We start from the raw sequence: 68,498 nt of genomic DNA, 5'->3' as shown, positions 1-68,498 counted from the left end.
TTGCTACATAAGTTCCATTCATACGAAATAGGGATATAGGTGCAACGAAATACATAGGGACCTAATACAACAATCTAAAAAGAAGGGGGGGGGGGGGGGAGCCGCAGGGCAATACATATGGGGGTTAAAGTACCTAATACATTGCATCTAAGGGGAAGAAGGGTGGAGCCAGAAGGCAATACATATGGGGGTTAATATTGGTACTACATTGCACCCAACTCCTAGCGCTAGTAGTTGTGGTGGAGCCAAAGTAAAGCCGCAGCTCCAAGGAGGAAGATGACGACGCCACCATGGTTTGCATGCACGGCTTGAAGGGTGTCATTGAGTGGATCGATTGGGCCGCCCAGCAGAGCAACCCGGACGACGTTACCATTGTGGTTGCCCACGACGACAAGACGCTCATGGGAACGGCCCTCGAGGCCTCGGTCCCCACCTGCAAAACCTGGTTGGGGCCTCTGATTGCAACACGCGATCCAAAACGGAGGCGTGGACTAGCTCCCTCATTGTAAGCACTTACCACATCGTTGTAGTTTAGGCCGGCCGATGCGTCCATCGTTGCAAGGGACAGCACGGTCGGTCGGCCTACCGAGGCGTTGAAATGCAGTGGCGTGCCGCCGATGTTGAGGAGGACGTATAGGGTTTCCTCGTCCGGCATTGGGAGTGGCGATTGGTGCGCCGCAACCATAGCAGGAGGGAGTACGGGCATAGCTTGGACGACCGGTGCAGCGATAGGAGTTGGCGGGGTTGGGTTGATGATGGCGATCTGACGCGGGGAATCCGGGTTGACGACGACGGCGATATCCACAGCCGGCTCGGGGGCACCGAGGACAGGCGGCGGTGGTTGCTCCATCGCAGGGGACCGGCTTGGGGAAGCAATGCCCAAGTTGGGGAGACAACCCGGGTTGTGGAAGGAGAATGGGGAGCAAGGAAGAGGGGACCGGTGCTTCTCTTCTTCTCTTGTGGTGTTGCGGCTGTGTGGTGAATGGGGACCAAGGCCCGGCTCGGGTGTTTATAAACCCGTCTTCTAGGGTTTCAGTTCATGGGCGGGACAGCCGTTGGACTGGAGGACAATAGACTTCCGCGGGTAAAAGAATCTGGAGCTCAACGCCCACCGACAGTGCGCGAAACATCATGTTTCACGCCTGGTCAGTAGGCGCTAAGCACCGGGCAGCCGTTGGACCGGAGAACAAAAGCCTGTATTGGGTAAAAGAACCTTCCATCTCAACGCCGACCGACAGTGTGCCGAACACCATGTTTCACGCCTCTTGTGTAGGCGCTACACACTGACTTGGCCTTTTCCCATGCCCTCAAATGTTACTGGACATCCGTGAGTAAATTTGTTTGTCGCTTCACACCTTACGTGTCAGCGCTGAAAGTAGTATTGTCGCGTCTCTCTTGTAGGCGTTATGGGTCCTAATTCTGCTACGAAACGGTACTGGAATGAAATGCACTATATACTAGCGCGTACGTTTCACGCCTGGTCCGTAGGCGCTATCCCTTGACTTTGCGTTTCTAACGGCCCAAACACTACTGGAATGAAATGCGCTATATACTAGCGCCTACAACGCGAGCGCTAGACCTATACATTTCACGCCTGGTCCGTAGGCGCTATCCCTTGACTTTGCGTTTCTAACGGCCCAAACACTACTGGAATGAAATCCGCTATATACTAGCGCCTACAACGCGCTATACCTGTACGTTTCATGCCTGGTCCGTAGGTGCTATCTCTTGACTTTGCGTTTCTAACGGCCCAAACGCTACTGGAATGAAATGCGCTATATATTGGCGCCTTCAACACGGGCGTTATGCCTTTAAGTTTGACGCCTCGTCGTCAGGTGCTAGTGTCCGGAAGGTACAGAAAGAAAGTAATATATAGATTGTTGTCTGACACAGATGAAGACATATGATAACAGATGATATGAAATCATTACAGCGACAAAGTTCAGCACATATAGGACATAGTTCTCGACACGGTACAGAAAATAGAACATACTTGTCCACACGGTACATAAATTATGACATAGTTCTCGACACGAGCTAACTATTGAGTCGGACAAAGTTCAGCACATATTGCAAATACTAGTACGGAGTGCAATCGACGACTCAGTAGTTTAGGACATGAGCTAACTATTGAGTCGGACAAGGACCCTTGCCCTTCCGCTTCTTCTCATCCTCCTCTTCTTCCTCTTCCATTTGACGACGATCTTCACGAAGCACCTTCTTGTTGAATTCCTTCTTCTTGTGAGCGTTTAACTTTTCTGCGGCTTCACTTGCCTTAACAAATTGAGCGTGACGCATCCTTCGCGCGTGAGACTCCTTCAGCCCCTGGATAAGCAAGTACTCCCGGTGAGTTTCGGCAAATTTCTTTCTCATGCTCTCTTCATCACCTAAACTTCTTCCCCAAGCTTCATGCTTCTCAGTTATCTTTCTTATTCTTTCCATGTCCTCCTGCTTTTGCTTCTCCTTTGCTTCCCTTGCTTCCCTCTCTCGCATAGCTTGCGCAGCCCTCAGCCACCATAACGACCCCTCCTCCTCGTCCCACTTGGCTGTTGCCTTCGGAGGTTGAGACGCTGCCATACCTGCAAAAACAGCTGGGTTAGTTACAAAGCAGAAATTGCATAAGTAAAAACAAAAAAAAATACGGAATTTTTTTACATACGGAAATGGGCCAGCTAGGTAAGAGAACATTCCACCAGTTCTTTGTTGCCTTGGAGCATGGAAGCCACGTCCATGTCGCCTCGATCTCCCTCCCCTCCCCCATTGGTTACCCCTTCCTACGGTCACCCTTTGTTGCCTACGAGGAGCTTGCTGGGGAGCACCTTGGGGGCTAGGAACATGTTGGGTACCTACGTGTACTGTACTTCCTTGTTGGCCACCACCTACTTGGCTAGGAAATTGTTGGCTACCACTTCCTTGGCTAGGACCGGTACGGCTTCCACAACCTTGGCTAGGACCTTGTTGCCCACCAAATCCATGGATAGGTACTTCTTGCGTTGTGCTTGCCTCATTTCCTTTCGATCTCTTGTTACCACGTTGCGTACTGCAACCTCTAGTATTGTGTCCCACGCCGTTGCAAGTTCCACATCGGGCAGAAACACTTGGCTCATGAAAAATATCGTTGCCCCATTCTCGCCGACCTCCAGAAGACCAGCCATCCATGTCACCCCTAAAACGCTTTGTCTTGCGTCTTCCACGTGAAACAACTTTAAGCTCTAGATCCGGCCAAAGTTGAAGTCCGTGATACTCGGGCCACCGTGATTGGTTAAGATATGGGTGAAATCCGCCCTCCCATGTCAGCTTAGTTTTCTCAATAGTCACCTCCGACTCCCTCACGGTGAGCGGATGGTTATAATCCACATGTCTTAAGCGTGCTGCCGTGCGCAAATGGGAGCAGGCAAAATGAATCAATGAGGGCCTCTTGCAGGAGCACTCGCAAGTTCTTAGCGAGACCTCGAACGCCCTGCCTCCATGCTGCACACCGTCACTTGTGGCCCCTCCGGGCTCATTCACTTGGTAAATCCATTCATCGCTATCAAAGCATACAGCGGTTTGGGAGTCCGCTTTTCGGGTCTGAAATGTAATCCATGCATCCACCTTCGGTGGGTACATGTACTTCTTCTTTGCCCTATTTTTTCCAGCAATCTGCCTGTTTGTTTCCTCGGAATATTTGAGGAAATACTCGTTCATCTTGTCAAATGTGTATTGAACAATAGCCGTGACTGGCAATGCACGAACACCTCAGAGGACCATATTAAAACATTCTGCCATGTTACTAGTCATTTGACCATACCTTTGGCCCCCTTCGTCAAATGCTCGGGCCCATTTCGACCTTGATGCCAAGTGCTTATTCAAAAATTCCAAACCCCCCGGAGAAAGGTGTCGCGAAGTCAGCAATGCATTGATCAAGTTTGAGAAACGACGCTCAGAATAGGCCTAACAACAATGCTTAAGATAATCCGACAACTCCTGCTTCTTGTAAGCCCTGTAAAAGTTGGCAACAAAATGCCTCATGCACCATCGATGATGCAATGGAGCAAATCCCGGCAACTGAACCTCCATTGCATTGAGGATGCCTTGGTGGCAATCTGAGATGACACAAACTTCCATTTGTGGAGGTATAACCTTCGTTCTCAATAGCCCTATGAACCATGCCAATTATCGTTATTCTCTGCAGAAACCAAAGCAAAAGCCAGTGGAAACAACCGGTTGTTCGCATCATTAGCTATTGCAACCAAGAGAGTGGCCTTGAATTGTCCGGTCAGGAACGTGCCATCCACGGAGATGACCGGCCTGCAGTGCTGAAAACCCCTTATGCACTGCTCGAAAGCCCAGAATGCATGGCCAAAGACTCGGACATTTGCACCGTTGTAAATTCTAGTTCTTAGGCAAAAAGGCTCTACCACATGAACCATGCCTAGGTTGGTATGAGCCATGGCTCCCAACAACTTAGGAAGCCGGTTGTATGCTTCCTCCCAATCACCATACTACATCTTGAATGCGGCTTGCTTGGCCTTCCATGCCTTCCCGTACTTCACCTTGTAATGAAAAAGAGCCTCCACAAGTTCGATTACTTCTTTGATTGACATTGTCGGAAGTGACTTTATGGAATTTGAAAGCTTGTAACCGATGAATTCCGAGGTCAGTTGGCGGTGATCTATTTTCTCATCCTTGGCATCTATGTTTTTTTTTCCTTTGCACATGTGAGTTGCACAACAACTTGAAATGTGCCATTCAGGCCCTCCTTTCAATGGTCTTGCACGCACAATCCATGGACAACCATCTTCAACACATTTAACCGTGTAACGAAGCTTCGTGTCGGCATGAATCACCTTGTATGAATGATGATACGTAACCGAGTAGTCCTTTATCCATACCTTATATTCCAACAGGGTTCGGAACCTCATTCCTGACTCAATGACATACTCATCCTCATTCATATCACAGTATGAAATGGGTCTTGGTCCAAGCGCATTACCCTCGTCGCCGTCAACAACGGCGTCATCCACAAAACTCATATCACGGAACAATGGTATCCGATAATCACGGCCTAACACCTTCTCATGAACTTTGGCTTCTTCCGTTGTGAACCCATCCTCATCAACTTCTTCCTCGGGACCATCGTCATCCGAATCAACTGGATAAGACCTATGAAAAGGGAGGTCCCGATCCATGTCCTCTTGCAAACCATATGCTTCCAAATCACCAACATTATTGTCATGCAACTCATCCTCCCTGTCATCACCCAAATTATCATCATTCTCTTCGGACGATGTAATCACATTTGAGGGTTCCAGCATCCGAGGCTCCGTCATGGGTGCCGGACTCCTATTTCGAACATCAACGGAAAACTACAAACATTCCTTTGAAAAATATTTGCACTCTTAGGGTTCTCCAAACTAAACCTACCAATCTTGGGTTTCTAACACAGTATGGTTCAAAACATAGAGATTTCCCGGTAAACATGGAGTTCCCCAACACACTATGACTCAAACGAACTATATACAATCATACCACAACTAACCCCTCTCCAAAAACCATGAAATCCAACGAAATCTGTGGATTCTATTCGGACATAACTAAACGAAATGGGGGAGGATACCTTGATGCACTTCGACGGGGGGGGGGGGGGGGGGCGAAATCCCGCAACTTAGCAGCCGGATTCAACGATTTTGCGGGCGCAGTCTTCAGGTGGCCGACAGAACACAAGTGTTGTTCTTCGGACTGGACGTGGGAAAGAGCTCTAGGGTTTCGGTTCGGGCTGATATAAGCCACGGGTTATGTAGCGCCCAACGTCTGGGCGCTACATGACCAGCCTGGTGGGCCTCGAGTTGGCCACGCTAGCATCTCATGCCACGCTGGCTGTTACATAGCGGCTGCTGATTAGGCGCTGTGCTACCTGGTGTAACGCCTAGTTGTTGGACGCTGAGAAAAAAGGTTACCGGCGTGAAATAGTTCCGCAGCGAGTTCATTTTTTAAATTCCTTTCGCCATGAGGTAAGATACGTTGAAATCGACCCAGCTCACACTAATAGACCAGTGCTAATAGACACCCAGCCTGACGAGTCTCTGTCGTGCAGGCCCCACCGCTCGGGGTAACTACCAACGAACGAGACAAGGGAGACGAGGCGACCCCACGTCGCCCCACCTCTCTCGCTCTCCCCATTTCAACGGAACAAGCACGGTCGCCTCGCCCTCTTCCCATCTTCTTCTTCTTCTTCTCCTTCTTCCGATCTTCTCCTTCTTCCTCTGCTCTCCCGCATCCATTCCCAATCAGACTCGCGCGCCCGCGGCGGGGGATCAAGGCAGGCGCCATGAATGGCAACAGCAGCAGCAGGGGCGGGGGAGGGTACGAGAGCGGGAGCGACCAGGACGGCGGGATGCGGAAGCCGCTGCTGGTGAACACGGGGAGCTGGTACAGGATGGGGATGGGGTCGCGGCAGTCGAGCCTCACGGCGGGGACCTCGTCCATGGCCGTCATGCGGGAGTCCCACGTCTCCGCCTTCCTCTGCACGCTCATCGTCGCCCTGGGACCCATCCAGTTCGGCTTCACCGGCGGCTTCTCCTCCCCCACCCAGGACGCCATCATCCGGGACCTCAACCTCTCCATCTCCGAGGTCTGCCAGCCGCCCCGTTTCCCTCGCCACATTATGCACCCCATGCTTTCTTCCTCTTTGGGTTTCATTCGCGCACAAGCCTTGCTTTTTTTTTTCGTTTTCGTCTCGAAATCTGAACATCTGTGTGTGCAGTTCTCGGTGTTCGGCTCGCTCTCCAACGTCGGCGCCATGGTCGGGGCCATCGCCAGCGGCCAGATGGCGGAATACATTGGCCGCAAAGGGGTGAGGATAATTTTTTTTTGCTCGGCTCGGTCTTCTTCTATGCAGTTACTGTTGTGCTGTTTAGGAGCAGTAGTTTCATTGGACCGACAGTTCAGAAGCGTCAATGTCGCTGCTGGTTTGATTGATAGCTCCATGCCACCAATAAAAATTGTACTAACCCTGAATCAAGTAAGGCACGACTGGATAAAGTGGGTGGGATTTTGCAAATCAAGCGTTGACCATTTCCTCTTCTCGGTTGATACTGAAAAATTATGGGCTCCAGAATTGCTGGTAGAGTGTGCTACTTTGGGGGTTGACCTTTTGAGGTTTATGTTTTGTCTGGCTCATTGATATGGTAATCAGGGAACTGGAATGGGCGAAAATGTGTGGGTGGAGCACTTTTGGTGTGTCAAACTTTTGTATTTTGATCGCATTTTTTTGCAATAGTTTAGTTGGTAACTGAACTAATGCTCTTTTGTTTTACTCTAACAAGCTTGCTAATTGATTTTTCAGTCGTTGATGATTGCGGCGATTCCTAACATCATTGGTTGGCTTGCCATCTCCTTCGCGAAAGTATGACAGCACATTTTCTTCCTGAGCTTATTTTCACCAGTTGCTACTTCTGACATATGGGCTTGACATTTATCAGCGTTTGTTTTACAGGACTCGTCCTTTCTGTATATGGGACGATTGCTTGAAGGATTTGGTGTTGGGGTCATATCCTACACGGTTCGTATAAGAACACTCCTTGTCTTCTTACTTTTTGCATAGAAAGTTTATGCATTCAAGTGAGATATCAGTATGTTGGGGACAAAGTGGTCCATCCCCATTATGATGCTTATTTGTTGCTAAATGAATCTTTGTACTGGTCTTGATCTGTGAATTATGTGATAACAGGTGCCAGTGTACATAGCAGAGATTTCCCCTCAGAACATGAGAGGCGCTCTTGGCTCTGTGAACCAGGTATGTTTATCCTGACAGGCATGCATCTCTTCGTTTTGTCAGACTAAGACTTCGCTTGTTTATATTGGACTCATTATGCAATTGTTCATCCCACAGCTGTCTGTAACAATTGGTATCTTGTTGGCCTATTTGCTCGGCATGTTTGTTCCTTGGAGGATGCTTGCAGTGATAGGTAACATAACTATATAGTGATGTATTACTGATATTTTGTTTCACTGTCAGGTTTCATTGGACCCTGATATATAAGTTCACGAGATTAGTAACAGAAAATGCCAAGTGACAAATATGACTAGAATCCTGAGATATCCTGGCAAAATATTCCATCTCAGCTTTTAGAGGAAAAGTCACTGTTATTTTGTTGACTTACTGAGAGTTTGTATATGCCTAGTTTCTAGACCTTGATTTCTGATTCAAATTTCTGGGAATGCTATCTTTTAGGAATCTTGCCGTGCACAATCTTGATTCCTGGCCTATTTTTCATTCCAGAATCTCCAAGATGGCTGGTATGTGTACCCAAGTTTTTTTCTTTTTCTTTTGAGGCCTCTCTTCTACGATACAGCTGTAGTATATGTATACACAAGGGTTGATATGAAGTATTTCATCATTCTGAACATTTTAATTAACCACTTTCTTGCGTCCAATCTCTAGGCATCATTCTGAAATTTTTTTATTAACCAATTTCCTTGCATCAATTTCATTACATCCAATCTCTAGGCATCATTCTGAATTTTTTTATTAACCACTTTCCTTGCATCAATTTCTAGGCAAAGATGAACAAGATGGAGGATTTCGAGACCTCTCTACAGGTTTTGAGGGGATTTGAGACTGACATCACGTCAGAAGTGAATGACATAAAGGCAAGCACTTGCCTTCTTTCTTGTGGGCTGACTACCTACAAATCCGTTTGAAGTACTTCAGTGAAACTAGTAATATTTGCCTTTGATCGTTTGTTACATTATGCAGAGAGCAGTAACATCAGCAAACAAAAGGACTACAATCCGTTTTCACGAGTTAAACCAAAAGAAGTTCCGCACGCCCTTGACAGTAACTTCCTTAAATTAGCCATTTTACTTCATACCAGAATTCATAACTACATTTTGTAATCGTGATTGTGCTATAACTTGGCAGCTAGGAATTGGCCTGCTTGTACTGCAACAGCTAAGTGGAATCAACGCTATACTGTTTTATGCAAGTAGCATTTTCAAAGCTGCAGGCAAGTTTTGCAGCTTGTTAGTAAATTTTATTTCTGTGCAATAGTGAGATAATGCTATATTGTAGTCAATTTTAGCTTGTATATTTAACATGAAAATCTCTTCAGGTCTTACAAATAGTGACTTGGCCACATGTGCTCTTGGAGCTATTCAAGTGCGTAACTTCGACAGATCTTTTCTTCCTCTTAGTAGTTCATATTAAGTTGCTCACAGCATTTTATTGTCAGGTTGTTGCCACTGGAGTTACAACCTGGTTACTAGACAGAGCTGGACGACGGATCCTACTTATTGTAACTTCCTCCTCCCTATGAAACCATTTTGTTACTCTAGCTGTCTGTGACTATAATTTAGTTCTTACTTCGACTTCCAGATATCTTCTGCTGGGATGACTCTAAGCCTTCTTGCCGTTGCCGTTGTATTTTTTTTCAAGGTATGTTTAGGTTTGTTTAGCATTAACAGCTCGTTTGGCACCCATCATTTGGGCATAGAATTGTAGAATTCATTTTGAATTTCAAAAAATAACTTGTTGGTTGGCACGGAATTAGCCACAGGAATTCAATCTCAAATTCCATGGAATCACACTATAACTAGCCTCAATTCCTCTCTAAAAGCCATCATTTATCTAGAATTGTCTCTCACTCTTCAATTACATGTGGTAGACAAACATGATTTTTCAACCCGGAATTCAAATTCAACCAAATGAAATCCTATCAAAAATTGGATTTCATTTCATTTTGATCAAATGAAATGAATTCTTGGTTGCCAACGAGCTGTAAGTTCTTTTATAAATGTAATATGATAAATGCATGTCCTGCACTCTTATGCAATAGTATATTGCATGACTTTTATATTTTTGTTATCCCGGGCCTTTTCAGTCAACCCACCAAATATTTTCTCATACTATCATGGTTTATTTATTCCAGGACAACGTTTCACAAGATTCTCACATGTATTACATATTAAGCATGACCTCCTTGATCGCTATCGTGGTATGTCTGTCCGCCAACTGAATTGTTTGGTTTGAAAATTTACATCGTAAATATGCAAGCTGTGTCTGAAATATTAACTTAACACTTACCTTACTTCAGGCTTATGTAATCGCCTTCTCCTTTGGTATGGGTGCTATTCCATGGGTCATAATGTCTGAGGTATAGTGCATAGCAACATATCCCATATAGCATCATAACTAATGTGATGGTTTTGGCATGTCACAGGAGCATTCGCATAATCATACTTTTGGACCTAACATGTTTTCAGATTCTACCGGTTAGCATTAAGAGTCTTGCAGGAAGCTTCGCGACACTAGCCAACTGGCTGACATCCTTTGCAATGACAATGACAGCAAACTTGCTGCTCAGCTGGAGTGCCGGAGGTTCAAACTCTTGTGCTTTCACTCCTCCTTCCTTAGAGTGCGATTATAAACCATGAACCTGACGCAACTTATTCATGTTTACAATTTCAACAGGGACTTTTGTGTCCTACATGATCGTGAGCGCTTTCACTCTCGTCTTCGTCGTCCTTTGGGTGCCAGAGACAAAGGGAAGAACTCTCGAGGAGATACAATGGTCGTTCCGATGAGTGCCGTGGTATTCCCATACGCCGTGATTCTTGGGAGTTGGGTATTATTGGTTTGTTTTTTACAACTCCAAGTCGATTACTGGATGAAGCCCAAGAATTCTTTCTGTCCATAAAACGTTGTTTGTATATTCCTGCACAACATTGTTCCCAATTGATTTTGTAAAAGGCTTGTGAAGCGACTCTCATCTCATCAGATTGCTTTTATTTGCTGTAGCATGATCAGCAGGGTTGTCGCAGAAATAAAATGTAAGCAGGATACTGTACTATTTTTTAGTCTTATTAGACAACTCGCCCGACCTTAGGCTCAAATGCACTTGTCCTGCCTGCCACGTTTCTGAGATTGTGTAGGACGCAGCATACAAAGATTAATTATCTGATCTCCCATCTTCTGTAACTCATGGGGAGAGGCTACTTGTGCAGGAGGACGAAGGAGGAGATTTGGTGGGCCCTAATAGCAAAGCAATCAAGCTTGACAGTACTGTTGTCGTTTGTTTGGTTGTGAGCCAAGTTTTGAACTCTTTTACAGCTGTATCGTCTTGGTATGACCACTAGAATCAAAGTGCTTCCTTCTGGAAATAAAAGCAAGCAAGCAAGCTGGAAATTGAAATTCCTCACCATCGCTATTGCTTTGTAAAGAAAGAAGTATCCGATTCTGAGCAGCTGAAAGAAGGTGGTGTCTCGATCTAAATGATGCAGATAGCAGTATGGCACAAGCAAGGAGCTAATCCATGGTGTACCCTGGCCAAAAGCACATGGTGCTGTGGCATGTAGTACTCGGCTAGCTATAAGAGTTGCAGTATCCTCTGCAAGCAGAAACACAATCAGGTTATCAGGACAAAAGAGCTGGGAGGCAGGAGGTGCACATAAGCACATTGTTGGTGTGCTCAGTCGCCACCTTGAGGTAAATCCTACTAAACGTTTATCTGTTTTTATATATTTAGAGTAGGGTTTTTTTTTCTGCAGTTCATTCTTCATTGTACTGCCGTACCATAGAATAAAATGTGAGCGGTTGTCAATGTACCATTATAAGGAGGCTATGTCATACTCATAGGGCTGCTCATAATCGGGTTGAGTCCAACCTGTAGAAACCGGCCATCCAACGATTTGTTCATCTCTCTTTGCTAATCACAACCTTGCCGACGGAGCTAATACAAAAGGTTGAACTAACGGTTTTTACGGGCTGGACTGAACCTGATTATGAACACCTCTAGCATGTCATGTGCCTTGGTACCATGGCAAACTTGGATAATCAGTTTTGTTTCACCATTTGCTAGTGCCAAGTTTCACGCACGCACACACACAAAGCCCATGCTACCAAGGTTGAAAATTCCCAGATGAGGTCGATAAATACACTTTCCATGTTTTGTAAAAATCTAAGGAATTTTTTTATAAATAGACTTGCAAATTAATTTGTGCTAAAAATAGAGGTAAATATACCTTTGGCCTATTTTTTTTTTCAGAGTCACACTTCTCCTCAATATTGAAATCTAGGAATGTTTCAAGTTCTTTTCATAAAACTTGGAATTGTTCTTCTTGAACTTATCGGAACAACCAGATTTTCTTGCAAGGGCGTTATTGTCATTTGACTATGGCCAAATTTGTCGGACGATCTTTCTCAGAGTGATAAAAAATCCTTGTTACCTTGTTTCAATTTAATGGTATATAGACAACTGTCCAAACAAAAACACTCATGATAATGTCCGAATTTGGCAACCAGGTCGATATCATGTCATCTATCGCCTGCACCACCGATGGTTCGGAGCTCTTCTCCAAGCATGTGAATGGGTTGTTGTTGCATGTGGACACTCTCCTGGTGGCGAACGCCATATTGATGGGAGTCATAGTCGGGTTAGGCGCCTATCGGCATCGCTATCGCCACCATCCTTTGATCCGCTTCATCTACCTCGGAGCCACCACCTTGTTTCTACCCATCGTCTCCTATGTCACCTCCACCCTTGAAAATCCATACACCCCCATTGTTTATGTAGCAGGCAACCGATTTGTAACAGCAAACTGTTACACAGATGATCACGTCACCCTTGTTGTATTGTGGATAGGTCTTGTTCAGATCGTCGGTACCAATGCCACTGCAATAGTGGCTAGTGATTCTAGAGAAGGACGAAGCATTGCACCACCTGCAGTGCAGCTTGTTCAAGCAATATGGACTTCCTACCTCGCCTACATCACCATAGAATCAGGTCTTCAGCCATCTGGATATGTCAATTGGTCACCAAATGGTGGGGCTATGCATACGCATGATGATGTCTTTCTTGCACTACCTTATGCTCTCATCTTGGCTAAATTGCTTTTCAAGTACTATGCATGGTACAAGGCTAGGCGATCATTAGTGCTTGGACAGAATCCTCGTCTCATTGTTGGGTACATGGAGCAGCTACAAGATGGAGTCCATCATGCCGAGCTAGCAAGTGAGCATGCACCTCCCCCACTCATAGTGATGAAAGAGGACACCATATTGGTAGAGAAACTGCAGCCTCGTGGTTACAGCTTGACAACAACAGGGATCTCGAACAACAACAACAATGGCTTAGTTACCATCGACAGAGTTTGGCAGTTGGATGACACATTGCTTCCGAGGCCAATGGAGCAGCACAAAGATTTATGTCTTTCATTCGAATTGTTCAAGCTGCTACGGTGTCGGTTTGCAAGGTACACAATCAGTGAGGTTGGATTTATGAAAGCTAGCAACTTTATGAGGCATGGTTTGCTCAAGGATAGTGATCATGAAAGGGTACTTGGGGTGATTGCACATGAGCTTTCGTTTCTTCATGACTATTATTATACATCCCTCCCAATCTCATATTCGGAGAGTTGGCTACCCATCTTGAGCGTATCTATTTCACTCTCAAGCATTGGCTACTGCTTATATGTCATTATCTATCTTTCGGTGATAGATGGCGGATATCCAGGTGCAGATCCACAGATTCACTGTTATGCGGTTATGCGCCGTGACCCTGATACATACGATATTCCCTCGACACTTTTGAATAATGAAGAGAACTTCGGAAGATTGTATCCCGAGCTTGTGTCAGTGTATCTACTTGTTGCACTAGCTGTGCTTGTTGAAGTGAGGGACATTGCTTCCTACATCTGCTCCAACTGGACTAAAGTAGCCCTGATCTGCGGCCACGTAAAGCATATTGCATGGCAGCGATCTCCCCGACGATCCACAAATGCGTTGGCCTCTTGCTACGCACCAGATGCAAGCTCTTGAAGCATTGGGAGGACAAGATGAACCAGTGCTCAATCCTAGTGCTTCGCCCGAGGAGAAGCCCGGTGACTCATCTTCGATGTCTCGTTCATTTGCCTGACCAGAAGAAGAAGGTGCCAAGAGCGGTGAAAGTCGGCGTCGTTGACATGATGAGAAAGTACCAAAGAAGAAGAATCAGACAACAGATTAGCAACGGCGCAACATGGTCGACTCTGCAGCAACGAGCTTCTCTGGACGTTCCATGGAGGCAAGGGTGCAGCCGAAGCCATTCTCGTGTGCCATGTCGCCACAAGCATCCTTGAAGCGAGACGATATTCACGACTTCCAAACCCAAATCAGCAGCCTCTCTCCGGGTCCGACCATAATAAGATCGCCGCCACTCACCTGTCGCGATACTGTGCCTACCTGGTGGCCTGCTTACCGGAGCTACTCCCCGACGACGACGTGTGGTGCAAGAACTTGTACACGGCCGTCAAGAAGGAGGCAGCTCTAGTCCTTAAACTTAAAGGCAAAGAAGTGGAGTGTTGTCTGCGGCTGGTTGAGCTGCTGAGCGAGCAATCGAAGCACCAGGTGCTCAAGGATGGCGCGGAGCTTGGGAAGCGGCTTGCTCAAGGAGCAGAGGAGGCAGCGTGGAAGGCCCTGGCCGACTTCTGGTCGGAGATGGTCGTTTGTGTCGCCGCTGCTTGCGACAACCTTGATGAGCACGCGAAGGCCGTCGCCCGGGGCGGCGAGCTGGTGACGCAGCTCTGGGCATTGCTGCTCCATGTTGGGAGTGTTGACGACGAGGACACCGCCGCTGCCACTGCTCATGATGCTCCTGATGCTGTTTAATTAAGCACGCTATATGTATGTGCAGTTTTTTTACTCTTCATTTTGGTTAAGATCTTGAAATGAGCTGTTGTGTGTAATGGTCTTTCTTTAGTTTTTACAAGAGTCCATTGTTGTTGTGATTGTATTGTCACCAGGATGATCAAGCAGTATTCAAAATCCACTTTGAATTTCTTTGGTGGTTTCCATTTCCCCCTAATTCTTCAAGCTATCTTTGTTTGCAACGTCCAAGTCAATTTCTGGAGACCGAAAATCTTTCTGTCAATACAAACGTTGTCTGTATATTTTTGGTGCAACATTGTTCCCGGTGAACTTTGTAAAGGCTTGTGGTCCTTGTGTGTTGACTCATCAGATTGCTTCGAATTTGTATTCAATGGTGTAGCATGATCAGCCGAGGATGTTGCAAAATAAAAATGTAAAGCAAGTGCTTTATCTTATCGGGTGCGCCTAGGGCTCAGTCGACTGAGAAACTGTTGTTTCTCAGTCGACGAGTTGGCCCCACGCCCCACGCCCGAAGGCATCAATCGCCCGATGCCTCGATCCCCTCCGTGAGACCGTGACTAATGGGCTTTTTGATGCGGTTAGACTAATGGGCTTTTGCTTGATATTAATAGAATTGAATTTGTACGTCCACAAAAAATAAAAAAATATCTACTTGCACATGGTTGCTCTTTAAGTTTCATTTGCGCAGATTGAACAACTTGGATATAATAGTCGTGATTATAATTTTCTCCGTCGCACCCATAATTTATTTTAGAGATTAAAAAAATTCACATCAACCGCCATGACAATTTCTGTAAAAAGGAAGAAAGGAAAAAGGCAACAAAAAGAATAACGATCAAAAATTTTAAATTGCACTTGAAATTTTATATGCAAATTTTTAAATGCACGTGAATTTGCAGGTAAAATTGCGTGTGAAATTGTATGTGAAATTTAAAAGTTGCACCTAAAATTGATTTGCAATTTTTTTATGCTGAAACTATACATTGCACATTTCTAAAAACAAAACAAAGCCGTTCCTTGGCATCCCCAAAACGAGCCTCCGATGATAAAACAAACGCATAACCCAGGTCACCACCATAGATCTAGACGAAACCCAAATTCGGCCAGTCCCCCTAGCTCAAAAACAAATACAAATACCTCACAACTTGCACGAATCGCGAAGTAGATCCAACGGACCACGAAGTCGACTGAGAACTTATAATTTGTATCCAAAGTGAAATAAAGCAAAGTGAAAAACACCACCAACAAAAAAAAGGCATAACAAGACAAATCCTAGAACCTGAAATATATATCCAACGTGTCTATACGGAATAAGAAAATAAACCATACAGCCGACAAAGTATAAAAACAATATAAAGTTATATAAAAACACATCAACCGCCGGACAATTTCTTTAAAAAGGAGAAAGGAAAAAGGCAATAAAAAAATAACAATCAAATTTTTAAATTGCGCGTGGGATTTTTATTTGCAATTTTTTTAAATGCACGTGAAATTGCAGAAAAATTGCAATTTTATGGGTTTGATATATAACGAAATTACATTGACAGCTAATTGGAGATTAAGAAAAATTAATAAAAGTACACTTATAATTATTAAACGAGGTTGTGGTTGCAAGAAAATTAGCACAATATTTTGCTTGTATTATTATAGAAAACACTAAATTGTAACGGCAAAAAGTAGCAGAAAAAAACACTTGTAATATCGTTACTAAAGCTAAGTTGCAGCTGCAAAAATTAGCACGCGAAATTACACTTGTCTGCTAATTAGAGATTAAAAGAAACAAAACTATGCTTGTAAGAATTTCTCGGGCGATTCAAAAATAGCAAAACCATATTTTTGTATAATAGAAAACAAACCGAGTCTGGTTGCTGCCTAAATTTTAAAATATTTGCCGTGCAAATTTAATTGTAGAACAAGTGTAATATTTCCTTGAAAAAAATGTAATTTACTTTATTGAAATTCCCCAGGTCGCTTAGTTTGCCTCGGTAAAAAAAAATACAACCCTCACGTGAGCCATAACAGAACAAATAAGAAAGCCCAAGGTTAAAATAAAAATTAGCCCATAACACAAAGCAAGATATATAGGAAAAAAGGCACCAGACCACCATAAAAAAGGGGACCAGCCCACCATCAACACCACCACGGCCAACTACAGCCAGCCCAGGTTTCACATCGGCACAAAACGGAACAGATCGCTCGAACAGAAAAAAGAATCCGAACGATTCACTGGAGAAAGAAAAGGGAACCAGATCGATGGGCTAATCTCGTTTCTCAGTCGACTGAGATCTAACAAAACCGTTATCTTATCTTTTGGAGATAGGTAAACAGGAGTTCTTGATAACGTCTTGGTCATTCTGAAACAGAAAAAGGTTTTGAAGCCTGCCTCTTCGGAGATAGACTACTGTGTTCTAAAGTTCAGAGTTGAACCAATCATCTGTCGATGAACCTGTGAACTTCAGAATCTCTTGTTTTCGGTTGGTATCCTCAAAGGAGCCCATCACTCCATCTGGGATGGACTACTCTGTTCTAAAGCCCATCAGACAACATCCGGACAGCCCATTGGATGTTGACTGCAAGAGCTCGTTTGCATCTCAGTAGTCAAAAGAGCCCTGCCATAGTGCCATGCACATCCTGAGTTCCTGACCAAGCTCATCTGTCCATTACTTCTTCCGTCCCATAAGTGTTTCAAATTTATCAAAATATGAACGTATCTATATTTAAAAAGCGTATAGATACATGTAATATTTCGACGTTTAATATGGACGGAGGGAGTACCTTTTAAAATTGTTTCAACTCATCTAAAAAGTTCTCCATGTATCGGACAGGGGAACGGGCCCCATCTTGGCACTAGCTCAGTATGGTGCGACCTGACCTGATACAGAGAACTTCGATGCAGATTAGGTGTTCCGCATGATCTTGTTTATGCTGAAGGCCTGCTAAAGTGAGATGAGACGATTCTTGCACATGGATACAAGGTTCCTTGCCTAATCTAAACTGCAATTTCTTCGCTTTCCAGCCTCAGTTAAAAGAAAGGAACGTGTGCCTCTCTTGTTGCAATGATGACCACATTGAACACATCAGGCCAATTGAAGGTGTACTTGCATGATAACAGGACTTAAGGTTCCCATTTTTAGTACAAAAATATTCTAGGACAACTTAGCTTTCAATTTATGACACACTTACAAAGTACAATAGACATGGCAGTGTCATAAGTCCGAGTTATTGAAGACGAATTATTCGGGTACAAAATCCCCTCCGGCAGATGCTGAAAACAGCATGGTCAACACTTTCATCATCTGAAACACCAAGTCGAAGATCATTGCTCTTCTAAATCAAAGCCCGTGACAGTGAAGCAAGTACGCCTAGACATGACTATAAATAAATTGCTGGTGCCGGCTGCAATGGTCTGTTCTTCATTAATATCAACGGATAGCAGTACCATCTTCCTCACAAGCGAAAGGGAAGTAAAACCATTGCCCAGCTAAATAAGCACAGAGTCATTGTAAAACAGGAGGCAATTCACCCTCTGATGAAGTGGACACGGATGACAGAAGAAGTATTACTAGCTGATTTCCATCACGGCATCGTTAAGATGGAAAAATAACAGTGTATATATCAATGTCAGTAACACAGCAGTATAGCAAAGGAAGCGGAAAACAAAAAATCGATTGAACAGGACAAATACATGCTCCATCGTTCAGTGGACAGAACCCAGACACATTCTGTCAACAGCATGAATCCCTTTGCCATGTAAGAAACAAAAAATAGAAGATGAAAATCGGCCCCTCCTATGGACCACTGTCTACTGAAATGGCAATCGGCAGCAATGGCTTTAAATGAGACAAATGTACATACAGCATACTACAAGCTTATCCTTGACCTCATATCATATCAGCACTCTGCTCTTGTAAAAACTTACCACGGGCGCAAGGTGGGGAGGGGACCTCACACAGGCTCTCCCAGACCTGATGATCCAGATCCCTGAAGTACACATAGATCATTGGTAAATCCGATGGTGAATGTTGCAGATCTGCAGAGCAGACTTGCAGCAAAAAGCCTGGAGATTCTTGCAGCGCAATCGGGGTGTCCTTGAAAAAGCAGTACTGCCATCAGTTATGTCACTTGTAACCATGTGTGGATTACTGGATTTGGTTTTGATCCATGCTAGCAATCTCTGTATCTGGAGCTCCAATGGAGGGTGGCTGTGGGGGTGGGTGTTGTTATTGCTGCTTGTGGTTGTGGGTGGGGAAGCCGTCGACGAGCTCCACCGGGTAGCGGTCGATGCAGTCCTCCCAGGGGCTGTTGGCCGCCGGCTTGACGTTGCGCAGGGCGTGCCAGACGGCGCTGTTGCACTTGAAGCCGCTGCCGAAGGCGATCTGCCAGATGCGGTCGCCCCGGCGGACGCGGCCCTTGGCCTCCATGTAGGCAAGCTCGTACCAGATGGAGCTGCTGGAAGTGTTGCCGAACCTGTGCAGCGTCATCCTGGACGCCTCCACGTGCACCGGGCTCAGATGCAGATTCTTCTCCAGCTCGTCGATCACGGCGCGGCCCCCGGCGTGGATGCAGAAGTGCTCGAAGGCGAGCTTGAAGTCTGGGATGTAAGGCTTCACCTTGGCGTTGAACAGCTTCTTGGACACCAGCGTGGCGAAGAAGAGCAGCTGCTCGCTGAAGGGGAGCACGAGCGGCCCCAGCGTGGTGATGTTGGTCTTGAGCGCGCCGCCGGCGATCGCCATCAGGTCCTTGGACAGCGACACGCCGGTCTTGCCCTCGGCGTCCTGCTCCTGGTACACGCAGTTGAATGCCTTGTCGTCGGCGCCCTTGTGCGTGCGCACCACGTGCCTGAGGCTGTACTTGGCGCGGCGGCGGTCGGCGCCGCGGTTGGAGAGGAGCACCGCCGAGCCGCCGACGCGGAAGAGGCAGTTGGGGATCAGCATCGACTTGCGGTTGCCGAAGTACCAGTTCTGCGTGATGTTCTCCGTGCTGACCACCACGGCGTAGGTGCTCCGGTGCACCTGGAGCATGTCCCTGGCGAGGTCGATGGCGATGACCCCGGCGCTGCAGCCCATCCCGCCGAGGTTGAAGCTCCGGACGTTCCCCCTGAGCTTGTACCTGTTGACGATCATGGCGGAGAGCGACGGGGTTGGGTTGAACAGACTGCAGTTGACGACGAGGATACCGACGTCCTTGGGCTTGACGCCGGTGGCGCTGAAGAGGTTGTCCAGGGCGCCGAACATGACGGACTCGGCCTCGGCGCGGGCATTCGCCATGGTGGGCTCCGGCGGGATGGCGTGCATGCCTTCGGGGCAGTAGGTCTCCTCGCTGAGCCCGGAGCGCTCGAGGATCTTGCGCTGGAAGTCGAGGGCGTCGTCGGAGAAGCCGCAGAGGCCCGAGTGGCGGAGGAACTCCTGGAAGCTGACCTTGAGGTGCGGCGGCGGCTTGTAGCAGGCGAAGTCGACGAGGTAGACGGGACGGGGGCGGGTGAGCGCGTAGACGGTGGCACCGAAGACGAGGACGGCGGAGAGGAGGAGGACAGAGACGAGGTTGTACTGGAGGTGGAGCCAGAGCTGGCGGAGGTCGTCGGGGTCGGTGCGGCCGGCCTCGAGGACGATGACTGCCATGAGCGGGAGCAGCAGGAGCGTGATGAGGTGGGTGATGAGGTAGTGGTACCCCAGCTTCACGTACTTGAGGTTCACGCTCTGGAGGAAGTCCGGCAGCCGCCGGTGGCTCGGCGTCGCCGCCGCCGCCGCCGGTGCCGCCATGCCTCCTCCTCCGTTCATGGCGTCTCGGATCGCCCGCCTAGATCTGGAAGCGCCGAATCGGGGGGACTACAGAGTCAAAGATGCGGGCCGATGCCGATGCGTGGACTGGGTGGAATGGAATGGAATATCGCCGTTGGCTGTTGTGTGGTCGTGTGGGGCGGCGATGGTGGGCGGGCGGGCGGCCGGCGGCGGGGGATGGTGGTGGTGCGGGAAATGGAGGCGCCGGCCGATGGCGAAAGCGAATCCGGCGGCGCTGGAGGCGGAGGCCGTTGTTGGGAGAGCCGGGGAGGGGATAAATAATGGCGAGGTGGGAGAAGACTCAGAGGAGGGTTTTTTGGATTCGTGCTCGAGGCATTTTGCAGAGGCACCCTCGTAGAAGTTGATATTTCTGGGTCCTAAATAGTTGGATTTGTGATTAATTAGTTTGTGTTTGCTGAACTTGGATCAGCTTATGCCTAGGGGCTGTCTGGATTGTTATTTTTTTAGTGCAAGGGAAGGTATTTAATTTTATTTCCCGGAAAGTTGAATTGCATAACATTCCAAGCCGGGACGTGGGGTGTGCGGAAAAATGGACCCTGAAACTAGAGATTAGACGCTTAGCTGAATAACATGTGGTAAGAAAAAAAAACTAATTGCATAAGGTGGATTATCGTAATCCACGACAATATTGAGCAACCTCCGGAAACATCATATGAACATGCTTAGGTTGTTTTAGCTAACATGGAAAATATGCGTATGTTTTCACACCTCTAGTTCCACGTACTTCACCTTTCCCAATGTCAACACATTGATGTTAAGATTCAGCTGTACCGGTCTTAAAGAGATGATTGTGGGTATCAATGGTAGAGACAACTCAAACAATACGGAAATAGTGACATGAGATGAGGCGGTATAGCCACAAATTGAGGAAGGACCACGGTTTGTTAGGCCGAGGTTGTAGAATGACCGGCAATCGAGACATGAATACAATGTGTTGGGAGTCGATGGCCACATAGACCGGTTTTGAAAACAAATGAGGAGCGAGGCTCTTCCGAGGGTCGAGTGGCGACTGGGCGGGCAAGGAGATATATATAGAGTGTTGAAGTTTAGTTGGACCTTGAGATGTAAGAATGGTAGCGGAACCAGGTTGCACACATGCACGTCTTGGAGAAACCACGGGCACTTGTATAACATGATATTCAAAGGTTTTGATTGATTATGAGTTGGTCAGAAAAGAAATTAGAGTTCGTAAAATAGCACTGACATGCTAAAGAATTGACAATCATCCGAAGAAACACTTTTTTTTTGTCACGGTAAAAAAATGTTTAATGTACTTTGGCATCGATCCGACGGACCCTTGAAACGCAGGACTCTCCCCGGCGATAATAATAGCTTTTCAGTGAAGTCCCGAAACATGTATCTGCGTTTCTCACGGGGACGTGTGACTGCAAAATGCAAGGAAGCCACCCGCGGCCGCGAGGCCAGACAGACAACACGAGACAACACAAAGGGCAAAAAAGGAAAATAGCGAATCTGGGGCGGTCAGAAAGAGCGAGAAAAGAAAAGAAAACCTCCCTCAGGCATCCGGGTTCACCGCCGCCCAGGCTGGTGGCTCTCTTCTTCGTGGGGCGTTGAAAAAGAAAGAGGAGGAAAGCTGGGTGGCTCTTGGCTTCGCTCCCTCGCGCACACGCACGCACCTCAGCGTTGGGCCACCAACAGCAAACAAGGAGCACGCGGCGGCGGCGGCAACGAGGAGGAGTGCCGTGGCTGGTCACGGACGGATGGATGCCACGACGAGTGCGAGTCTGGCAGAGAAAACGAGGAGAGAGACGTCACCACGATCCGGACACGAGAGAATGACGCGGCATATATTGGCATCTGTCTCTGCCCCTCGCCGCCCGCCACGGCCTCTTTCCTTCGGGGCTTCGGGCCGATCAGACCGAGGTGGATTAGCGCTTTATATTACTACCTGGGACGGGACGTTCGCGCGCGGTGTTCGTTGTTCACGCCCGTCCGGCCGGCCGTGGACGGCACCCCCATCATCCGCCCGGTGAAGCGCCGATTCTGACTTGACTTCCACGGAGAAGGCCGCGGCTCCGTTCAGCCAGCCTCGTGACACGTTTCCCGCTGGAGGAATACGTGCTGGAGTGAGTGACTTTTCGTAGCCGGCCGCCGGAAAGTTTCTCGAATGCTTTGACATTTCTTGCTCACTCTCGCTGCGTCGCCCTCGTCTTCTGCTGACCGTCCATGCTGCAGGTGAACAGCGGCGGCGGTGATATCCCTGTTCCTCCTGTCAACGTGGCCTCTCGTCTCGTGGAGATCCACTTCCACGCCCAGAAGAAACACAGAGACAGCAGGGCTCGTTACGGGAATGTTTCCTTCGTCGACCCAGTTACTATATTAATGCCGTCCATCCATTCGTTCGTTCGTTCGTTCGTGGAGAGAATCGTAATGATGATCGGGAGGAATGTTCTTTTCCTGGGCAGGGCCTGCTATAGACGCACTGTTGCCAATTTATGAACTATGATGCCAAGTCCTCTTCTTCTTTCTTTTTCTTTTTTTCCTAGGCGTTTTGGAACTTGGCCGGTCTGCAATAGCTACGTTACATGGACCATGGTCTGGCATTCTCATGTGGCCGGTTTCCTGCGCCATCCGCATTCAGATTTCAGAGACCAATTTGACAAATTGGTTTTCAGGTTTCGTGCCAGCACTACTTCTCTGCCCAACACTGATGTTCTGCACGAAATTGCTAGCAAAACTCTGCTTATCACCCATGTCTTGCACGAAATTGCTAGCGGCACTCTGCTTACCACTACTCATGATCAGACCGTACGTTCAATCTTGAATGGACACTCTGATGCGACCTTGCCCCTAGCCGCTGTCCATTTCCTTATCTGAGAAGAGTCGGATGGGAAACAAAAGTGAGGATGATCTCGTTGAAGCGACCGATCGAGACTTCGAGAGTAACCAATTGACCGACTTTTCATTGTAGTAGTTCTCTCCACAGACTTTGAATCGCACATTAATAACTTTATTATCTACCGTCTGAACAGCCGTCTCAACGTTGGGTTAACGAACACGCGATTAGGAGATCAATTGACAGTTCAGTTACGGTCGATGACACCTACAGCTTAACGTACTCCACTCCAGAAAAGCAGCCTGTCTCGTCTCCACACGTGGATCAATGTTTGCCGTCACTGTAGAGATTTGAAAAGAAGATAGGGAAAGAAGAAGAAGAAGAAAAATCTTCCTGATCGACCTGTCCTCGCTTCTGGAATAAGCTGCTTTTCTTCCATCTGACGCGAGCAACCATAGCACGCACATCTTTGAGGGGAAACAAGAGAAATGTTCAGCCAAGATCGGCACGCAGTAGAACCTCTGATCTTGTTCAAGTAAATAAATTAAGCCACGTTATGTTTCAAGGGCTCCACATGCATGAGAAAAATACTTCAACATTTGCATGGCCATCTCTACCCATTTTTTTATGCAATCCTGACCGAGAGCGACAGCTCATGTTCCAAGTTGCATCTTTCTGCCCGCCTAAAGTTACTTTAATTTTTTTCCAGGGTGGGCAAACGGACAGGTAGTAGTGCCTTTTGCAAGATGGATTGAAAGGCGGCATTGTTGTCTCCGAGAAGTGAGCAGGCCTGGGCCTGCACTGCATCTTTTGGCACGTGCGCTGGATGCCTGCTGCTGGGTGGCTACAGGACAGTTAATTTGGAGACCGTGTGTAAATAAGCTGACAACACGATCCACTAGGAAAATTGCAGAGAGTGCACCTTTCTATCTGTGGGAGGCAAGAAATTACCTGAAAAACTGGTTTTTGGCGGTGCAGCAACCAAATTAAACAGTGGATAGAAATGCTTTTCTCATGTCAGTTTAGATTTATTTTAGAAACAATATTCACACGGTGGATTTAATGCCTGTTCTGCACTGGAACAGTGAAGGTCAGTAGACAACGAGGAGGAAATGCTGGCATCGTTTTGATATTTCACCGTGAGAGGGACCTTTGCGTTCGAAAATTAATTTTCTTACATTTGTTTTACGGAAACATAGTTTTAAAAAATTAGGCTCCTCGCAAAAAGGAAATTTTGGGAGAATCCATAGACCCATTTGTTTGTACAAACGAATCGTGGGCTCGTGGATACGCTAAAAAAAGCCCCTGATTCACATGGACCGCGCACCTGAAGCCCATAATCTGGACGTGGCAATAAAAGCGGCCCAACAACTGCGAAGCCATTCGTGCCCACGTAAACCCCCGCGTGGCCGCGCAACACTACCGCCAACACCAAGCCCATCCACTACTTCCCGCCACGTGGGTAGACTAAACCCTCTACACGTGTGACCTCTAGAAAAAGTTGGGGCCTAGTACTCCGAATCACTCTGCCCCGTGGGTCGCACCCCCAGAGTGCCGACTATAAAGTCCCTTCTGCTACTCTGTCTTTTCCTCTGGTTTCATTCACAACTTCCTCTGCTTCTGCGACACGAGGAGACTACCCGAACCAGACGGAAACAGAGAGTCGAATCCAGAGACGTCTCCTATCTCACCTCGTCTCGGATTCTCATCACCGACGATACGATGCTGCGCGCGGCGGGGAAGAGGCTCCTCGGCGCGGGGATCCGGTCCCCGCGAGCGGCCGGCGGCGGGGATGCTCCCGCGGCGCCCGCTGTGGCGGTGGGGGCGGCGAGGAGGGGGTACCACGAGCGGGTGGTGGACCACTACAGCAACCCGCGCAACGTGGGGGCGTTCGACAAGGAGGACGCGGACGTGGGCACGGGGCTCGTGGGCGCCCCCGCGTGCGGGGACGTCATGAAGATGCAGATCCGCGTCGACGAGGCCTCGGGGAAGATCGTCGACGCCTGCTTCAAGACCTTCGGCTGCGGCTCCGCCATCGCCTCATCCTCCGTCGGTGAGCACGGCACACCTTTACCGCCCAACTATTTGTATTTGTATTCCGTTAGATTTCTCTCTGGCTAGCCTCTAGATATTCGGGTCCCCCCTCCAACGTGAAATTGGATCATCTCATCAGGGTATCTGCAAACTAGAATACGAGTAAATTTAATACTTGGTCGCATCACTACTCATCTGACAGTTACACGAGCTTTCATTTGCATTCATGTTTTTTTTTTCAAAATTGACGGATACGTCGGTCTAGGCTAATCAAGGGGGTTGTGGTTTTATCCTTATCATCGCGGGAAAAAAAATGAAACTATAGGATATCGGTCGTCAGGATAATGGTTCACAATTTTGCATCCAACTGTTGACAACTGCAAATATCTGTGGACTGTCTTTCATAAACTCCTCAGAATATACAGTTAAATTGGACTACAGGAGCAACGGTTGTTCACAAGCCCTTTTAAGCCATTCAATTCATTAAGCATTCAGGTCTGAATCATTGAGCATCAATAACAGATAAATTCTTCATGTCCTCACTCTGTCCAATAAAACATGTCTCAGGTTTGTCAAAATTTGGATGTATCTAGACATGACTCAGTGGATAGATGCATTCAAATTTAGTCAAAGTTGAGACATCTTTTGTTGGACGGAGGAAGTATAACAATCGGATGACCAGTGATGTCAATTTTGCTGCTCTATGATTTTGCTAATTGTTTGGTCCTAGCAATGTGGAGGGAGCATATAGAGGGTCATGATTTTTTATTTGTATCTTTGTGATATTATGATCTGGACTCCATTGTGTTTGCAGTTAGCACCATGTTGGTAATTTAGTGGAGTGTGAATCAGTTGAACAGACTGAAGACACGGTTTTGGTTCACAAATTTCACTGAATTATCTATATGGTCTCGAAAAGTAACAGTTTTATGGCTGGCCAAATATGCTTAGTTTATGCACAAAGGTGTATTGCTCTGTACATGCAATTCTGTTATTCATCTTCTGTTGATGTGATTACCATACGGTGTGGTGGTCATTGTTCTGTACATGCCTTCTTTTACATCTGATGATGGTTCCCTCCTGCTAGAACATATCACCTGAGGCTTTTTAAGCTTTGTCCCTGTGATCGATGTCTGATCAACCTTTTGCACTTGCAGCCACTGAGTGGGTGAAGGGAAAGCAAATGGACGAAGTGATAGCAATCAAGAACACGTGAGTTGTTCCATTGACTTAAGATGCAGCCGTTCACTATGATCTCGTTGCATCCTCATTTGTGTGCAATTAATTATGCTTCTTGTCAAACCCTGTGATTCCTGGGAAAAAATTGTAGTCACAGTGAATCCTTCAAACTTTTGCTGACTTACAGCACGCTTCTTGTTCTTCACAGTGAGATCGCGAAGCATCTGTCGCTGCCGCCGGTGAAGCTCCACTGCAGCATGCTCGCCGAGGATGCCATCAAGGCTGCAGTGAAGGATTACGAGGCGAAGAAGGCGAAGCCGTCGCTGAAGGCAGACGAGTAGGCAAGGCAACCCATAAAGACGGCAGCCAGCTAGCTCGTGCTATTGACAGGGCGTGTACATATACTCCGTATAAATAAACTGCTGGAACTGGTGACCCTTGTATAGTGTGTCGTGTATCCGGCAAATAAGCTGCTGTCCGTGGCCGATAGCAGTGTATTGATAACAGGTTCCATTTTGTACCAAAGATGGAGAGAATCGCGCCCGAATTCATATGCTTTGTTGTTAATTTGCCCGCTCTATTTCACTTGCTCTGAACAAACAATGTGATCTCAACTGGTCTTCCGTCATTCGGTCCGTCAGCCGCCTCAAACTCGTCTAGAAATGGCTGCGGTTGTTCCGAGACCTCCACGTAAAAACAAACGCAAGTTACTGGCGTTCTCCATTGCTGCCAAGTGTTAAAACCAGACGCTACTCCATCCAAATCTCCAACCCACGGCTTCACGCAGTCGAGGTGGCAGCTCACGTGCACGCCCACGGCCACGATGTGCACCTTGGAGCGTCGCGGCCGCGTCTTCGTGCTCACCCTGACCGCCTCGGCCACGCCCTCATCTCCTCGATCCGCTCCGCCCTCTCCTCCATCGCCACCACCGCAGACCCCGGGTCCTGCAGCCTCGTCACAGTCGCCGAGGGCCGCTTCTTCTCCAACGGCCTCGACACCGCCTGGGTCGGCACCTCCCTCACACGCCTCAACTCCCTCATCGCCGCGTTCCGCCTAATCGCCGCAGACCTCCTGGCACTGCCCATGCCGACCGTGGCCGCCGTCACCGGCCACGCCTCCGCCGCGGGGCTCATCCTCGCGCTCTGCCACGACACCCGCCTCATGCGCGCCGGCGCCGACCGCGGCGTCGTGCTCTACATGAGCGAGGTCGACATCGGCGTCCTCCCGCCCCCGGGATACTTCATGGCCGTGCTCCCCGCCAAGATCCCCTGCGCGCGCGCGCTCCGGGATGTGGTTCTCCGGGGCAGGAAGGTTAGGGCTCACGAGGCTAAGGAGATGGGCGTCGTGGACGTCGTCTGCCCTGGCGCTGCCGAGACGGCGGCTGAGGCCATGAAGCTTGCTGAGCGGCTTGCGGCCAGGGAGTGGGACGGCGGCGTGTACTCGGCCCGGAGGATCTCCTTGTACCCTGACGCGTGTAGAGCTGTTGGAATTGTTGTCAAGGAGGAGAGCGATGGGGAGATGGTCAAGAACTTCGCTTCTTCCAGAATCTGAGGAGAACGGAAAATCACGGTTCTCCCGTGGTAGTCGACTCTGCAACTTTGCTTCCCACCAGTGTCCTGCTTGTTAGTGTTGTGTTGATTGGTTCGCGTATTATGTACCAGTATTGGTTCTCAAGCGGTCACATCAGTTTTTTTCGGTTTTTCCATGACGTCATCCGAGATAAGCATAAATATGGTATGGATCTAATATCTAATTAAAATAGCAGAAATTTTACGGTTTAGATTTTACAAAAGTTACCATACGGTTCATATTTTTTTAGATTTTGCAAAAGCCATATCTAGCTGGAGAGTTCGTATGGACTAGGAAGAGTAGGAAAAAAGTGGTAAAGTAGTCTCAACAAACTAATCCAATCAGAGCCAGGCTAGGCAATAGCATCGTATGGAACAAATACAATATCGAGTTTACATGTGATTCCTTTTCCTAAATCTATACGAATACAAAGATTAACACGACATATCCAGTAGGCCAGTAGGGTGATCCGTGATCCGAGTACGCATGTGAATCACAATACTGTTGTGTTCCTAAATAGCACAACGTGCACGAAAAAAACATAGTATTTACAACCTTTAGTCAACCCACATCAATAATACTCCTTGAGAAAAATTTAGACAGTAGAATTGATCCTTTTACCACAAGATGGATCTCATGCAAATCTAGCATATCGTCAGTCACAATTGCCAGAAGGAAAAATTTAGACAGACAGAATTGATCCTTTTGGCACCTCAAGGGGACGCCGGGGACGGGAGGGAGCTTGTGGGCGGCGAGGGACGACAGAGTCGGAAGGGAGCTTCTGGGCAGAATCGTCCGGCGAGGGAGGATCGGAGGAGACGCCGAGACGGGGGGCGACTGACAGATGATAACGAGTAGAGGCCGGGAGGTGGGAGCGGACGGGCGGCGGCCAAAGCGTTGGCAATAAGACGGTGAGCGGCGGCACGTGTGGGATCCAAAATCGCACATGCGGCTAGGTGAGTGAGGAGTCGAGAAACAATCAAACAACGCTAGGAGAGTCAGGTGACTGAGTGCGCATGAGAAGAATAGACCGCCATGTAGGAAATTTTATTCTTGAGACATATATTTTTGTAAAAATAGTAAACTCGCTGAACACAAACAAAATACACATCGGGTCGAAACCGGACGTACCGCACGGCTTTGTGCTGTATTGGATGACGATACACATCCTTAGCGCCGTATCCGAGCAGTCTTATATGAATCATAGTAAAAACAAGCTTTCGTGCCATGGCACAAACATAACTCATATGAAAATTCAGTAAATGACTTGATGTTGATCAGAGAAGGTAGAGCAAACAGAAAATCAATATCTGCAAGGGGGTGATTTTTAAAAAATAAATAGAAAAGAAAACAGAGTGTTGCCAACAACAATAGAAGAACACAAAAAAAAACCACGTAAATACCAATGGATGATGTGTCTAATAGCTAGAAATACTAATTAAAAGTCGATGCTTATTGCATCATCCGTAAATAAATAACTAATCTCCCATATATTGTGTTATGAACTTAAACAAAACGAAGAAAATCCATTAAAAACAAGAAATATTTTTTTTGGTTAGGTAAAAATACAACAAATCAAACATTCCAAAAAAGAACTGAACAAATCTAAACACAATACATCAAAACTATATACAAAATGGATGTATTAGATAACAAAATTATAAATACTGAAAAAATCATCCCATTAAACGAGTCTAGCCGCGCAATCTGCATGGGTCACCCCGCTAGTTGTACAATATAATGCAGTAGATTATGGTGTAACATTTTCTCTCGCTCGTTAAAGCGTAGCTGGACCCAGGCCATTGATGATAACAACAATGACATATCACATGCAGTCTTAGACATGCATGATCAAAACGAGAAATAATTATCTCCAAGTCGGCGCTAACAACCGTCCGATCAAATCACTGGCATGTGCGAGATTGACGCAAACACAAAGTATGCATTTCTTTTGACCTGGCGGCTATGATTGTCAACTATTGAGAAATAGACACTCCTTTAATTATATAACAGATAATGTTGTGACCCTATCCGACGGGATATGTAGTGTGTTTATGTTTCGATAATTTGTTATAATTCAGCGGTTGACAAGCGACTCGTTGTCCAAATGTAGTACAAAAATATATGTGTATCTCAAACTCTCGACCGACTAGTCTTAAGGATCCAAGATCCAAAACACCGGCGGATCCATAGGGTGGCCAGAAATACAGCCCGTATGCATATACACTAGTGTATCTTAAATCCACCAAAAAAGAAGAATCAACCTGAGCAAATAACCCATCTTCCCGGCCAGTTCTCGTTTTCTTTCTGTTATCGGGCCTTGTAGCAGCCTAACGATTGATCACGAGCAGTTGATATCGTATCGTATTTTTGCCGAGCAGACGAGCATGAGCAGCTACATCGCATCGTATGTCTCGTCATGATCATCGCTGACTGCCAGCGGACGACAAACATACGCTTCATCAACGCGAGCATGCGACGGGGAAGCAGCTTACACGGAGTCGGCGACATTTTTCTCCGTCTTTCATTGAATCGAATTAAGATTTGCTCATTGATCGAATTGAAATTATCGCAAAATTGTTCCAAATGCCGTTTTTTTTCTCTTCCCAAATTGAATACTAGTAGTATGTTTGAGGTAAAAAATGTGCCGGTTATAATTTATATTGGGATAAAAGTTTATACATTGGACCATCCTGTCTTAGAAACCTAGATCCGCCACTGATCCAAAAGCCTTTTTCTGCTTGGATACCTCCCCATGTTCAGACGCGCTCTTGATCCACGTTATGTACCCGTTGTTCTCGCCGTGAAATTTTCCTTAAAAAGTAAAGAGGCAATTGGTGACGGTGGTTCGTCATTTTCTTCCATTGTAAAAAACGTCTCCCGTCCTTCTAATACAAACAATTGAAACCACTAAATGATTAAAACAATGACTATGTTTGCCATCAAATCCAGATAAAATTACTAGCAAATGCCACTAACTTGTAATATTAATTTAATTTGCCTTCATCGTGCAGTCTATTTTGTTTCATCACTAGCATCATCACGGTTATTTGGCTAGTTTTCTCCAAATTTGTGTTCGAACGTGACATATACTCCGTACACCGTAAAAGCACGCAGAACAAATCTAACAGTGCAAATGTTTCTAGGCACAACCTTAGCTGCGATTAGTAATTAATTAGAACCTGATTAGACTACACAATCACAAATTCAATCTTTACAATTTAGGTGGGGACAAGTTCTTTCACATCGGAGTTTGAAGGATGAGGGACCAGGGAGTGTACACGTCAAGCCGCCACTGGACGCGTTTCCACCGATGCCGCTGCCTCTGCCGGCGGCGGCGTCTCCACAACCACGGCCGACGGCGCGGCGGCCTCCATCTTGGCGGCGCCGAACTCGAGGTCGTCGTCGTAGTAGGCGACGCGGTCCCTGCGCGGCCGGGGCCGGAGGTGCTTCTTGGTGCACACCTGCCCGACCAGGCAGGACACCACCAGCAGCGCCGCGATCACGCCAAGCACCACGAACACCGCCGTGTACGACCCGCCGCCGGCCACGGACGTCGTCGCCGGTCTCTGCAGCAGCGGCCGCGCGTGGGCCAGGAGGACACCCGCCGCCGCCGCCGAGGAAGACGAAGACGAAGACGAAGACATCGGTCGGTCGATTTCCTTGCGTGTGCGTTTCTTTGCTTGCCTCACGATCATTCATTCAGATGGAGGTAAGGCGAAGGGTACTTATTTCTTGCGGTTAATGTGCTTGGAGTGAGCTCAAAGGATTTGAGTTAGTGTGCGAAGGGAGGCTTTCTTTTCTTTCTTGGATGTGCACCGGACGAGCTTGCCAACTCTGCAATTCGGAATTTCCGATGATCCGATCCTTCCGTGCATTGCACTGGTCAAAATTTTCTCTAGCATGCATTTCGCCAAGGCAAGGCTCTTGCTTGCCGATGTCGAATTGCCATGATGCTTCCTGCAGCATGTGTGTACGTAGACCATCATCTGCACTTTTTAGGCCGTACCAATCACTAGATTTTGTATGAAGATAAATTGGTACCCAGCTTTCCCGTATCTTAATTTGGACGATGAAGATTTGGATGAAGACACATGTCGTGCAGTACGTAGCTACATAGGCCACGTCTCGAATATTGCGGACGCGGTTGAAGGACGAACGCAACCACGCAAAGACCAAAGACCGTGACGGTTTCCCTTTTCGCCCTACCGTGGGTCGGGTCATGGCATCGTATTCCAGTTAGTGCATCGCGAACAACCCATTTTCCCTGAGTTTTTTCCTGAGAGTCAAACCTCTGCATGTATAGTACTCCTACTTAGCTAATTACAGCTGATGACCGAAGTCTCAATACATGAAGTGATGTCATGGATGGAAGTGAAATGAAAATACAATTAAGGTGATGATGATCATCAGAATTCAGCACAGAGTTGGCAGCTGTGCTGCTAGTACTGGCCGTCTCTACACTGAATCCCTGGCGTGACTGGCCTCGCGTAGGAGTACTACGATGGATGATTAACTCGCGTAGGAGTAGTACTACGGTCTATGGTGCTGTCCCAGCCCGAAAGCTATATATATAGCGCGGGGAAGCGCAGGTTGCAGTTTTCGAGCACTGTAGCTACCCTGTCCTCTCGCGAAATCGAACGCCATCACCTCTCTTCGTCTATGCCTCTGCTCTGCTTGCTGCGTATGGCCAGTCAGTGAGATAGAGTTACTGCCCCACGAGATGGGAACGGGACGGAGAAGAGTAAATTCCTGGCTTCCCTTTTCGCTGCTTTGATTTCGTTACAGAGAAAGGAAGGAGCGTTTTACCAACGGTGAGAATGAGATGAGAAAAGCTTCTTCCTTTTTCTCCCGGGCTTGGCTAGCTGCCGGACACGCCTATCTCACCCCACTCGTTTCTCTTTTTACCTGAATCCAACCTAGAAAATTACCTACAAAGAGTCCTCCTCTCCTCGTGCCACGCCATGGCGCCGCTGCCATTTCTTCATCCTGATATCTATCCTAGCAGTAGCTGGCTAGTAGCTGACCCTGGTCGATCACTTGATTAGCGTGCATTTTCTACGATGATTAGCACCAGCAGCCCGCGGCGGCGGCGGCATGAAGGCGCGGTCGTGGCGGCGCCGGCGGTGGGGTGCGGGTGCCGGTCGTGCGCGGCGGCGACGGTGGCGGACTGCGTGGCGCTGGGGTGCTGCCCGTGCGCGGTGGTGGGCCTGCTGGGCCTGGCTCTCGTCAGGGCCCCGCTCGCCGTGGGCCGGCGGCTGGCCAGGCGGCGCCGGCGGAAGACGCGGGCCGTGCGCGGGAAGCCGGTGCGCGACGTCGTCGTCGTGGATCAGCCAGAGGGTCCGGAAGCGACGGCGGCGGCGGGCAGCGGGGATAAGGGCTTCGCCAAGGCGGAGGAGGAGCTGGCGCCGTGGCTGGAGGAGATGTACCGGGCGGGCCACTGGGGCTTCGGCCGCCTCGACCTCCAGGTTCCCGGCAGCGAAGAAAACCCCGTCAAGGCAGCCGGCGGATTAACTACTCGTCCTCCTTGACGATCGGCGCCGTTTGTGTGTTTTTTTTCTTCCAGACGCACCATCGATTCTGAAGGACTGAAGCTCTGAAAAATTACGTGCAGAGCAAAGCTAGGCTTCTGAATCAGAATTCTCTCTCTGACCATTGTCCTTCCTAGCACCTAGCTCTAGTTCACCGGTAGTGTAGCTCGTTTGTTCTGAAATTGATTACCGTTTTACTTATGCATTTCTGCCACTACCACCATTTTTTATTGTTCTGCCGATTACGCTTGTATTATCAGTTCGTTTGGAGTAGATAATTTACAGCTTGCAGCTCGTAAAAGGAATTTACCGTGGAGAAAGAAATAACTGTTGGTACTTTGAGAAGAAACTTTTGGAGTTACAAATACTGTTGGTACACAGAAACGTTTTTTTTTTCTGAGACGGTGAACAAAGTAAGGATTCAGCCAGTGGATGTGTAAGACGGCCCATGTACGGATCCCGAGAAAGAAAATAGCCCAACTCCGCAACAGGTTGCTGAAGAGGAGTTGAGACAGTCAGCCCAAGCACAAAAAATCGTTGCGCAATTTGCCCTATTAAAAAGCTATGAAGAAGAGGATAGGGTATCTCTTTCCGGCAATCTATTGTAACACTATATACTAATGCATGTAAGATCTTAAGGTTAAGGATCAAGCAACCAGCTAACCTGTCAGCTAGCAACATGTCCACCCACTAGTAGAGACACTGTTTTCTTTTTCCATGGTTAACACATCCAATGCTGCGTGCAGCTTACTGAAGCAAGGCATAATTGACTTGGAGCCAGAGCATCACGATAAACACATCAAACATGGCGGCAATGGCACGCCACAAGCACAGGCTCAAATTAACTTCATTTGTTGGTCACCCGATGTTTCAAATGCAAATGCAGCAAGATACGATATGGACGAACAAAACCATAAGCCAAAAAAGTTTCATCATGCATCTATTATCCCAAACTCGTCAACCGACAGATAAGAATTTTCTAAGGGACAGGGATTTTTGGAACACAGGTTCCAGTGGTATCGGTTGTACCGACCAGTAGTTTGCCTCCTTTTTCCCATGCATGCAGGATGTGTTGTCAGCTTTTCGGCCCACTACTTTGTATTGAATAGTGCCATGTACTGGGCTGGCCCAGGTCCTCATCTGGTGGGTACATTCGAATTTAACAACGTCGCTAGTAGGCTAAGGCCTTATTTGAATTTTGGGCTGGAACAAGATGTAGTCCGGGTAGCGCTGGGCCGGCACATGTTGTGTATATGGTCCTGGACCATATCGAAATAGACGGGCCAGTTCGAAATGTACCGGGCCCCTAACTCCTGGTATGGCCAACTCCGCAGCGGATAAAATGTAAATCACTTCAGGCTCCTTCCCCCATGGCTCATGCTTCTCTTCACCGATGAAGTCTTCTTCTTCTGATTCGTAGTCGTCGTCCGAAGATTCCTCGTCGTAGTCGTCAATGGCGGTCGCTAAGGAAGCGTGGAGTTCTTCGTCGCTTGCTCGACGGGCTTCCTCCCTTGCTTCACGAGTTGAGAGTTCGGCGAGGTAGGTCTCGTTGGAGGCGAGACGGGCAGCCTCCATGTCATATGACGCCGCGTGCGGGTGGCCGAGCACGGAGCTGCTGCCCCCGACAGGAGGCACAGGAGCTGGCGGGGTGCGTGGGGTAGCGGCAGGCAACCGCGGTGGTGGTGGCGGAGCTCTGTCCGAGATGAAGGAGACGGGCCACGTGTGCCTCGGCTAGCACTACTAGAAATGTCATTCCTTGGGCGACGCGACGAGGGAAGTGGTGGCTCGTCTCCGACGAGCCACCGGTACAGCGAGCGCTTCCTACCACTACCAGCCATGGTTTTTAGGTGTGAGCTCTATGCCTGTAGTCGGTTGGCTGTAGTCGGATGAGTAGAAGCCCGCAATATTTAAGTACAAAGGACCCCTATGGAAAGAGCTGCCCGGGAATTGTATCTCACAGATCGAGCGTTAATCCAATGAGACTTGCCGGCCGAGAGAAGTTAAATTCCCGGGAGAGAGGGTAAGGCTTTTTTTTTCAAACGAACACAGGGAAAACATGGGGCAGGGGACATCGCAAGAGAGACATAAATTAGGGACCCGCTAACCTATGTCGGGCAAAATAGGGCGATCTTTATTTGTAGAATTAAATAAAACAAAGCTACCAAATAATTGCTGGAAGTAATTTACAGGCCGGGGATTTGCATGCTGAGTCTTAAAAAATAAAACTGTTGGGTTGAAATTTGCAGCAATTTTCGTCCAAGAACAGGTCCATTTCGAACTGGCCCGTCTCCTTCGTTATGGTCCAAGACCATATACACAACCTGTGCCGGCCCAGCGCTACCCGGACTACATCTTGTTCCAGTCCAAAATTCAAATAAGGCCTTAGCCTACTAGCGACTTCCTGTTCCGGCTAGAAACAAAACATCGCTGGATATCCTGTACCGGTCTAGGGTAACGCGCGTTGCCATGCTGGGCCAGAAAGGCACTGCCAAGCCTGAAAAAGCACTGAAAGTTGTCAGAACTTTCCCATGAATACCGGATATACGTACTCATGTACTAGTAAACTGATTTAAGGTAGCGGTCGGATTGGACATTCAATGGCCCAGATTCCATGATGCGTGAGTACCATGTTCTAATAGGAATTTTCGTTTTCTAAGCTAGTAGTAGGAGTATAATTTGTGAGTCAACTGAACAGATAAACAACCATACAAGCTCTCCTACAAAGGACATTCGGAGCAAAGCAAAGAGATGATAGAAAAGGCACATGGATGGATCGCATCCAATAATCCATTCTTGCTGAAGTCCACTGGAGGATTTCTTTGCTGCCATCCAGCTTGTTCGCATTCGAATTCCTTTGCTCCTCCCAAATTCTTTCCGTTCGTCCCAGGCCCACTCACCGCCCGCCACGTGTCATCCGGCCCACTCACCAACCGACCAACCATCCGGCCACAGCTCCCTCCAGCCGCTGACAAGCCAACCGTAATGCGAGTCCGGGCCCACGCGTCATCCACAAGGCCGTCCCTGCGCTTTGCGTGCGTCCCGCGGTTCGCAGCGCAACCGCATCCTCTTTATGATATCCCCGGCGCCATCGGACGAGAGCGAGCAAGCGAGCCATGGCGGAGGACGACGATGGCGGCGGCTCCGCTGGAGTAGAGAGCCTTCGAGAAGAACCCGAGGTGAGCGCCGCTGCATCTGAAGATGAAGAGGAGGAGAAGGAGGAGGAGGAGGAGGAGGGGGTGGGATTCACCTTCGCCGCCGCCGCGCAATTCGCTGCTGCCGGTGGTGGCGATGGCGGGGTGTTCGGCGGCGGATGCGTCCGGCCTATGTACTACCCGGTCTTCGGCCGGCCGCGGTCGCCGCCGCCGCCGCCGGAGGAGGAGGAGACGCCGGAGTCGGCGACGTTGCGGGTGCCGCTGGCGCAGCTCCTCCTGGCGGAGCGTGGCTCTTCCTCCTCGTCGACGCGGCAGCCGGGCCAGGACGATCTCGAGGGGGTGTCGGTGGAGACGTACTGCCTGTGGTCCCCCGGGTCCTCGCCGCGTGCGGCGCACCCTTCTTCTTCCCCGGGGGCGGCGAGGTGCCAGAAGAGCGGGTCCACGGGGTCGGTCCTGCGGTGGCGCCAGCGGCTCGTCGGGCTCGGCCGGAGCCACAGCGACGGAAAGGAGAAGTTCGTGTTCCTGGCGGCCGACGCTGGCTCCTCCCCTGGCCGCAAGGAGGGGGCCGATGTCTCCCCCGGCCGCAAGGGAGTTTCCGGCGGCGGCAGCGGCGGCCATGGGTGGAGTAGCTCCTATTACGGGAGAGGCAACAGCAGGGGAGGATCAGGAAGCCGGAGGTCCACGTCGTCGTCGTTCCTGCCGTATAAGCAGGATTTGCTCGGGCTCTTCGCCAACGCCGGCGCCCTCCGCCGGAGCTATCACCCCTTCTGATTTTAACCGGTTTAACTGCCTCGCCGGTCGTTTTACCTTGTTTGTGGAGATCTTAAGTTGTGACGTCGCTGACCCTGGTGTGGCTTGCTATGCTGATTTTTTTTTACTTTTCTTTTGAGATTGTGATTATGGTGTGCATAAATTAATTTTTCTTTTGCTTTTGTACAACACGAAAGAATTTTAACATACTTCTAGCAGATGCTTGTGTGCAAGTTCTTGTTGACATGTACGTACTGTCCGGGTATTCAGTTCAGTTGAAGCGTCAGAATGAGAAATCAACTGAAGAACCAAACATTGCAGACGCATCGGAGCTAAACTAATGCAATTCATGGTGAAGCATCATGTCCCTCCAACTCTATGATCATCCGAGGGCGTGATTGTTACTACTTACTTAATCAATTTAAGCAACGTCAAGCTGTGGTTGCACTTGCAGTACGTTGGTCAAGGTGCATCTCCCTTAATTAAAGCCCTGAATAAGCCGCCATCAGTTCCGGTGAATGAACGGCCGCTGTCCAACGTACCTGCATCTCTAATCCTTTCCCTGCTGCTCAACAGCTCTACAGTAGCAGCTAAGCTAGCATTACTCTTCCTGAAACTTTACTCTTTTGATTATTGTTAACATGCATGCCTCGCTGTACCTCATGACTCTAATTAAGCAACTCTGATTCGGTGACTTTAGCTTAGCTTAGCCGATCCTCAAGCCTTACGAGTAATGCATGCCTTTATTACCACCTGTACGTACTCTCTTTTTATCAGTCTTGTATTTCTGTACAGAAGGATCAGAAATTCAGAACGCTGATTCTTCCTAGAGGATTGGGTTTTTTTTAAAAAAAATTGAGAACAACCAAGAGGATTAGTGGGCTGTGTGAGAAGGTGCATCACAAACTGGCCCAACTAGAGTAGGAATTGTTCGATGGCACTACATATAACTTCGGCCCGACGGGCCTGAAGAAGAGAACCCCCACTGCTGGATTCCAGCCCGGTCGGGTAGACCGTTTCTGCCCGTCGAGGCCCCGTTCTGTTCTGGCAGAAATTTGAACTCAAATTCCAAGCCAATCCCCACAGGTAATTCGCTTACCGAACGAGGCCTGGGGAAGCGATCTGTTCGTGAGGCGATTCTTGGCAGCCGCTGGATCCTTGACATCAGGGCAGGTTTCCTGCCTTCGATGATGCAGGAATTTAGATCTCTCTTGGTGCTGGTCATGCATTTTCAGCTCTCCGATCACCGTCCTGATGCCATCGTGTGGAAGCTTACCGACCATGGCTCCTGCTCGGCGAATTCGGCCTATAGTGCGCAATTTCACGGTCTTGTCAGGCAGCCTTTTGTGACCCTAATTTGGAAAATATGGACCCCTGAGAAATGCCGTTTTTTCGGCTGGGTCCTTGCACAGAACGGGTGCCTACGGCGGACATTCTCACTCTGATAGTTATCTCTAACGACAAATGGTGCCCGTTCTGCCACTCGACCGAGGAAACAACCATTCATCTTTGCATGCGGTGTGCTTTCTCTTCGGACCTTTGGAGGATGGTGGCTGATTGGACTGGCTGCCGTATCTGGAATCCCGGGGCTTGGCCTACCTTCACTTCAATCAGACAGTGGTGGATCTCCATCATCGAACGTGCCAAGCTGCATGGAAAGCAAATGGGCAAGGCGGTGGCGACAATTTCCTTGCTTGTCCTTTGGGAATCTGGAAAGAACGGAATCGTCAAATCTTTCAAAACAAACTTAGGTCCAAGAATGATGTTCTCAGCATAATCAAGGAGGAGCCCGCGGCTTGGAAGCAAGCAGGCGCAGGATTGGCATGCTCTACTCTGGACTAGACGATGTACCTTGATTAGTTTTAGCTTTCGGATTTCCTAGTTCTCAGTCGCCTGAGAAATTGTATTTCTCAGTCGACGGTGTGGACCGTTGGATGAACCAGCAAGATTCGTGCTTGTTGTCAGACGACTGGTAAAAAATAAATAACCGAACAACCGGACATGCACAATAACAGCATGTTGGCTTGGTGGTTAGTACGCTTTGCCATCAATTGGAGGTTGCAGGTTCGAATTCTTGGGAGCTCATTTTGCTGTTTATTTTGTTCTTTTTTTTGTTGTTTCTTTTTTCTTTTTCGTTTTTTTTGTTTATTTTTGTTTTCATTATCCTCTCTATTTTGTTTTACTTTTGTTTCTGATATGCATGTCTTGTGTTAAGAGTAGGGCAAGTTGCATGTTTCTAAATTAATAATGGCGCAGTGATGCTAGTACTTCATCCGATCTATATTAATTGTCTCAAATTTGTATAAATATGGATGTATCTATGTCTAAAAAACGTCTAGATACATGTAATATTTCGACAATTAATATGGATCGGAGGGATTAGTTGACATATTTTTTCATATCTTTATTTTTTAAAGAACCGCACACTTCGAGTTTTCAGGTTTTCTTTTTTGCAGCTGCAACTTGGTATCTTTTCATAAATTACAAGCGAAATTTGTGTGCTGAATTTTTGCAACCGCAAATTAGTTTAATAGCTTCAAGTGTATTTTTAAAAAGATTGCAACTCTATGTCTTTTCATAAATTGCAAGCGAAATTTTTGCACTGACTTTTGGAACTGCAACTTATATTTTAATAATTGCAACCGTAATTCATGTGCTTATTTTTTGCGGTTGCAACGTCGTGACACGAGCTGAAAAAACGCAATCCACACACAGGCACACCCATGCATGTACAGGTCCACACACACCCATGCATGTATGCATGCACCGGTCCTCACACACACACACACGACATGGAACTTGCCTGGCCCGTCGACTGAGAAATTTGTTTTCTCAGCCGACTGTGCCGTAGTCAGTCCCTTTAGCTTTCTTCTTAGTTTTGTTCTGTTTTCCCCCCTCCTCTCTTCTTTTTCTTTTCCTAAACTTTGTTCCCGGACCGCTATGCGACCCTCTTTGACAATAAAATGGATCGCTGCGTTTCGTCAAAAAAAAAATCATTCGCAGCAAGTGAAACTATGAACCCGCCGGTCACGGATGCTCATGTATACCTGCATTTTGCCGTGACAAATTGCCCAGCCTCATTCCTGACTACAACTCCCGACCCTGCTAAATTTCAAGCGAGCATCAACCGCACCATCCGTGTTCAGTTTTATTTTTTGAGGACACCTCAAAAGGGGCAGGGGTTCCTGCATTTCATTATAGAAGAATTAGAGTTGCCCGGTTTATTAGGGAAAACCGGACAAAAACCAGATACAAGAGGACGAAGCCCCTAACAGTCAACAGGAGGAACGACACAACGAACAAACGCTCCGCCTACACGCCAACACACCAACGGGAGAACCGAAGAAGAACCCCGCCATATCGAAGCACACATCGCCCTTCCACTGAGCAAGCCAGATCCGGCATGACTCCCCAGAGAGGGCCGAAGGACCTTGACGGGCTCCAAAGGAGCACGGAAGAAACATCGACAGAGCCCCGCACCACCGAACCGCACTCGCCACCACCACACGAAGGGGAGAGAAACCAAATCCGCGAAGAGGAGTAGGTTTGGGCCGCCTTGACGCAGGAGGACGTGAGGCGCAACTCAAGAACCCGGCATCAACCATTGCATCAGACCTCCTGAGGACCAACGCTTTCCAGGGCCGCCGCCCCCACGCCCAGAACCCGACCGCGCCCCACGCAGCAGCCGCCTTCACTCCCTTTGCGAGGCCGCCGCCTCGACATCCTTTCTCTGCTTGACTGAGACCAATCTGCGCCCCAAAACGCTAGATCGGCGGCCTAGACAACCAAGACGCGACCCGGAACCGCCGTCCCGGCATCCACCGCTGAAGCAACGCCGGCGAGAAGCCACACGAGCCACAGCCATACGCACGGGGAAGGGAGACGAGCGACTGCACCAGATTTGCAGCCGGAAACGCCTCCGAGGAGCCCGCCGTTCGCCATCGAGGCTGGCTAGGCCGTCCGCCGGCAAGATCCGGTGCACAACCACTCTCCGGCGCCAGATCCGCGGCCGGACATGGCCACCAACGCCCGGCAGCACCGGGGCCCGCCGCCGCCCAGCCGCCCGCGCCGCGCCCGGCCGACACCTACACCACCACGCACCGCAGCAGGGAGCGCGCCAGCAGTCGACGAGAGGAGGCCGCCCCGCCGCCACCATCCCAGGACGTGCACGGCTTAGCCGGCACCCCCTCCGGTGACAGCGGCGCAAGGGAGAGGGCGAGGAGGCCCTAGGCCGGCGGCGGCTAGGGTTTCCCACGCCAGAGAAAGGCGACCCGGGGGACTCACTGTCTTGGAGGCTTCAGTGTTCAGTTTTATCCACCCAAACTCAGGTCGCATACATTCACACTCCTTGGATAACCGTAGCCCGATAGACGTACTAGCCATTGCAGGCGATTCAAGTGGCTTTACTAGTACATCAACAAGTTCCATTGGTTTCCGAGGTTGGTTGGTACTGTACTAAACAATTTTCAGACCATTGCTACTGTTGTTTTTCAGAATTGCTAATCAGTAATCAGTAGCAACTCTAAAGAAAGAAATGCATGACATGGCTAGTCAAACCCTGCTTCAGCCTTACGCAGATCATGGGTAACCACACCCGGCTGGACATCTGAGCTGTCCGAGGTCGCAATCAAAGGTTGAGATCAGCCTCGGTTGCACCACAGCCACATGCAAGCAAGCATCTAGCTAGCTCCCGTGTGCACCGTGCATTGGAGAAGCTTACGGCTTACTCCTACTGTAACTCACAGAGGGCTTCTCGTATAAGTAAAGCCCGTGGTTCCGGGTTGAGAGGGGGAGCTGAGCTGAGCTAGCCACCCAGACAGACAGCCAAGCCATGGCTTGGGAAATTGCACAAGCGCGGCAGAAGAAGCTGAAGCCTCAATAATCTACCAATCTAAGTAGGAGTAGCAAAGCTATATATGTCGAGCATGGATCAAGGCGACGATGGCGGCGAGTTCACCTTCTCCGTGGCTGCGCCTCTAGCACTAGCGGCCGGCGGCGTAGGCGTCTTATTCCCCTGCAGCAGCCGACGGATCGTTGCCGCCCGGCAGTACCCGGTCTTCGGCCAGCCGCGGTCGCCGCCGCGCCGCGGGGCACCGGAGCCGGGGACGATGGCCGCCCAGTCGCCGGCGCCACGCTGCCGGAAGAGCGGGTCCACGGGGTCGGCCGTCCTGCGGCTCGTCGGGCTCGGGCGGAGCCACAGCGACGGCAAGCACAAGTTCGTCTTCTTCGACGCCGGCGGCGGCTGCTCCGAGCGCAAGGCGAGGGGCGGTGGCGGCGGCGATGTTGCCTGGAGCTATTACGCGAAGGCCGGTGCCGCCGGCGGTGGCGGCGGCAATGGCGGGAGGCGGCGGACGTTCCTCCCGTACAAGCAGGACCTCGTCGGGCTCTTCGCCAGCGCCACCGCGTTCCGGCGGACCTATCACCCGCTCTAATTACCGTCCCCCTTTTTTCCCCACTGTTCTTAGCTACCGGAGTCACTCTTTGCAAACTTGGTGAAGTTGATCGATGTGGCGTGTTATTTTGCATGAATTGTACTGTGTGATTGAGATAAGGGAGATAAATCTGATCGAGTTCTTTATTGCTACGTCATTGGAGTTGGTAACAGAGCTTGTAGCCAGCTGATTAAGTTTTTATATCAGTCTGATCCAGGGTGTTCTTTTGCATATATCACTGTTTGATTGGTAAAATCGTTCAAGTTCTTTACTGGTACGGAGTATGTAATTATCGGGGTGTGTAACAGAGCATGCAGCTGATGATTAAATTACTTGTCTTTAAGTTACTTTGTACCGAGTACTATCTTCGTTTCTAAATGTAAAATGTTTTAAGTTTGTTCTAAGTTAAAAAAAAAGACAATTCAAAATTTATAGATACTCCGTACTAATATCTACGATAAGTACTCTTATTTCTTTGGATCTCTCCAAATGAGTATTACTACGAAGATATATATCAATTTAAAAAAGCTAGTTTAGAATTATAGATGCTGGTATTCTTTTTATAAGCTTGATCAAAATAAGTACAACTCTTATTTCCATGGATTCGTCCAAATCAAAACCAAAGAAATCCAGCTAGCTACTGCATTTCGACCTTCTTCTAGCTAGCTGGCTACTGCTTAAAGACTTGATCAAATTAGTTGGAACGTACGGTCGTTCTCCGTCTTCTTCAATTCACCAACTCTCCTTAATCCTTACCCAAGCTTTACTCATTATATTAGTGGCCACAGACTAATGTGACCGTGCAATCATATCATATATCCAAGTCTGCCTTAATTAATCTTCACTGCATAGCATGGACTTAGCTAGCTTGATTTGTATATTCCTTCAAACTTTAAATAGCAAATATGTAAAATTTAGTAATACTTATTAATAGCTTGTGCACCTTATTCTGATTTTTTTCTAGCAATTAGCCACTCTCTTGGTTCTAAATGTTTTAACTTTCTCCTAAGTCAAACATAAAATTTGACCAAGTTTACAGAAAAATCTAACAACATTGGTTTTATGAGATCCTTCACAATATATATCTTGATACTATACTTATTTGATATTATAAATATTAATTATTCTTTTATAAATTTAGTCAAACTTAAGATAATTTGACTCAGGACAAAGCTATAACCTTATATTTAGGAACATACGTAGTGGTAGTTAGGATCGTCACTAAGACTAAACTAAGAATACTAGCTTATCTCCGTACAAGAAATCGTCTAGCAAGTTCATTTAGACCTTCAAATGAAATAGTTCTACCTCTCATGGCTCCTTAAAATCAGATCCAGACGTTGAGAGCGTATGCTCCAAGATTAATTGGAACGTACGATCATTACCATACACATCTCCTTCGATTCACCAACTCTTCGGCGCTTCGGCCTGGATCCTTAATTTCCCAAGCTTTTACTCTTTGTAATTAGTGGTACAAAATGAGTCTGGTCATGCAATCATATCATACATCCATGTCTGCCTTAATTAATCCTCACTGTAGCTAAGGACCTAGCTTGATTAATTTGTCCATGTTTCTTCCAGCCTACGACACAAGCGCATGGCTCATATCGACCAAGTGCAAGTGTTGACGTGGATAGCAGCAATAGTGATCGTCGTAGTGTTCCGGAGAGGATACACGGTAGGAGTAGCTTGCTCTTTTCTTTCTCATAATAATTGATCCACGTCAGAGCAAGCGTAGATTTTTTTTCCGCTTAGATATTTATGTAATACGAAGTACAGTTTTTTTGTGCCGGCATATAAATGGGGTTCTTTCTTTTTTCTTTATACGGTCACCGTGAGAGGCCTCGCCTTGTTTTTTAGAACTTCGAAATGGCTGGTTGTTCCTGCATTTTATAAAGAAAAAAGAAAGAACCCCATTTATAGAGAAAACAAGGCCAAAAACCTTACATTTGATCGGTACAGAGTAATATGTAAAACAATCCTAACACAACGATTGACTCAGTCCTGCCTAGCAAGTCTCAAAACAAGACCTGGAATCTTACATTATTTTTTAAAATGCAAGCGATAACAATGTTTTTACGGTTTTGCTATTTCTTAGGCGACTGAGAAATAACTATTTCTCAATCGATAATAACAACCTTTTGATTCAATCACTGAGTGTAAGATTATTGTAGGTACGATGGATAAGAAAATCTTGATTGGATGGTTACGATTGTTGACTAAGAAATAACTATTTCTTAGACGACTGATGAGAAATAGACACTCTTGCTAGGCAGCTACGAAGTAGCGATGTCTTGCTTTTCCAATTGTTCTCATCGGCGTCAAGTGCAGATAACACCGCCATACGACACGGTCGGTCGAGCTTGGCTTGATTAGACTCTCCATGGGATTAATCAACAAGCAAATCAAGTTTAGGACGAAGATCACGACGGCTCTTGCTGGATAGTTTGAAAAGAAGGATCGTGACGGGTCTCAGTAATTACTCCTAGGTACGTTGTCGTGAGCGTGCGACCAATGGGTTGGAATGGAATTGGACCGGACGGGTCACCGTGGGTCCAACAGGAAAGGATCATCTGACGTCTCTTAATTAATTGCTACTTGGGATGAGATCGATCGGCGCGTACGTTCGTTTCGGGAAAGCTAGGCTGTAGCTAACATCCCACTATCCCAGGCTCCTCTTTTATTTATTTCCAAACAAACATCATTAATTTTATTTTTCTCTTTTGAAAAAAAAACACTTTTTTTAGAGGTTTTGAAAAAATACACTTTTTTTAGCGAATGAAAAAAACACTTATTAACGTTTATTTCCAAACACACATCCCTGCCCGCACCCGCACCCGCCCCCGACGGCCGGAGGCCCAAATCGCCCGATGGGCTGTAGCGCCTGATGAGGATCGACGAATTTGACCGGGCAAAGGACAAGATGGACTGCGGCCTGCGGGAAGGAAATAGGGGTGGAGGACATCTGAAAAAAAAAAAACTGGCCACCAAGTCATCTTGAGTTCTGACGGGTGGGCCCGATCTGTCAGGATATGGAAAATACTGTATGTGTGGGCGATCGCCCCTCTCTCTCCCCGTCCCACCGCTTCCCTCTCTCTTCGGGACTCCGGCTAGGTTTGCCCACCGCCGCCGCCGCTGCCCCCAGCTCCGCCGCTTCCCCACCACGCGCTCCACCGGCCCGTCCCAGCCTTCGCCGATTAGACATAGCCTGGCCCCGACCCACTCCCTGACGACGTCTAGGAGCACTCCTCCTTCCTCCCCGCCGACGCCGACCGCGGCTCCGTGGCGGGCGCCTGTCGCGGCTCCGTTGACATAGCCGTGAATATGTTTCAGGATCCTTTTTTTTGTTTTGTTTTTGATGGTGTATCAGGTGGATGTTTTGTTTGATACGCTTCTATAGATCCAATGTTCTTCTTAAGTTGTACTTTCACTAAGAACTAGTGACTCGGGAAATATTCAAAAGGAAACTGTTACTCCAAAGTGAACATAAGTGCCCCATCTTGTACTTGTTTAGGAACTTTAGTTATTTTTCATACCTTTGCGGTTTTGTTTCAGGACAGTTGATACTTGTTCTGTGCTGTAAATTATTGATCTAGAACAGAATGGCATGAACGTCCTAACCTTTCTTTGTGCAGGATATGTATGATTTTCATGGCTCTGGACAGACCTTCAACACCTCGCATTTGATCGTGGCATGGCATGGCATAACATGATCAGGCTTCTCACCATGGGTTTAGGGAGCGAAGGGTATATTATCTTAACTTCATGGGAAATGAGTTTGGGCATCCTGGCCAGTCTGTACAATGTTATTGGCGTACTGCATTCTGTGTTTTGTTCTGAGTAATAATTGCATTATTGGCTTACTGCATTCTGTGGTGTTGTGTTTTACAGTGATTTGAACCATGTTTTTTTAATCGTATGCATTATGTAATCTGTGCCTCCGAAGAGGATGTTAACTTCTCTTTGGGCAGAATGGATAGATTTTACAAGAGGTCCGCAAAGTCTTCCAAATGGCTCTGTCCTCCCTGGAAATAATAGCAGTAATGATTTTCTCAGGCTATATTTAGTCAAGAGTCAAGACACCAGATTTCATAACTGACTTTGTTTGAGTAAAGCATCGATCTGTTCACCGTGAGTCCTTGGCAATTTTGGATGAGTATTACATCGGATTACTGGCTAGCATATCAGATTAGTTTTCACCATTAGCAGCTACCAGTGAATCAACCCGAATTCTACAACAACAAATAGCATATCAGATTAGTTCGGCAACAGGCTAAGAACAAGCAAATTGTTATCTAGAAGTCTAAAAGCCTAAAGTTACGATCTTTGGTGATTTATTTTCTGGTTGTGCCTGAACACATGCTCTTTCTTTCTTCTTTTAATCTTATAGTAGCTATCACTGGTTAGTGGCATGTAATCTTTCTATCTCTGCCTTATACATGATAATGAGATTTTACAAGGAAGTCAGCTGAACCTACGAAGGCCTTTTCTGAAAAGGACCGGCTAAAGGCACTAGGAACATAATAACTTCATTTGACAGCCAAATAATTAACGGGTGGTCAATCCAGATGACTCCATCGAAAGAATGGCTAGCTTAGCTCTTGGAGGTTGTTAGGTCCTGCTTATTTTGTTGGCTTTGTTGTACACGTCAGACATTTAAATATAAGAGAAATGTTCCTGGTTATATATATCCTTATGATAAGACTTATGGTATGATCAATGGGGCTACGGGAGAGACTGGCTTGAGTCCAATTATTTGAGATACCCAGACGCTACAGGTGATACTTCTAGGCTAGCTCGATAAGAAAAGATTTTTAGTTGGTTAGCTTCATTCTGGAGTACCAAACAGCTCTAATAAAACGCTATATAGCATGGTATAAAATAGGTTGTGGTGAGGCCTCCCCGCTGCAACCTACAGCGATTTTAGGAACTAAACGTATTCTATTTGTACTTCATGCTCTTTAGTTTCCATTTCTGCTCTATGACTGTATCGTTGCATTTTGTGTACTGTTGGTGTTGTAGTGGATAACTCCTCTGTTTATATGGTTGGTTCATTGTTGTAACTTCACCTAATCAGCCAAAATGGAAAAATAGGCCCACCAAAAGATGTTTAACAACAGGCTGCACAAGTAAAAGAAAGGCTATATTCAGGGGCGCAGCAAGGCGCGTGATTCCTTCTAGTATATATCTATACACGAATTGTACTACCAGTCTTGCAATAGTTATTGCATTACTTCAAATTCTGTTGAAGTTATTGTGGTTCATCGATTTCGTCACTACTCAAGTATGCTTCTTGTGGAGTTGCAGTGTAAATAACTACTTTGCAGGCTTACAAGTCCTTTATTTTTTTGATCAGTTTTACCAACATGAAGAGGAGATTGTCAAAAAAGTTACAAAGGAAGATGACAATGCTTGGGTAGGTTGTGCATCAGTAGTTCTTTTTTCAATCAACTGCAGGGTCGTAGATGAGAGGTCTTAGATTCTTAGTACAATGACCTCGCCTGTTCATTTTTTTTAACACAATGCCAGTCCAGAGCTGTCTTTAGTGGATTTTGGGTAAACAGCAACAGGAAGATAAACTGAAGGGGTAATGAAACAGCAGCAAAGTGGCTCGATAATGCTCTCTTGGTTAGTATATTCCACCGAGTTTGGGAATCCTGGTGGTATTGAGGCGGCTAATCTCTGAAGACGCACACATGTAATGAAGGCTGAAATTGTTTGTGAGGTTCCTTCCAGTTCTCCCATCCCATATTTATTCAAAATTTTCAAACTGTAGCAACATTCACAACTTTACTGACAGGTGGCAAAGCAACTCAATAATCCAGACAAGATGCACCTAGCTCTGCACTATGATCCCTTGAAGAATCGAGCTGTTGCCCCTTTGCTTGCCGAGGGGCTAGAAGGCAGGCTACAATGGACTCTCAAGGTCAAGATCAGGAGATCCTAAGTAGGCTCAGCGGGTAATCTGGCTCTGCCCTGAAGATGGTGAATGATGCAAAACCCAAGAGACCACTGTGGTCTTGAGATCAAGAGACACGCTGAAATATATATCGAAACTGTACATAGAGTTTGTTTGCTTTGCTGTTCTTGTAATAGGGTGCCTACTGACTCAACAATGGCCTCAAGAAAAGTCTAGCTTCTATCAAATCATTCATTCTGCATTCTGTAATGAAACCTGTGTGCTTGTCGATCTATGGGAAGCTGAGATAACCTACTGATTAGCACATACTCAACAATGGCTTGTTTTTGTGGAAGTAGGGATATTAAGAAAGACTTCATACGATAAGAATGTATCAAATCATTCGTTCTGTAATAGTTGTCATGTACTAACATACGGAGTAATGCACAAGCACAGGTTGCAACATAATGCACGTAATCAACGTTTAGTCAAGTACAGGTAACAGTAGACACCGAGCATAACCTGTCCGCGTTTCAGGGGTCGATCCGTCAGGGGGGTGATCTAAGCCAGGAACCAAACCGGAGAAGAGTTGGCTGACGCCGCTCGGTACTGGAACAATCGGCGGATGCTGTCGCCATTGCCCGGGCACATGCCATTGTCACTGCACAGGTATGATCGGAACGTAGGACTCAGTGATCTCGTGTCGTCCAGGTAGTAGACGCCCTCCTCGCAGCCGGGAAAATCAGCAACGTCGTAAGATCTGGAGCACCCATGTGCCAAGAAGATCATGCGGCCGTTCAAGCCAGGCAAGAGTGTCCAGGTCAGAATCTCGACCTTGCCGCCGGTGGCCACCTGCCGCCGCTGCTGCTGCAGGTGCCGTGTGATCTGAAACACGAGGAACCTGCTGGCCTGGCCGTGTCCGAAAGTGGATTGGACCACTGAGCATCTGACCACCAGCAGGAGTTCTCCTCGGCTCTCCACAAGATAACGCCCGGCCAAGACCTCATTCTCGCCGCATTCAACTGGCTCCCGGGGTTGGAACAGATGAAAGATCTCCTGAAGCGTCCCCATCGCCATCGCTTGTTCTTGCCGTATGCTGATAAGATTTTCCCCGCTGGTCAAGAAATGGAAGAACCCTCCCTGATGCGCTACGTCCTCCAGGGTGACGGGCGCGTGCACCTAACTCAACCGGGCGTAACCCCTCGCCGCCGCGATCTGGTGACGCTCAGCTCCGTCCTCGACGAGCCAGAAAGCTATCTGCGGCATGAGCGGGAAATGGCTCGTGTCGGCGCTCTGGATGATGGCGGCAGCGACGCACGGCGCGTCCGACCCCACAGGCGAGGAGGAGAGAGCGGCCGCGAAGATGACCATCGGACCTGCCTCTGGGTCGCGGTAGGCAGCGCCGCTGGGTTCTTCCTCCCCAACTTCGACCCGCACCCACGTAACAGAGTCGGGCACGAGAATTCGCCGGCCGTTGTGGATGTTCTCGATCTCGTGTCCCCGGTGATGTTGAAGGGCGAGGAACAGCCATCCGCCCTCGTACGCTCCAAAGAAGCGTGCGCCGCCGGTGTCGCCCGCAACGCGTAGGCGATGGGTCTCCCCATGGACGACGCAGTACAAGTCTGAGATGACTCTGCGGGAAATCCCCGGCTGCTGTGCAGGGAGCGGCATTGTGCGCCCACGAGGAAGGAGGAGTCACGGGAGCAACCGCTGGCGCTGGTGCAGCGGCGGCGGGATGACCCTCCGCCACGCCAAGGACATGCTCACCCGATCTACCATACACGGCAAGTGTCCAGCTATCTCGGAGAGGATATCCGCATCCAAATCCTGCCACAGCAGGTTCGGACGCGCCATGGGGGGTCGGCTTGGGGAGGAGAGGGGAGCGAGAGGGGTGCGCTTCGGCGCGAGGAAGAAGAAGGGGGCGAGAAAGAAGATGGCCGTGGGGGGAATTTTTCTTTTTCGGGAGGGTTTGGTTTATTTTCTACGGTAGCTTCTGGAGGAAGGAAATACCCGAGCGCGCTCGTCCCTCGTTATTGGGCCCTTCGGTCGGTTGATAATACCTGGCCCATGATCAGGTTGGGCCGCTGTGTGCACTGGAACATGTTGGGCCGCTGGAGATACACAATTAATTGATCGTTCCTGTCCGTTTCGATTCTCAACAACAAAAAGAAAGTTCGTGTCCGTTTCCGGCTAGGCAACGTTACCTTACATATCCTCCTTTAAATGGCTCAGACCGGTGGAAAAACAGTACTACGTCGTTTTCCTTTTTTCTATATACAACAACTCAATCCATGGAACTAGCATCTCGCGCCGATGACATGCTGCCGTCTTTACCCATGGACGTCATCTCCGAGATCCTTTCTCGGACGCCGGTGAAGTCCGCGTGCCGATTCCGGTGCGTGTCCAAGGCGTGGCACGCGCTTATCTCCGACCCGGCGTTCCTCGCCACCCATAGGGAGCCGTCGCACCTCATCGTCGCCAACTCCACTAGCGATGCTGCTTATGGATCCATAGACTGGTGCTGCCGCGACCTGCGGCTAATGGATCTGAACGGCAACATCGTAAGGGTGATGAAGCGTGCCGGTACCTTTCTGATGACGGGCTCCGGCGCCGTCGATGGCCCTACCTGCATCACCACCAATGGTTCTGTCGTAAGCCTGATTGATCTGGCCACTGGGAATGTGCGAGCGACCTCCCTAGCACAAGAAGAGGGGAGACGCGGTTACGAGGATTTCATCTTCGGCGTCGGTTGCGCCGTCCCATCTGGCAAGTACAAAGATGGTTTCCCTTGCAACACTGCACACCTGCAATGTCCTCACGTTGGAGGGTGCAGACGTCGAGTGGAGACAGGCACAATCGTGTCCAGCCCAAGTCTCTTTGGGCTATCGCCAAAGGTTATCGGTTACGGTCAACGGTGTCATGCACTTCTTGTACAACTCGGTAACACCCCGGGGGGATGAGGACCACATACTCCGTTTCGATCTCGAGAGCGAGGAGTGGAAGGAGTCGATCAGAGGTCCAATGAGAATTATGGAACCAGCTGATGGGTGGCCACAAGAGAGAACATATATGATCGAGCTCGATGACATGCTATGCATGGTTGATCTGGAGGAATGCTTTACCCATTTGTGGCTGCTGGATGATTCCGTCGAGAGCACTTGGGTCAAGACATACACGATACCAATGGCTCCTACAACCCGTGCAGAGGTACCTTTGAGGATGATGCGTGATAGTGGAAAGCTGCTAGTGTATTGCGCTCCTAGCCCTTATTCTTCCACGGCAATTCCGATGTTGCAAGTCTACGATCCACTCACGGGGTCACGCACTCACCTTGTGACCTTTCGAGACCAAGGCCGGGAGGACGCCGTTGGTATTTGCCTCATAGACTTGAAGTATGTTGTCTCTCCGGTTGTTGAGCATGAAGAATTCAACCGTTCTCTTATTTAATTAGTGATATTTTGACAGAAGAAATATATGAGGTTTGACGTTATGATGTCAAACCAAAGTTTCATCAAGTGTAAATATCAAACCAGTTCTTCAAATCTAGTTTCAAATAATCTTAAATTTATGTTTGGATGTTATCTTCCTGATCAACGCTCTCAAGACGTAGTCATATTACTAGTCATGCATGCAGATGCACGAACAGATTGATAGTTGCTCCGGCGTACAGTATAACTTATCATGGATGCAGATTGGTTTATGCTTTGATCGTTTGGAGAATTCTCCATCGAATTCCAATTAACAAAACACCAACAAGTCTGGAGTAAACAAATGCACGACGGCATGTATTGGACCAACCAGATGATGTCCCGTAGTTAAGATACGTGAGTGAAAAATGAGAAGACAGAATGTATTTTTCTCTCAAGGGAACAGAATGGCTTTTAAGAAGACAGGCTTTGGCCCAGCTCGTGAGTGGAAATGAGAAGACAGAATGATTTTCTTTTCAAGGGAAGAGAATGGCTTTGGCGCAGCTCGTGAGTGGAACCTGTCTTCGTTAACGGGCCTAGCCTGGCCCGGCTCACCTCTCTCTCTCTCTCTTCCCGATCGGGTCGCTTCGCTCTGAGACGAGCGAGCCCATTCGTTTCTCCGCCAAGCCCAGAAGCCCTGGGCATTCGCAACATGGCCGCCTCCGCCCGGCCCATCCTACTCCACCACCACTGCCAAGACGGCGGCCACCGCTGGGCCACGGTGAGGTGCTCATGGTCTCGAGGCGTCAGGAGCTCGACGCCTCGACCACGGTCCACCACGGCCACGAGATTCCGATCTGTTCGCTCAATTTTTTTTATTCCGATCCTGTGTCTGCTGCGTGATAGCCAGCCAATTGATTGACGCAATCCCGATCCAACTTGTTCGTCAAGGCAACGTGAGTACGTGACCGACCCGGCCCCCTACGTGCGTGTCCTTTAAAAGGCCTCGGCCCATCGGAAATCAGCACTACGTCGTAAGTACGTTTCTCTTTCTTTTTTTTTCTGGAACAAGCACCGCGCAACGACGGTAGGCTGCCGTGCCGAGTTGTGGGAAAAGCCCGACCGACCTGGCCCGGCGGCCTGAAGGCACGCGGGCCAATTTAGGCCCGTTCAAGCTGTTTTTGAACCAAAAAAAACTTCCGTTATATTACATTGTCGACACACAATGTTTGTGAGATTTTGCTAATTTCTCTGAATTTTAATGGTTGTATCCAGCTAAGATTGCAAATTCAATTTACCAAAACTTTGATATATTTTTTCTTTCTTAACAAAAGCACCGGACCTAGGTTTGGAGAAACTCCTCTCAAAATCTCACGTAAATATCCAGTCATACCTGTCTTGTGGGCACGACATGTTAGATTGAGAATCAAATGACATGTTGGAGTCGTGGAGATCGCCGGGACCTCACAAAATGGAACCTTCGTGTCTCAAGGAACCCGCAGGAAGGAGGTGTCAGATCGGATGGTGGTGCACCGGGCAGTGGCCGGCAGCGAGCTCTTGCTCTAGAGGTCTTCCGTGCCGTCGGAGTTGTGGTCAAATACTTCCCATGATGTGCAGCGAAGAAGACTAAATGTATTTAAGAACGGAAGGAGTAAGTGGGTGGGTCAGTGGGTGGAATACACTGATCGAGATTACGAGAAAAGTAGGGAAGTAGAGAATGAATCTTTTGCTGTGGTTCCGAGACGATGGAGAAAACCAAAAATACATGGAACGGGTTGGAGAAAACCAAATACTGGACTCGATCGGGCCTCAGGATCGGGCCCTTGCCTGCGACGTTTACACGTTCCAATTGCTAATATGCACGTGCGGTGTAAAGCAGAGCTCCTTTACATGTATGGCCAGATTTATAAAGTTAAAAGTATAATCCGTCCAAATTAATCGTACATGTCGAACATAACAGGAAGACTAGTGGGCCGGAGCCTTGCAGATACCAGCGTCCTGGATGATGTTTGACGCGTGGTATGGAAGAAAACCTTCTTGAAAATCTTCCAGTCAGAATACAAATTTCTATCCTGTTGTCCGATTCAAAATTGAAATAGCAACTCAAGCACCACAACATCTGACATCAGAAGCTTCATCTGAGAAAAATGCAGCTAGAGATGATCAATTAGTGCCAACCATTGTCATAGCATATTTGTTCAGTCATTCTACTTAACGCTTTCAACAGTTCTGAATTTTAGAACCGCGAGGCCTAAACAAACAGGCTCCTCCTGTCAAAAGAACAAGAGCAAGTTTAGCTAGCAGAAACACAGAAACACAAGGGCTGCTGAGTTTTTCTGAACCTATATCAAGTTTAGCTACACCAAATGACCAAAGGTCTGAATTCTCATGTTGTCGTGTCCGAGGTGGCGACACTTCTGAAGAGGTGAACTGTGAGGCGGCTGTCAGGAGTCCTTCTCTGATCTCATCGACTACGTGTTGGTATCCGGGTAGCGCGGCGCAGCTTCGGCTGAATTAGCAGAAAACAACGAGGTAGTTAGACATCGTGTCACGGGTACTTCAACTCTTGTAGAACATCAATAATCTTGATCTCAAAGTTTTGCAAATTAACAAGACACAAAACCTGAAAACATTATAATGTGCAGGAACTAGCTTTCGTGCTCTATCGTAGGAAACAATATGAAACTTCTTCTGCTCAAAACATTTACAATATGATAATCAAATAGATACCAATGTCTGCTTTATAAAGCTGGAATTAGTTGACTGAGCTGATTTGGGTTCTAAGGATACAACCTAAATTTAGTTTAGAGATTATACAGTGCATTTATGATATGCTAAATCAAATACAAATCAGTAGCTTGTCTCTAAGGCTGAAATGAGATGACAGAACTGATCTGTGCTTTAAGCCATTAAGGTTCCAAAATCTCTAGAGGCAAACAGTACCAAATGGAAGAACTGAATTTATCCATATCAACCCAATCACAAAAAAAAAAAAGAATTATCTGTACCGTGGATAGTAGTGCCAAACCGACAACTTCCATATAAACCCTGAGTGTGAATATGTGACTTATGAAATGATTGTTTTCCCAGTAACAAACTAGCTTTAGTCCATCTTTTAGATTCTGTACGCAGATTGATAAATCCACAAGGTAAAAAACTCGCAGAACATTTCTCACTTTTCATTATACTAATTTTACTTATCCAGAACAGTTTTCACACAACTCTCATAAATCACTCCCAATCCTAAACAGAGCATATCATTGTTGTTTCAAGCACAAGTAGATTAGCACTCCAATAAATAAACCCAAGAGATCATGCTCATGCAGAAATAGTATCTACCACACATGTGCATTTCTTGCCAAAAGCCATAACAAATTCAAGACCGAAATTAGATCACTGAGCTGATATGATTTTTTTAGGTTCCAAAATTTCTACTAGAGGCAAATAGCATGAAACCAAAAATTCAGTCATTTAATTTAATTTCAAAAGATTGCCAAATTCAGCTAAGATTTTGCTAATTTCTCTGAATTTTAATGGTTGTATCCAGCTAAGATTGCCAAATTCAATTTCAAAAGAAAAAAAAGGAAGCATTGCGTTGTTGTTTTAGGGAAGATAAACTGAAGGGGTATGGAACAGCAGCAAAGCGGCTCGATAATGCTCTCTTGGTTAGTACTACATTCCACCTAGTTAGGGAGTCCTAGTGCAGCCTATCTGTTTACAAGCCTAATGTGGCCACTGGCCAATCTCTGAAACTGTACATTGTAATAAGGTGTCAATGGGATTCTGAGATAACCTGTGAATCTACGGTAGGAACCACATAGGAGATGAGGTGGTCGATGAGCCTCGGTACCAGAACCATCTGCGTATGGTCTGGTGGGGCGACCAAACGCCGTTGTCGCTGCACAGATAGGGTCTGGGCGTACGAGTCATTGTTGTCCTGTCGTCCAGGTAGTAGACGCCATCTTGGCCCCCGGGGAAATCAATGAGATCAAAACACCTTGAGCATCGACGCGCTACGAAGATGATGCGGCCGTCCAGCCCAGGCAGCTCTGTCCAGGTCAGAAGCTCCATGGTGGCCACCTGCCGCTGTTGCCGCTGTTGCTGAAGTTGCCGTGAGATCCGGAACACGAGGAACCTGCTCGTTTGCCGAACTTCTTCAGGGCCGCGGTAGGCAGCGCCGGCGGGTTCTCCATCTGGCATCCAAGACACGAAGTTCGGCACAGAGATTCGCCGGCTATTGTGGAGATTTACGAGCTCGTTCCCCGTGTGCCCTAGACTGTCGAGGAACAGCCATCCTCCGTCGTAGGCTCCGAAGAAGCGAGAACTGCTGAAGTCGAGGGCCACGCGGAGGCGATGTGTCTCGGAGTGGACGGCGCAATACAGCTCCGCGTCGGCTCGGCGGGGCATCCACGGATGATGCGGAGCGAGGGTAATCGGGCGACCACGGGGAAGGAGGAGCCACGGGAGGAGCCGCTGGCGCTGGTGCAGCGGCCGGGGGACGACCCTCCGCCACGCCAAGCATAGGCTCAGCCTGTCCACCACGCAGGTAAGGTGCCCAGCTATCTCCGACAGAATATCGGGATCCAAGTCTCCCCACCGTGGGTTGTTCGGACGAGCCATGGAGGTCCGGTTTGGGGAGGAGAGGAGCTCCCCACCGACCTGCTCATCGAGATCGCCAGCCGCCTCCCGTGCCCCGTCGACCGCCTCTACATGTCCAAGCTGGTGTGCCACGACTGGCGCAGGGCTGTCCCACCGCCGCAACGCCGGCGGAAGCTCCCCTGGCTCCTGATGCCGTACCGCCGCACCAAGTTCCTCCCTCCGCATCGGCCGGACCAGAAGCGGAGGGCCGAGTTCCACTGCGTGCTCGCCAACGGCGGCCTCCACCTCCACCGCCTCCGCATCGGGCGCGACACCGGCGGCGCGCGCTTCATCGGCTCCTACGACGGCGGCTGGCTCTTCCTCGCCCACCGCCCGAGCAGAGGCCACGCGCTCCTCAACCTCCACACCGACCGGCGCATCCCTCTCTCGGACTACGCCTGGTGGTCCGGAGCCGGTTTAAAAGGCACTCCCGATCCCAGCCCCAATCTCCGGCCCATGCTCATCCTCGCCGCCACGCTCTCTTCCCCGCCGCTGGCGCCGAACGTGCCGTGCATAGCTGCGGCCATCGCCGACGGTCTCGGGGCCGACGGCACAACTGATTATCCCTGCCTCAGCGTGTGGCGTGCACCACTAATCGCGTTCTGGCTGGTGGAGGAGGGAACCGAAGCCGAAGCCGATCGTCGTCGTCGTCATCGCCGTCAGGAGGTGAGACCTGCGACGGGCTTCAACCTGTATTCCCGAGCAAAGCCACACATGGACGTCGTGGATGTCATACATTACCGTGGGATCTTCCATTTCCTCACCAACAAGCATGATCTCATCGGCGTGCTTGAAGACGACGCGGTGGAGTCCCTGAGGACGCGTGAGCTACGCTTCATGCACATCCCCTTCCGGCCGGGCAACCTCGCGGACGGCGAGCACGTCGACGGCCGCTACCTCGTCGAGTCCCGCGGCGAGCTCCTCATGGTCATCAGGACCATTGTTAGCCATGCCCTCATCGCCGACGCGGATGAGGTGCCATGGACGTGTTTCAGGGTCTTCCAGCAGACGCACCGCCACCTACCCGGCGGCGTGATCGAGATGACCTGGACCCGTCTGCCCACGCTGGGCGGGCGGATGCTGTTCGTCGCGCGGGGATGTTCCAGGTCCTACGACACGGCTGATTTCCCCGGTTACCAAGACGGCGTCTACTTCTTGGATGAGAAGGGCTCCAGAAGCGCCGAGGCGATGTGGTCCCCGCCGCTAGAACCCTGGGGGCGGTGTTACAGCTGCAACGACAACGGGAGGTGGGTGCCGCCTATCGACGACGACGTCCGCCGCTGGTTCCCGCACCGAGCTCCGTCCAACTACTCGTGCCCCGTTTGGTTTCTCCCCTGAGATCGACCACCAGCAGGCAGGTCTGCTTCGGTTCTTCTTTTTCTGTTGATTTCTCATGGATGGTGTTGTTTGTGTACTGCTACCCGTACATTACATTCTGTTAACTGTCAGTCTTGTTGATGTGTGTAATTTGATCTTCAGTGGAGTACTTAATTTCTGGTACATTCTTATAAATTGGTCTCAACTTTGGCTGAGCAAATCCTAATTAAACGCAGAATTAGTTGGCGCTCATTTATGAACGAATCGAAATTTACACTTGATAAAACTTGGTCTGTCAAAATATCACTCAAGCAAAAGAGGGAGGTTGAATTCTTCTGGCTCAACCATTGTAAAGATCTTAGATGAGACAACATACTTCAAGTCCATGCGACAGATACCAACTTTGCCCAGACCGTAGGCTCGAAAGTTGATACGGTGCGTGTGTGACCCCGTGAGTGGATCGTAATCTTGCAACGTCCGAGTTGCCGTGGAAGTGAAACGGCGAGGAGAGCAATGGAGGAGCACTTTTTCACCATTATCACACACCATCCTCAAAGGCATCTCTACATAGGTGGCAGGAGCCATTGGAATCGTGTATGTCTTGACCCAAATGCTGTCGACAGGATCAATCAGCAGCCATACGTGGGTCACGAGTTCCTCCCATTCAACTATGCATAGGGTGTCATTAAGCTCGGTCATTATGGGTTCTGGCATGTCATATGGATCCGTCAATTTCACTGGACCTTTGATGGACTCCTTCCATTCCTCGCTCTCAAGATGAAAGCAAAGTATGTAGTTCTCATCCCCTTGCGGCGCCTCCCAGTTGTAATGGAAGAAGCGCATGACGCCGTTGATGGTGACCGATGAATATTGGCGATAGCCGTTGAAGAAAACTTGGGCTGGAGACGGTTGCGCATGTCTCCACTCGGCGCCGTCTTGTAACGTGAGAACCTGGCAAGCTTGCGATCTTGCAAGGAAGACCAGCTTATAGTTGCCAGATGGGATGGCACAGCCAACGCCGTAGCTGAAAACAGAGTTCAAAGCATTATAATCTCTCATGTTCTCTGCTTTAGAGGTGGCTATCACGTTCCCGGAGGCCAGATCAATGACGTTGAAGGTGGAATGATGGAGGGTGACGCAGGCGGCGGGGCCATTGACGGCGCCGCCGGAGCACATGGTCAGAAAGGTGCCCGCGCGCTTCATCACCCTTATGACGTTGCCGTCCAAATCCAGTAGCTGCAGGTCGTGACCTCTATATTTGTAAGCACCCATGATGTAAAAGTTGAGGTTGCTTTCCAAATCCATTAACGGCGAGTCGCGGTGGTCTCTGGGTTCGTCGGCACCGATGGAGTTGACGATGAGGAGAGGCAACGGCTCCTTGTGCGTGCCGAGGAACGTCGCGTCGGAGATGAGCGCCTGCCATGCCTTGGACACGCACCGGAACCGGCACACGGACTTCACCGGTGTACGAGAAAGGATCTCGGAGATGACGTCCATCGGTAAACACGGCAGCGTACAGTCCGGTTCCACTCACGCCTAGAGCCTGGTCCGGCTCGGACGGGCAAACTAGGCTAACGGATGGAGCTAACGCTGGCTCGGGCCGATCAACCTGACAGGTGGGCCCGGTCGGTCAGAAACGCGCTTATACACGGCGAAAGAGAGAATCCCGGTGGTTCTGTGCGAAAATTAGCAAAACCGGTGGTTTCCGTTTAAACTCACTGAAATATGGTGGTTCCGTGCAATTTACTCTTTATTTAACGTTAAGTATGACTGATGCTTTTCTTTTCTTTGGGAAGCACAAAACACGTTTCGCATCAAGCCGCCCCTCTTCCTCTTCTTGTTCCCCACCCGACCTGGAGCGGGACGCGAAGTTGGTGATCCACCACGGTGACGGCGGCCGGCGCGCCACCCCTCTTGCTGCGCAGGAGGCCAGCTATTAGCGACCTACTACTCTGGATTCACTCAACTCAATATATGGTAGCAATTACAAATCAGATCCAGAGAGGGATGAGTTCAGAAGAGAATTGGCGGGGATGAGTTGAGAGATACAAAAGGTGAGGAAGAGAGTTCTGTTCGTCGTCGTTTCCTCGATGCTAATGACGTCTTGCTATGGGTTACTTAAAGTCTCGCCGTAGATCTGCTATGATGCCAGCTGTCTTCAACGCACCATTCACCCTCAGGATAGCGATTGGGCAGCCTGCGATTCCTGATGCCGAGACGCTCGGTCGGGCCTGGCCCCGGTAACTCTGGCTCCAGGTCGGAACGGGCTTCAGTTGAAGTCTCCTCTGAGATGGGCTAGATTTCCTCTTGAGCCGGGCCATCTTCCTCTGGCTCAACCTCCGGTCTAGTGATGCTAACATGCCCTCCTTCTTTACCACCAGCTTGTCCCCAAGCTGGAGGGACAAGCTGGAGCATCAGGGTATTGCATCCGCAAGGCTTGCTCATTCTCCCAAGTAGCCAAAGACGCCGGCATGCCCGTCCATTGGACCAGAATCTGCGGTACCAAAGCAGCTCCCCTTCTGTATTGACGATGCTCGAAAATTTGGCCAGGCTGAGTCACCGTGTCGTCCTCCACTGAAAGCTCAGACAGGACCTGCTCTGAAGGAGGCACCCGTTGTTTCAATTGAGAGACATGAAAAACTAGGTGTACCTTGGCAGTGTCTGGCAGCGCCAATTCATACGCCATGGAGCCAATTCGACGGATGACCTGATACGGGCCAAAATAGCACAGGGCCAGCTTCTGATTGGCGCGTGTGAAGACTAATTTCTGAATGTAAGGCTGCAGTTTTAGAAATACCCAATCACTGACCTGAAATTCCCGTTCGGTGCGATTCTTGTCTGCTTGATTCTTCATCCGTAACTGAGCTCGGACAAGATGCTGTTGTAGCTGGGCACGCATCTGCTCTCTCTCGTGTAACCATTCAGCTACATCTGGAACAGCACAAGCTTCAAGGCGGTCAATGCCCAATTGACACGGTGCGTGGCCATACAACACCTCAAACGGGGACTTCTTCAAAGTGGAGTGAGGACAGGTGTTATACCAAAATTCGGCAAGAGCAAGCCACTGCACCCACTTCCTTGGATAGCCATGAACAAAGCAACGCAAGTAAGCCTCCAAACACCGATTCACTCGCTCCGTCTGGCCATCGCTCTGAGGATGATAAGCCGAACTCATACTCAGTTGTGTGTCAGTGATGCGAAACAACTCTTTCCAGAAAGTGCTCGTGAAGATGCGATCCCGGTCTGACACAATCGAGTGCGGCATGCCATGCAATTTGTACACGTTGTTCATGTAAGCCGAAGCCACCCCAGCAGCAGAGAAAGGATGTGCCAAGGGAACGAAATGGGCATACCTGGAGAACTTGTCCACCACCACCAAAATGCAGTCGAAACCCGACGAGCAAGGCAACCCCTCAATGAAATCTATGGAAACTGTCTGCCAAGCATGTTGATGGACTGCCAGCGGCGCGAGAAGGCCTGGATATTTCACACGCTCGGCCTTAGCTTGCTGACAGATAGTACATCCAGCCACAAAGTATTTTATCCCCTGTTTCATCTGCGGCCATGCGAACGCGCGCTTGATACGCTGATAAGTCACAGAGAAGCCGGAGTGGCCCCCAATTGCACTATCATGAAGCGCATGCATCACCTTGACTTGCAAAGCCGAATTGGTACCCACCTAGATCCTGTCCTTGTACCGCAACACCCCGTGATATACAAAGAAATTGGTCGGAGGTGAACCAGCAAGAGATTCAGTTAACATTTGTTGCGCCTGTGAGTCTTGCCGATAGCCCGCCAGTACCTCATCCAGCCAGGCAGGGGTAGGCACTGAAATAGCCACCAATTCCTCTGTGGCGCCATGCCATTGCCACCATAGAGCGTCCGCCACGCGATTGTCTTGGCCCCGCTTGTAGATGATCCAATAACGAAGGCCCAGCAGCTTCATTAGAGCTCGATGCTGCCATGGCGTCGAGAGTCACTGATCGTCCAAGCTCGTCAGGCTGCGTTGATCATACGAATGACGAATTCCCTACGCTGTAGATATGGCCTCCAACGATCCACAACCATGAGGATGGCAAGACACTCCTTCTCGTAGGTCAAAAGTCCCCTGTTCTTTGGTCCCAATGCCCGACTGAGAAACGCGAGTGGATGCCCCTTCTGAATCAACACGGCGCCAATTCCTGTAGCACACGTGTTTGTTTCAATTTCAAATTCATGCTGGAAGTCAGGCAATGCAAGCACTGGGCCGAAATGAGAGCTGTCTTCAGCGTTTGGAAGGCAGCTTCACATTCAGAAGTCCATTGAAACACTCTGCCCTTCTTTAGTAAATCTATCAAAGTGCGACTGATAACACCAAAATGATGCACGAACTTCCGATAATATCCCACCATGCCGAGGAAACTGCGCACCTCCTTGACGTTGTGTGGCCGCGCCCAATTCTTGATATCATTGATCTTGTCCTCATCAGTCGCCACTCCACCTCGACTGATAACATGGCCCAGAAATGCCAATTTCACCTGAGCGAAGCGTGCTAAGCTTTACTTTCAACTGATGTTCCTTCAGTATAGCAAACACCTGACGAACCAGTTTCAGATGTTCTTCAAATGAAGCACTATAGATCAATATGTCGTCAATAAACACCAAGACTCCCTTCCTTAATAGACTGCCCAAGATGGTATTCATCACACCCTGAAATGTGGCGGGGGCGTTAGTCAAGCCAAATGACATGACCTTGTACTCGTAGTGCCCATGATGAGTCTGGAACGCTGTCTTAGGCTCATCTTCCTCTCTCATCCGAATCTGACGGTAACCCGAACGCAAGTCCAAACTAGTGAAGTAGGCAGCCCCATGTAACTCATCAAGCAATTCATCGATAACGGGAATGGGATATTTGTTCTTTATCGTGAGCGCATTCAAATGCCGGTAGTCAACAAACATCCGCCATGTCAAATCCTTTTTCTCTACCAATAGGACTGGCGAAGCGAAAGGGCTGGCACTGGGCTTGATAAGCCCATTATGAAGTAGTTCGGCCACTTGTTTTTCAATTTCTGATTTCTGCTCGGGATTATAGCGATATGGACGAACATTCACGGGTTGAGCACCTGGCAAGAGGGGAATGGAATGGTCAAACGAACGATGAGGTGGCAGTCCCTTAGGTTCCTCAAATAACTCTTCATATTCCTGAATCAAGGCTTGTAGTTCTGGTGGAATTTCGTCTACACCAGCAGGAAGCACTTGCTGAACCAATAAGCAATGTGCAACCGCCTGCAGTTTCTCCCGGTGTGTTAATTGACGACTTGAGACAGGTAGGCAAACAGAGGTGTCTGACCGAATGCCTTGTAATGTGACCTGACGTCCTTGATGCTTAAAACTCATCCACTTAGCACCCCAATCCACTTCCATAGGACTATGAGTTGCCAACCAATCCATACCCACTATCATGTCATAGCAACCCAGGGATAAAACCTTAAGTGAAGTCTGAAAAAATGCCCCTTGACAGGTCCAAGAACACTGGGGTATCTCAGTTGTCCCTTGCAAGATTCCACCATTTGCAATTTTAACGCGAACTAGCTTAGCTAGGGGCACTAGACCCTTCAGCTTGCCACTCAACTCAGCACTAATAAAGCTTGTAGAGCTGCCAGAATCCACTAGAATGATCACCTCGTACTGCTGTACTTTTCCATGTAAACGCACAGTCTGCACTCCTTCAGTACCTCTGACCGCTTGCTCTGAAATCGACAACAACGACTCAGTGTGGTCTTCATCACTGTCCTCGGAGAGTGTAGGTTCTGCAAGTTCAGGTTGCTGAAATAATGCCAGTAGCTCCTCCACCACATGAAGTTGAACTGTCTGGCTGCACTTGTGTCCTGGCGACCATTTCTCTCCGCAAGTGAAGCAGAGTCCGCGTGCTCGCCGATAGTTCTTCAGGGCATTAAGTTTGTCGCCCGAGTGCTGTGGTGCTCGAGCACTTTCTGTACCTCGACGATCTTCAGTCACTGGATGAGATGTAACCCGTGGCGTCAGATTTGACAGCGCTGGAATTGACTTCGGTTGCGCCCGTCCCCAATTGGGCGATTTTCTTGCTTGCGCCCATCACGGTGCGATCGCGCACTCTCTAGCGTCTCCTCCTGCAACAAGGCTAGAGAACCAGTAGTATCTAGATCGGCAGGTCACTGAATTACAACAACAACTCGAATCTCATCCTTTAACCCATCTATAAAATTGGTGGTAAAGATTTCCTGATCTAGGGTGGGACTATGAGCCAGCAACTGATGCATCAAAATGTTAAACTGCTCTATATACTCATAAACTGTACCAGTCTGACGCACCCTATTCATTTTACGAATCAACGACTGATATTGATCACGCCCAAAATGGTGACACACCAACTCACAGAATTCCCCCCAATTGAGACTCTCAATTTTATGTTCTGTGGACTGGAGCCACAATAACGCTAGACCAGAAAATCTTAACGATGCAACATCCTTCCAATCAGACTCGGGAGTACGCATCAAGAGGAATTGCTTCTCACAACACCTCTTCCACCACTTGGGATTACCCCCATCAAACACTGGAAACTCAATTGGTAGCGTGCCCAACCCGTTCTGCGACGAATTCACAGAACCTGACGCAGAACCAGAACCCATCCCGGCGTGCTAAACTCCAGACGCTGAGGAACAATCAAATCACCTGAGGGGCTGTAGTGGGGAAGCGAGGACGTACCCTTGGCCGGAGGTTGCTCGGAAACCCCAGAGTTTCCCAAGGCCAACCCCCGATTTTCCAGGTCTTCACGGTGCCCACTGGGGCCTGCATGTCCGCCTCCTGTGACCGAAAACGGGGTACCAGGGCCTGAGAGGAGCGGTGGCGAATTGCGGGTGAAATCCACCAGTCCCCGTCCGACAAGAGCGGTCGGCGACGGCTTGTTGACAATGGGCAGTCGATCCTTCAGGGATCCCACCACCGCGGTGAGTTCGGCTACCTGGCGGTCGATCTTTGGCCGCCAGGTTTCCAAGTTTTGCTGCACCTCCCGGAGCTCCCCCATGGAACTGCGCATGTCATCGACCTTGACGATCAGCGACTCCAACTTGGCGACGGTCTTCTCCTGCAGTGCCAGCTTCTCCAGGATGGCATCGAGTTTGCTTTCCATGGTTGCGGCTCAACAATACACCACAGATTTCCCGAGGATGGAGCTCTGATACCAGAATGTTAGCGACCTACTACTCTGGATTCACTCAACTCAATATATGGTAGCAATTACAAATCAGATCCAGAGAGGGATGAGTTCAGAAGAGAATTGGTGGGGATGAGTTCAGAAGAGAATTGGTGGGGATGAGTTGAGAGATACAAAAGGTGAGGAAGAGAGTTCTGTTCGTCGCCGTTTACTTCGATGCCAATGACGTCTTGCTATGGGTTACTTAAAGCCTCACCGTAGATCTGCTATGATGCCAGCTGTCTTCAACGCACCCATTCACCTTCAGGATAGCAATTGGGCGGCCTGCGATTCCTGATGCCGAGACGCTCGGTCGGGCCTGGCCCCGGTAACTCTGGCTCCAGGTCGGAACGGGCTTCAGTTGAAGTCTCCTCTGAGATGGGCTGGATTTCCTCTTGAGCTGGGCCATCTTCCTCTGGCTTAACCTCCGGTCTATGATGCTAACACCGGCGCCCCACACCTCTCGTAGCTCCTGAGGAAGGACACCCATCCGTCTCGTCGCGATGGCGTATCGGATGCCACGACGCATCTCGACCCCACGGGGTTTCAGCGGCAGCGCTGGCCCCCCGAGACGGCGACCACCGCGACCTGGCGCATCCCCCATGGCTACATGGTGCTGCCCCCAAGAGACGTATGTAACATCTCAAATTTATCTGATGGTTCACTAGTACATGATACGAGCTGACATAGAAATTTTGTTATGGTAGCATAATCTCATGCATTGCATTAAATTTTCGGACATCGGATACTTGACCTACGATCACCCTATTGTATAACCAAGCATGGTGTAACTAATCCTTGTCTTTTTAATCTGAGAAGTGAAAAACAAAAGAACCAATCCGTGAGGTCTGATACTTCTCTTTCTTTTTAGAGCAGAATAGAAAAACAACACTTAAAGTCTCTCTAGTACCCCTTTCCCCTCTCAATCTAACTTCTCCGTCGTTCTTCTTCCAGAGGAAAGGACAGACCTCCCATGTCTCTTCCTCTCCCAATTACAAATTGCGCATGTTGTACTACTGCATTGCCCTTCTCCTCTGCGTCATATCCACCCAAGAAACATCTACATGCAAGAACATTTGGGCGTTTTTCAGAGAGGGCAGATCCACGGCAAGACAAGTGTGAGAGCAGAGAAAAATCGTTGTGCCATTGAAGGTTCTTTCCACATCCTCCCCCATCAGAGCCGGCCAGTGCCGTCATGACGATCCATGCTGCACCATGGACCACCAGCAACACGAGCAGTGTTTGCTCCAACAGCGGCTGCGGCCACTTGGATCACCGATGCCGGAGAGAATAGGTAGATTGAATCTTGTCTCCACACTGTCCAGTAATCTTTTGGTACCATCTCCGGTGCCTGGCTGCTGCATATGAGGACATTCTCAACAGGTGTGGTGTTATTTCCTTCCGACATCCCTTAGCACAAGTTTTGCCATCGACCACGTCTCAGCATTTTGGTGAGCCACTTTTCTCATAGCACCAGTGTTGTTCAGTTTTCAGACTAAAAACCATAACCGAGCTTAGTTAGCACCTATTGCAACCTTTGCAAAGTCAGTAGTGTCTGTTTGAGCATTTGATTAGAGCACCGCGAAATCAGTTGAAACCCCTGTTACGAAATTGCATCTATGGATTTTAAATCCCAACGTAAATAGGTAAATTCAGTGACTAAATGACTCGTTAACAGTAGGAGATTGGTGAAGTTAAATAAAATTTGCACATCATTTTCCTGGTGAGCTCTAGAGAAATGCCTTTGTCTCTGTCTGTAGCCGCATGCTTCAAATGGCCCTGCTGTGTTATCCTCTAATTTAACCGCAGAGGGTTCAGTTAAAGGCAGAGAACTAAACCAACATGTTAATTGATATGTAACCCCTAAGTGCAGAATTTCAGTCAAATAAAGCTGTTGCTAGCTGATCCCTTTGATACTTAGTGAGTTCTCCGAGCTCTTAAAGTGAATGGTTAATTTTAATTTGTTTGTTAGGAAAAAGATCTGAAAGTTTCCTGTATTTTATTTTTGTCTCACCATCTTGCAAAACTGAATCTTTCGAAGTAACTTAGTCACTGCTGATGGTCACTACCTGCATGCATGTCACTATCCCACATGATAAAAGCAAAATCAGTTAGCATTAAGTCTCTGCCAGATTGATTTCGTGTTTAGTGTGCAAGACCTTGGTGTACTGAGATTACTTGGGATTTAGTTGTGTGTTGTAAGACACTGAAAAACTAGATCCGACAATTATTAAACATTCAGGTATAAGCAAGTGATTAGCTTAATTAAGTGAGAAACTCCCTACCTTCCAGAAATCCAATCCTGGTACCATACTCTTAGTGATTCGATCCTCAGGAACTGTAGTACTATCTATTTGTTTGTCAAATTGAGATGCCATGATGTTGTTTCCTACAGCATGTTAGACTGGTTAAAAAAAATGAGAACATGTCCAGATTCCTATAGTGTTTCTTCTAAAGTAAAAAAATGGCACTTGCCAATTTGATTAGGAGACAACAGAAACCTTGTTATTAGTTTTGGGCTAACAAGAACCCTTAGCTTCATATCTTCCAAGTAGGGAGCACATCCTTCGATTTTACTTGCTTGAGTAACCTGCTGATCCTTATTCAAGGATGCGGCATGACAACCACTGAAGTGTATCTATTAAGGGTGAACATGTAATCCTGATTAGAGTAGATATTAACTGAATGTGTCACTGTCTCACGGAATAAATTAAGTTAACTTGGTACTGCTATTTCTGAACTTTAAACTTGTCTAGTGTTTAGATATCTACATGGGTGTTACACTGATCCTTAGACCATACGCGCAACAAATAAAAAGATGATTCAAGGCTTTGCCACCTGTGACCTGTAGATTTCACCATGAGAACTGCAACAAAGTACAGATCTCGATAATCAGATCTGGTAGATTATATAGAGGAGCTGGTCAAACTTAAACTTATGCAAGTTCTTGGTCACTGCATGCTTAGTAATAGTAAGTACTATATAGAGAATTATAAGCTTATTTATGTTAGTAACTAGCTACGTAGCACTGCCCTGTAAAATTAATTTCCTTCATTGACGAATCATGAAAGAACTTCTGTACATCGATAGTGTCCTGACAGAACCCATTGAGGGATTCAATAGAAACAATTTAGTACCAGGTGGGTATCATGTCTCTCA

General features: G+C 48.3%; 9 protein-coding genes and 1 pseudogene across 10 annotated transcripts; 6 read left to right on the top strand and 4 right to left on the bottom strand.

Annotated features, from left to right (window-relative positions):
• The first annotated feature begins 6,310 nt into the window (after positions 1–6,310).
• Positions 6,311–12,721, top strand: LOC100837678 (sugar transporter ERD6-like 4). 2 transcript variants are annotated; one of them, XR_002963995.1, is made up of 19 exons: positions 6,311–6,613; positions 6,746–6,835; positions 7,328–7,387; positions 7,478–7,543; positions 7,712–7,777; positions 7,874–7,949; positions 8,216–8,280; positions 8,542–8,634; positions 8,741–8,821; positions 8,906–8,990; positions 9,096–9,142; positions 9,216–9,278; positions 9,359–9,418; positions 9,912–9,977; positions 10,077–10,136; positions 10,246–10,360; positions 10,454–10,812; positions 10,987–11,467; positions 12,284–12,721. XR_002963995.1 is itself a non-coding variant. In XM_003567815.4 (17 exons), exons 1-17 carry the CDS (start codon positions 6,311–6,313, stop codon positions 10,564–10,566), a joined length of 1,509 nt encoding a protein of 502 aa, XP_003567863.1. In that variant the 3' UTR covers positions 10,567–10,875. The 2 variants fall into 2 exon arrangements, 1 of the variants encoding a protein (XP_003567863.1); XM_003567815.4 differs by lacking the exons at positions 10,987–11,467; positions 12,284–12,721 and having other exon boundaries at positions 10,454–10,875.
• Positions 12,722–18,213: 5,492 nt separating this feature from the next.
• On the bottom strand, positions 18,214–20,655 carry LOC100837378 (3-ketoacyl-CoA synthase 4). The gene has a single exon (XM_003567814.4). The coding sequence runs from the start codon at positions 20,401–20,403 to the stop codon at positions 18,847–18,849; it is 1,557 nt and encodes a 518-aa protein (XP_003567862.1). The 5' UTR covers positions 20,404–20,655; the 3' UTR covers positions 18,214–18,846.
• Positions 20,656–24,804: 4,149 nt separating this feature from the next.
• Positions 24,805–27,019, top strand: LOC100837072 (iron-sulfur cluster assembly scaffold protein IscU). The gene is made up of 3 exons (XM_003567813.3): positions 24,805–25,274; positions 26,413–26,467; positions 26,643–27,019. Exons 1-3 carry the CDS (start codon positions 24,944–24,946, stop codon positions 26,773–26,775), a joined length of 519 nt encoding a protein of 172 aa, XP_003567861.1. The 5' UTR covers positions 24,805–24,943; the 3' UTR covers positions 26,776–27,019.
• Positions 27,020–27,139: 120 nt separating this feature from the next.
• LOC100825705 lies at positions 27,140–28,115 on the top strand (annotated as a pseudogene).
• Positions 28,116–36,507: 8,392 nt separating this feature from the next.
• Positions 36,508–37,669, top strand: LOC100825398 (zinc finger protein AEBP2). The gene has a single exon (XM_010232708.3). It carries the CDS (start codon positions 36,648–36,650, stop codon positions 37,455–37,457), a length of 810 nt encoding a protein of 269 aa, XP_010231010.1. The 5' UTR covers positions 36,508–36,647; the 3' UTR covers positions 37,458–37,669.
• A 4,491-nt stretch (positions 37,670–42,160) lies between these two features.
• LOC100825091 lies at positions 42,161–43,215 on the top strand. The gene has a single exon (XM_003565847.4). It carries the CDS (start codon positions 42,353–42,355, stop codon positions 42,866–42,868), a length of 516 nt encoding a protein of 171 aa, XP_003565895.1. The 5' UTR covers positions 42,161–42,352; the 3' UTR covers positions 42,869–43,215.
• A 5,453-nt stretch (positions 43,216–48,668) lies between these two features.
• LOC112270708 lies at positions 48,669–50,705 on the bottom strand. Its single transcript, XM_024458745.1, has 2 exons — positions 49,980–50,705; positions 48,669–49,946 (listed from the first exon to the last, which is right to left on the bottom strand). Exons 1-2 carry the CDS (start codon positions 50,436–50,438, stop codon positions 49,329–49,331), a joined length of 1,077 nt encoding a protein of 358 aa, XP_024314513.1. The 5' UTR covers positions 50,439–50,705; the 3' UTR covers positions 48,669–49,328.
• A 398-nt stretch (positions 50,706–51,103) lies between these two features.
• On the top strand, positions 51,104–58,303 carry LOC104583089. The gene is made up of 3 exons (XM_014898529.2): positions 51,104–51,418; positions 56,450–56,656; positions 56,699–58,303. The coding sequence occupies exons 1-3, from the start codon at positions 51,104–51,106 to the stop codon at positions 58,148–58,150; spliced, it is 1,974 nt and encodes a 657-aa protein (XP_014754015.2). The 3' UTR covers positions 58,151–58,303.
• Positions 58,304–58,355: 52 nt separating this feature from the next.
• LOC106866028 lies at positions 58,356–59,626 on the bottom strand. The gene has a single exon (XM_014898528.2). It carries the CDS (start codon positions 59,624–59,626, stop codon positions 58,433–58,435), a length of 1,194 nt encoding a protein of 397 aa, XP_014754014.1. The 3' UTR covers positions 58,356–58,432.
• Positions 59,627–63,543: 3,917 nt separating this feature from the next.
• LOC112271159 lies at positions 63,544–65,703 on the bottom strand. Its single transcript, XM_024460227.1, has 2 exons — positions 64,853–65,703; positions 63,544–64,257 (listed from the first exon to the last, which is right to left on the bottom strand). Exons 1-2 carry the CDS (start codon positions 65,274–65,276, stop codon positions 64,223–64,225), a joined length of 459 nt encoding a protein of 152 aa, XP_024315995.1. The 5' UTR covers positions 65,277–65,703; the 3' UTR covers positions 63,544–64,222.
• Between the last annotated feature and the right edge of the window lie 2,795 nt (positions 65,704–68,498).

This window comes from Brachypodium distachyon, chromosome 2 (assembly GCF_000005505.3).
Source record: "Brachypodium distachyon strain Bd21 chromosome 2, Brachypodium_distachyon_v3.0, whole genome shotgun sequence".
Taxonomy (NCBI): Eukaryota; Viridiplantae; Streptophyta; class Magnoliopsida; order Poales; family Poaceae; genus Brachypodium; species Brachypodium distachyon.
This window is presented reverse-complemented; position numbering and strand designations above follow the sequence as displayed.

Excerpts from the sequence above, each read along its gene's own strand:
- LOC100837678 (XM_003567815.4), top strand. The coding sequence starts at position 6,311 with ATGAATGGCAACAGCAGCAGCAGGGGCGGGGGAGGGTACGAGAGCGGG. Across the intron at positions 8,281-8,541 it reads CAGAATCTCCAAGATGGCTG|GCAAAGATGAACAAGATGGA; the intron begins GTATGTGTACCC and ends ATCAATTTCTAG. Across the intron at positions 8,635-8,740 it reads CAGAAGTGAATGACATAAAG|AGAGCAGTAACATCAGCAAA; the intron begins GCAAGCACTTGC and ends TACATTATGCAG.
- LOC100837378 (XM_003567814.4), bottom strand. The coding sequence starts at position 20,403 with ATGAACGGAGGAGGAGGCATGGCGGCACCGGCGGCGGCGGCGGCGACG.
- LOC100837072 (XM_003567813.3), top strand. The coding sequence starts at position 24,944 with ATGCTGCGCGCGGCGGGGAAGAGGCTCCTCGGCGCGGGGATCCGGTCC. Across the intron at positions 25,275-26,412 it reads CATCGCCTCATCCTCCGTCG|CCACTGAGTGGGTGAAGGGA; the intron begins GTGAGCACGGCA and ends TTGCACTTGCAG. Across the intron at positions 26,468-26,642 it reads GTGATAGCAATCAAGAACAC|TGAGATCGCGAAGCATCTGT; the intron begins GTGAGTTGTTCC and ends TGTTCTTCACAG.
- LOC100825398 (XM_010232708.3), top strand. The coding sequence starts at position 36,648 with ATGGCGGAGGACGACGATGGCGGCGGCTCCGCTGGAGTAGAGAGCCTT.
- LOC100825091 (XM_003565847.4), top strand. The coding sequence starts at position 42,353 with ATGTCGAGCATGGATCAAGGCGACGATGGCGGCGAGTTCACCTTCTCC.
- LOC112270708 (XM_024458745.1), bottom strand. The coding sequence starts at position 50,438 with ATGCCGCTCCCTGCACAGCAGCCGGGGATTTCCCGCAGAGTCATCTCA. Across the intron at positions 49,947-49,979 it reads GAGCTGAGCGTCACCAGATC|GTGCACGCGCCCGTCACCCT; the intron begins GCGGCGGCGAGG and ends CGGTTGAGTTAG.
- LOC104583089 (XM_014898529.2), top strand. The coding sequence starts at position 51,104 with ATGGACGTCATCTCCGAGATCCTTTCTCGGACGCCGGTGAAGTCCGCG. Across the intron at positions 51,419-56,449 it reads TCACCACCAATGGTTCTGTC|ACTGTCGAGGAACAGCCATC; the intron begins GTAAGCCTGATT and ends CGTGTGCCCTAG. Across the intron at positions 56,657-56,698 it reads GGGAGGAGCCGCTGGCGCTG|GCTCAGCCTGTCCACCACGC; the intron begins GTGCAGCGGCCG and ends CGCCAAGCATAG.
- LOC106866028 (XM_014898528.2), bottom strand. The coding sequence starts at position 59,626 with ATGGACGTCATCTCCGAGATCCTTTCTCGTACACCGGTGAAGTCCGTG.
- LOC112271159 (XM_024460227.1), bottom strand. The coding sequence starts at position 65,276 with ATGGAAAGCAAACTCGATGCCATCCTGGAGAAGCTGGCACTGCAGGAG. Across the intron at positions 64,258-64,852 it reads CGAGCAACCTCCGGCCAAGG|GAGGAGACGCTAGAGAGTGC; the intron begins GTACGTCCTCGC and ends GCCTTGTTGCAG.